General features: G+C 38.3%; 2 protein-coding genes across 5 annotated transcripts in view; both read left to right on the forward strand.

Annotated features, from left to right (window-relative positions):
• Positions 1-8,745, forward strand: part of LOC125411077 (hyaluronidase PH-20-like) — a 10,202-nt gene extending 1,457 nt beyond the window's left edge. For both annotated transcript variants that reach the window (XM_048450940.3, XM_048450941.3), the window contains exons 2-4: positions 3,517-4,673; positions 5,128-5,220; positions 8,038-8,745. In XM_048450940.3, coding sequence (XP_048306897.3) covers positions 3,714-4,673; positions 5,128-5,220; positions 8,038-8,484 — 1,500 coding nt within the window. In that variant the 5' untranslated portion in view covers positions 3,517-3,713 and the 3' untranslated portion in view covers positions 8,485-8,745. The remainder of the gene's footprint in view (positions 1-3,516; positions 4,674-5,127; positions 5,221-8,037) is intronic.
• Positions 8,746-28,140: 19,395 nt separating this feature from the next.
• Positions 28,141-51,051, forward strand: LOC125411078 (hyaluronidase-5-like). 3 transcript variants are annotated; one of them, XM_048450942.3, is made up of 5 exons: positions 28,141-28,247; positions 29,227-29,320; positions 42,483-43,652; positions 44,442-44,531; positions 49,820-51,051. In XM_048450942.3, exons 3-5 carry the CDS (start codon positions 42,699-42,701, stop codon positions 50,354-50,356), a joined length of 1,581 nt encoding a protein of 526 aa, XP_048306899.3. In that variant the 5' UTR covers positions 28,141-28,247; positions 29,227-29,320; positions 42,483-42,698; the 3' UTR covers positions 50,357-51,051. The 3 variants fall into 3 exon arrangements, with proteins under 3 accessions (XP_048306899.3, XP_048306901.3, XP_085539841.2); XM_048450944.3 differs by lacking the exons at positions 28,141-28,247; positions 29,227-29,320 and adding an exon at positions 30,528-30,652; XM_085683715.2 differs by lacking the exons at positions 28,141-28,247; positions 29,227-29,320 and adding an exon at positions 35,999-36,113.
• The last annotated feature ends 21,038 nt before the right edge of the window (positions 51,052-72,089 follow it).

Here is a 72,089-nt window from a genome sequence, read left to right on the forward strand (position 1 = left end):
GAAGTTCTGTATCTGGGGAGCATGACGAAGTGAACTGATAAATATGTCAATAGGAGCAAAGCAAAACCTTTGTTTAATATTTTTTTTTCGTGTACATGGGAACCTTCATGAAGTTTCAAAGAGATGTGCATGACCAAGACCCTATTATGTTTTCTAAGCAAAAAATAATTATGAAGAAACAAGTGAGAGCAGTGAAACGTCTAGAGGAAGCAAAGTGTGGGGACATGACCAGGAGACATATAGAAACCAGCTGATCGCAAGGACTGTGCAGTAACCTTTTCAGTACTAATTTAACAGTCATTCCTAGTCCAGTTATGAAATGTGTTCTTAGAACAGGGAGTTTAGCATCTACATAATGGATATTTTGCCCTGAGGTATACCGGAGAGTTTTCTGTCATATACTTTGGCTCAGTAATGTTTAGTTCATTGTGGTTTAGGGTAGTGCATTCTGAACCTTTCACAGGTATTAGGCTGAATGCTTTATGTACATTATTTTAACACAATAAACCTATGAATTGTTAATTTGTTATACATTTTATTTTTATTTTAAAATTATGTTCATGTAAGTCTTTTTGGTCTCTATATAAACATGAGCGTGGGAGCCTGTGCAGGCTAAAGAAGGGTGTTGTATCCCTTGGAGTTGGAGCTATATAGGCTATTGTGTTCTATCCTATGCAATTGCTAGACACTGAACTTAGTAGAGCACACTTTTATCTACTGAACATCTCATTAACCCCAGAAGCCCGATTATTGCTGTATTTTAATGTTAAGAAAGTAAGCATAAAGTGTACTGAAGTTTAATAGCTTGGGTAAGCTAACACTGAGACTGAGTCCGGTGGCCCTATCAGAAATGCTTGTTTAGTTTAGTACAGTAGTTCAGATATTTACATCATAGAATTCTTTGAAAGACTTTTTTTTTTTTTTTTTGGTTGTTGAAAAGATTAAGCAGCTTATTTTTGGTCAGTCACCGAATAAGAAAATAGCTTTTAGCATTCAAATTTAAATGTATCAGCTTTCAAAATTTTGGTCTTCAGAGTGATTTGTTTGATTTGACAGTATAAATATGTATTTTGTACTTTTACTCAACACACACAAATGAATACCTCCGCACAACATAGATGTGTACCTAACTGTGACATTATAAGACATAAATTTTGGTTTTTGTTGTTAGTTCCCACTTCGCAGCTTCCTTCCTGCTATATGTCATAGACTTTCTAATTGTCCCTGGGCTTTGCCTTTGAACTGGTAGTATTCTCTGATTTCCCTTTATCTAATTAGAGATCACAAGGCTAACCCCTTTTTAGAAGTGACCTGTTCCACATTATATTTGGTAGAAGATTCCACAAAGAGGCCATGACAATTCTTGCCTACCTTCCTCCTCCCAGTTTACAGGCATTTGATAATTTCTATCTTGTATAATCTCATTTTGGCAAAGTTACCGAGGCTTGTATCATAACTATTTAATAATGTCACTATAAAAACCTGAAAGAACAGAGTTTGGGAGCTTTCAGGCCTCAGATCAATAAAGAGTCCTGGGTGGAAAAAGCATGAAACTTTTTCCTGCCTCTCCCAATCGGATCTTGCGTATTTCTTCATCCATCTTTTGTAACGTCTGTTAAGACAAATCCTTAAGCCTGTTTTCTTGAGTTCTGAGTTACTTTAAAAGGGAAGCACAAAAAGAGGGCTATAAGAAGCCTTCTGTGTAGCTGGTTGATCAAAATTGCCTGTTGTGACTGTCGTCTGAAGTAGAGGATCCCTACTGGTAACTGAGATGCCAGTTTGTGGGCTCTACCTATTGGTAACGACTGTCAAATTACATTACATGAGAAGACACTCAGTTGGTGGCCCCTTCAGAATCCATAACTTTCTTCCTAGAGGTCACAGTGCAAGAGTTGAGGAAAAACCAGAAAGTTTGTATTACCAACAGAGGATAACTAACAGAAAGCATCCATAGACTAGCACCCTTATTGTTTGCCTTCACACTCTGGTGCCCCCTACTCTAGCCCACTTTATCACAATTTATTCCACCTTAGTCTACTTCAGTTATTTATTATTATTATTATTATTATTATTATTATTATTACTATTACTATTATTATTATTATTATTGAAATCCCCATTACTACTATTCAATTGAATTTGTGGCAGGTATGTCCCTGACAGGCAAAATGTTAAATTTGAAAAAGCGCTATAAATAGATTGGCACTTTCTTGGGTCATCATGTTTGCAATGAGCTCCATTTTATCTGCACTGACTGGGATGCAGAGTGATATTTAGGCTTTGAAGTATTCTTTCTAGTTAGATTTGTCTAAGAACGTTCTCAATGTAGAAAATCTGGTTAAACCATCGATGACGGGGACACTTCACTCTCCTGTTTTCTGTCAACAAAATACCAAAGATCTCTTTTGAGGTTAAAGCAGAAACAAAGCAATCTCTTGGGTACTACTAATGTGTGATTTATTGTAAATACAGATGTTCCACCCTTATTTTGTTGTGATAACTTCCACAAATATCTGATAACCTAGAGTATACTGATTTCTTTTTAATTGTCCAACTAACATATCTAGATTATCATATCTGAAAGTATGAGGACCTAAACCAGTAATAAGTGTGTGTGTGTGTGTGTGTGTGTGTGTGTGTGGCAACTGTATGGGGTTCCCCTAAATTTCTACAAATTGAAATAAATTCTGCTAAAGAACTTTCTCCTCTTCTTTCATTTTGTATTGACTCTCAGTCTTTGATGAAGACTTTGCTTATTGATATTAGCCCCATACACCTCTGCATTATCTAGATCAAGACTCCTGGTAAGTATTTCTTTGGTATTATTGTGCTAGTAATGCACAATCTCCATTTTTTATAGATTTTTAATGAAAATGATGACTACTTTTCTCTTTACTTTTCTCCTTCCAGCCCCTACCAAATACTCTCCCCCCAACTACTTCCATGAGTCTCTTTATTCTCAAGTTGATAGCCTCTTTTTCTTTGATCATTATGCTATACTCATAAGTACAACTTCTTGGATGCATTTTTGTTGTGTGTATATGTTTTCATGACTGACTTCAAGGACTCCCCCAATTTAAGTGAATGCATTGAGTTTTATGATTTCCAAAGTTAAAAATAATTTCTTTCATACCTGAAAAATTTAATTCTGTGAAAGGTTGTTTTCAAAATTTAGTCGATCATTGCAGAGTGGTCTTTTAAGATCAATAAATAAGAATTTATCTTTATTCTACTGGTTTTTACTAAAGCATTGCTAGATACAATGTTTTATATACATAATAAAAGAGATAATAGTTACATTCAGTTCTGTCTGGGATCAGGGGTAATTTTTGAAGATTAATGTTGACTGTTGCAGATTTTGTATCATGCAGGAGAGAAAAAAATGTATTGCTTTAAACACAATAGTAGACCTTCTGTCTTTTGAAACTGAATTAACTTTTCTTCATAAAACATTGAGGACTTGCTAAAGCTCTTATCCCTGCTACAATGAAGTCCATCTTTGTTTTTTTTTTTCAGTTCTGGATGATTGAACATGCTGCAAAAATATTCCTGAAATGTGACTCAGGAAGTATAATCTTCAACATTAAGCAGTCATCATACTGTCATTCCTCATAGTGACTTCATCTCTATCTTTCTTATCTTTTGCACCAAATACTGTACAAGCCTAAGTGTGTAAGAAGAAATAAGTGTTTGCACAGCAATTAGTCTCAACGATGGGAGGGTTGAGATTTAAGCACCTCTTTAGGGGGAGTTTTGTTGAGTCTGAGGGTACATTCCAGGTAGTGGTAATAGTCTTTCTTTTGAGTCCATGTTCCTTGGCTGTGGATTATAGGGCTGCGCCACTTATGCCAAATGAGACTTTCCTTTGGGTTTGGAATGTTCCAGCTGAACCTTGTATTGGAAATTTTAATTACTCATTGGATATGAGTTTCTTCTCTTTAGTTGGAAGTCCCCGAAAGTCGGCCACAGGGCAGGCTGTCACAATATTCTATACTGACCGACTTGGAAAGTATCCGCATATGGACGAGAAACAAAAAGAAGTGTTTGGAGGAATACCTCAGGCGGGGAATTTACAGGAGCATTTGAACAAAGCTAAGACTGACATCGAGCATTACATTCCAGTAGACCAGCTGGGCCTAGCTGTCATTGACTGGGAAGAATGGAGGCCCACCTGGGAACGAAACTGGAAACCAAAGGACATTTATAAGAATAAGTCTATTGAGTTGGTACAGACCCAAAATTCAGGTATGAACATTGCACAAGCCACCGTAAAAGCGAAAGAACAATTTGAATCAGCAGGAAGAAAGTACATGGAAGAGACATTAAAATTGGGGAAAAAACTTCGACCCCAATACTTCTGGGGTTTTTTTCTTTTTCCTGATTGCTATAATTATCAAAATTACCTAGATCCAGGATACAAAGGAAAATGTCCTAAGATAGAAATAGATAGAAATAATAATCTTGGCTGGATATGGAAAGAAAGCACAGCCCTTTACCCAGCAACCTATCTGAAAAGGGAATTGAAATCATCGCCAAATGCAAAACTCTTCAACCGCTACCGTGTAGTGGAAAGCATCAGGATATCTAAAGTGCATGAGGAAAATAATCCACTTCCTGTTTTTCTGTACACACGCGTTGTTTTCTCTGATCGGATATGGGAGTTCCTTTCTCTTGTGAGTAAATCAAAGAATTACAGCTATGGGCTATTGTGCAGAAATAGTGTCAACAGGAATGAAATGTTCTTCAAAAGTATAATTCAGCTCTATGTATCATTTAGGAATACAGACATCAGTTGTTCTATGTTCTGAAGAAGGCAAAATTAGTACATTTTTAATGTTTAATATAATCATATGGTTTGTCAGTAGCCATGAAAGCACTCCAAAATGTAGACAATATTTTAACCATTCTCCTCCTTTTTCTCCTCCTCTTCTTGTAATCTGGGTCTTTTTCTAGCAGAAATATATAAATATATATAGTAAAGAAATGCCAGAGTAAAAGATTTAAAGACTGTATTAGTTTTTAAAGCATTATCGGTAAGTCAGCATGCTCTGCTTGGTGAATATGTCCTGTGTAAATAAATGCCTCCACTGGTTACTCCCTGCTAACTCTTTGTATCACCTTTATCAGAATGACCTTGTGAACACAATTGGTGAAGCTGTTGCTCTGGGGACCAGTGGAGTTGTAATATGGGATTCTATATCTATAGCACAACGTGTACAGGTAAAGTCTTGGTATATGAAATAGAAAATAATTCTATCCTTAATGATTTTTAAGGACTTTGTGTTAAGAAACTTGGCATTATGCTTGATCATAAGTAAATACTCGCTAAGTTAAGATATACTGCATTTTATTTTATTATGAAGTAGAAAATGTTGTATCTGTCTTGAGGAATCAGATGTTCAATGAGATTAACTGACGTTCTCTAGGCTTTGTGTTGTAAGTAGCAAAACCAGGACTACAATTTCAGTTTTCTGACATGATGCTTTAATGTCAGACAATAGGTCTCTAGAATTTATTCCCCATATCAAGAATTGTCATAATTTTTACAAATTTCTTGAATAAAAGATAGAGTTTCTGTGCATATATACTTCTGTGTATATGTATATGTGTCAATGAATGTGAGTTTAACATTGCTAAGCTGAGGCTGATTTGTGTGTGTGTGTGTGTGTGTGTGTGTGTGTGTGTGTGTGTACGTGTGTACGTGTGTGTACACAGAAGCAGTGTTAAGTGCTCTCCATCTTATCTTTTAAGAGAGGTTCGGTCACGTAACTCAGAGTTTAGCAATTTGGGTCTATTGGCTGGCCAAAAAGCCCAAAATATTTACTTGTCTCTGCCTTTCTAGTGATGAGCATATAATTACATGACATTCTACTTGGCTTTTGGAAGTTGGTTATGAGAATAAATCCCAGGTACTTTTACTTTCACAAGAAGGGTCTTCTTAGCCTCTCTAACAGCCAGTTCACAGCCTGTTTCTAGTTGTTAAGATTGACACACAAAAATTATCAAATAAGCCATCTCCTTCCACTCCACTTTATCTGATCCTGTGGTGTGATGAAACCAGTTCTACCAGTTCTACCTTATGAGACGTGCTTTTCTTTATTTTTGGGGATTCTTGTGAGACAGTTATTAAACATGGTCATTATTAAAAATCAAAAGATAAATAAGTTTCACTAAGTACAAAAATCACTAATGCTTAAATACACTAGTTATTTTGCTTCATGTCCACCCCAGTACCTGAGATTGTGTATATCTGCTGTATCTGCATTGGTGGAACACTCTAGAATGGATGCTATTCACATCATACTCTCATACTGTGAAATAGTGGCTTTCTCAGTTCCCAACTCTGCATTCAGTGTTATTGGTTGGCAACTTGAAGTTGGCCAGTGTGGGTTTAATTATATAGCACCTCTTAGGCTGCCAGTTTAAATTTTTCCACAGAGAAGATGAAAGATGACCCTCAAATCCTCTTCATTCCCACAATCTGCCTTTTGTCTCATCCTTATCTCTGAAAATAGCTTCAATACTCCTTAATGTATCATTAGCACTGAGAATATAATATTTAAGAATGTTAGCGCAGTCCATAAACTCTTAGAATATAATAGTGTTCAGGAAAAGCTACATAAAAATTAAAAATCGGTGCTTTATAAGCAGCTAACACAGAGGTGTGAGTTTACAAAGAAAGTATCTTGGATAGTCATTTTCTAATTATTTACAGCCAGAATGACAAGAAGAAGTCAATCACATGTAAAATACAAATATACAGCATTCCACACAAATAGAATACTAGAAGAGCTTCATATGAACCTGCTACATTAGTTTTCTTAGTTTGGCTTTTATTGCAAGAAAACACTCTGACCAGAACTTACAGGCGAAAGGATATGCTTGGCTTATTCATTCTGACCGTAGTCCATTATTGAGGGACTACAGGGAAGAAACTCAAGGTAGGAACTTGGACGTTGCAGCTGAAGCAGAACCACTGTGGACTGTTTCTTGGTAGCTGGCTCTCCAGGCTAGATTTCAGCTACTTCCCTTTTTGGCTTCTAAGCATATCCACAGCCTCCTCCATTGTAAGCTCACACAGTCACAGGCTCTGGGGACAGGAGGGCAGATATCTTTTCCAAGTCATTACTGAACCAAAAATAGAGTCTCAACACAAGGAAAATAGCAAATAGATTCAAGTCAGCTGCGAAGAGCCTTTACTTTTCCTGTCAAAGTGCTACCATAGTTGGCTCATTCAGTAGAACTGTTGATCATGACAGATCATAATCAACAATGTTTTTTAAGGACCTCTGACCAAGTTTAAGAACAGCAATGTTAAGATGGACCACGCTGCCCTTCATCTCTCTTACATACACAATTTGTTAAAGAACTGTCATGCGCACCATTGACAGTGTAACATTTATCTAAAAGATACACAGTTGAACATATTTTATTATTTTGAGATATCAGTTTTGAATCTGTTTAATTATGTTTAACTCATTGAAAGTTAACTGAAGAAATGTTAGGTCTCATGTACATACGTCTTATCAGTTGTCTTCACAACAACCCTATGAGGCAGCCTGTGAAATCATTCTTATTCTAAAGTGATGAAGCTGAAACACAACCAAGTTAGCTAATTTTCCTTATGTGGGCCAGAGAAGAAACAAAGATGTACAAAACTTGAGGCATGCTTGATTGGCAGACATGGTTATTAATGAAGGTGATACTACTGTCAGGCAAGCAAACCTCAAAGTCCGGATATAACAGTTTTAAAATTCCATACTCTTGACTAATTCATGAATTATTAGGAAAGATGAAGTCTGGGATAGATAGGCTAAGCCTCAACTAAGCAATTCTTTTGTCACACTAAATGACCTACAAAACTTGCAGATGTTAAAATACAGTTGGAATAGCCTTCCTTGTCTGAGTGAAAATGAGTATTTGTGTCACTAATTCAGTCAGATGTTTCATTTGTTTTTAAGAGTTACTATAAGATATCTGTTCACACAGGAACGTGAGCCTTTCTACACTCACTGATGGTCTTATTTTTTTTTACAGACAGCTTGTCCAGTCCTACACCAATATGTGAGCTCTATTCTGTATCCATACATAATCAACGTCACCCTAGCAGCCAAAATGTGCAGCCAAACACTTTGCAACCATCAAGGGATCTGTACAAGGAAAGACGAGAATTCAAATCACTATATTCAGTTGAATCCGGAGAATTTAGAAATTATTTTGAAAAATAGGAAGTTTGAAGTAGTTGGCAACCCTACAGTTGGCGACCTGAAGTACTTCTCTGAGCATTTTAAATGCACCTGTTATACCAAGATGGGTTGTAAGGAGAGACCTGATATTGAAAGTGTGACAAATGTTAATGTGTGCACTCGCAACAATATTTGTCTAAACACCCATGTAGATCCTGGCCGAGCGTTCTATCTCCTACCTGGAAAAAACCTTCTCTTTTTCATAACTGTTGCTCACATACTCTATCATCTGCTCTAGGGGCCTCTGAATTTCCTAGGTCAAGTATCAGTGGGTGTCCCTTAGTCATATCTGCTCCCAGCGTTTGAAATATTTGTTATAGTCTTGTGCTAACTCAGAAATGCAAAATGGGATTCTATTTTAATGGTTGAGATTCTATTTTGATATTTAAATGAAAAATGTCTATTCTTCTAAGAAAGACTAGTAACGACCAAGGCAGCCATACTTGGATAATGGTTTTTGTCTCAGGAGGAGAATTGAATAAAATCAAATTACTTTAAATGAGTGTCTTTATTAGTAGTTTGTCACAGTTTCAAAAATGATCAAGTAAGTATTAAGATAAAAATTCTTTATGTAAAAAGGTATGTTTGGAGTGTGTTAGTCAACCCAATTACAGAGGTAAGAATTTTATAACTTTAAAAATAAAATTTGCATATCTTTATTTTATAGTAAAACAAACTCAACAAATGACAATCTTCCTTATTTTTGTACTTATGTACAAAAGTGGTTCAGAAACCATTTTTATACAGTAATCTAGCTATATTTTCATTCCTAATTGTCTTTTAATTTGTGTTTCCAAATGACCAATTTTATCCAGTCATTCACATGGTCATTTATTTGTTCATAGCACATTTATTGACTATTATTTCCCTCAAGTTTGGTATTCATTATTGCCAAGTGTTTCTTGTTTGTTTGAAGGTGAAAGAAATGGGGAGAAAATGGATCTGGGGGAGAGGGGAGGAGATTGCTGGGAGGAGTGGAGGGAGCAGAAACTGGTCAGGTTGTATTGTATGAAAAAAATATTTTCAATAAAAAAGAAAATGACAACATAGTGTGTTTTAAATGCTATGTTAAGTTTAGAGTGCTCTGGTTTGCAAATAAAATTTTGAGGCATCAGAGATTTCTGAGAGAGATGAAGTAAAAGTTTTTATTTATTTATTTTAATTTTTATTGTTGAATTAAATTAAAATACAATTTCAAAGTTTTCTTCCTTCCTTTCTCTTCCTCCAAGCCTATGCATGCGCTCTTTGCCTCCTCTTCAGTTGAAGGCCTCTTTTTATTTAACTGTTATTGTAAACAGATAAGTACCAGCTGATTTTTCTTTTATTGTTATTTATTTACATTTACTTGTATATATGCATAACTCTAGTATTGAGCAGTTGGTATTGGATAACCAATTAGGAGGCTCATCTGCAGGGAAGGCAGTTCTCCCACTCCCAGCATTCCTTAGTTGCCTGTAGTCATTTGTCTAGGGTTTCAGTTTTCCCTTATATGTGACTTATGTTTTTTTTCTTTCAGCTTTCAGTATGCTTTCTTTGCCCTTCATACTTAGTGTTTTAATTACAGTATGCCAGGAGGAGATTTTTTTTTTCTGGTTTTGTTCATTTGGTGCTCTATGAGTTTCTTTTATCTGCATGGCTTTGTTTTACTTTGATGAAGTTTTCTTCTTCTATGATTTTGTTGAAGATATAGTTTATGCCATTAACGTGGTGTTGAAACAACCAGGTTAGCTAAGGATAAAACAATTATATTCTATTTATTATAAGGGGAAAACTCACAAAGCAGGAAACGGGAAATCCAAGCAAAACAATGTCCCGCTGGAAAAGGCGCAGAGAGCAGTACCTGGAGGTGCACATGCTTTACCCTGGGTCCTAGCAAAGCCATGTCTTAACTAAAACCCACCTCTTTTTTTTGACATTATCTTCTTTTTTTTTAAATTGGCTTTTATTGAGCTCTACATTTTTCTCTGATCCCCTCCCTGCCTCTCCCTTCCATCTTTGATCCCTCCCCCAAGGTTCCTATCCTCCCAATTTATTCAGGATAATAATTTTGTCTTTTTCTACTTCCCATGTAGACTAGATCCATCTGCGTCTCTCTTAGGGTCTTCATTGTTTTCTAAGTTCTCTGGGATTGTGATTTGTAGGCTGGTTTTCTTTGCTTTGGATTTAAAAACCACCTGTGAGTGAGTACATGTGGTAATTGTCTTTCTGTGTCTGAGTTACCTCACTCAATATAATGTTTTCTAGTGACATCCATTTTCCTGCAAAATTCAAGATGTTGCTATTTTTTTCTGCTGTGTAGTACTCCATTGTGTAAATGTATCACATTTTCCTTATCCATTCTTTGGTCGAGGGGCATTTAGGTTGTTTCCAGGTTCTGGCTATGACAAACAAAGCTGCGATGAACATAGTTGAGCACATGTCCTGGTGGCATGACTGAACATCCTTTGGATATATACCCAAAAGTGGTATTACTGGGTTTTGAGGAAGGTTATTTCATAATTTTCTGAGAAATTACCACACTGACATCCAAAGGGGCTGTACTAGTTTGTACTCTCATCAGCAATGCGTTCCCTTTTCCCCACAACCTCTCCAGCATAAGTGTCAAAAATCAGGTGTTCGAAGGTATGTGGATTAATATCCAGGTAAGACCCACCTCTTAAAGATGAATGGTTAACAAGGTTCCCCAACAACATGAGATTCTTTTCTCACATCTGCCTATAATAAGTTTTGCCCTTTTAAAATAACCTTTCTTTTTTTTTAAAAAAAATTGTTCTTATTGAGCTATGCATTTTTCTCCGCTCCTTCCCTTTCTCCCCTCTCCCTGTCTACCCTCTCACATGACCCCCACACTTCCAATTGACTCAGGAGATCTAAATTAAATAAATAAAGTTTTTGTCCCTTGACAGCATCCCCCGCTTCCTACATGGTCTTTTCCTGTGCTTTAAAAATCTTTTCATATTATTTCTTGTGTGGTCTAATCCTTTATTTGAATCCTTGATACTTTCTCCTCTACATGGTTCATTCCAGTTGTAAGGTTTGTTTCCTTGAATGCTTTAAGGTAAGAGTGTGATATTATTTACTAAAGACTAAGATCTGTAATCTGTCTCTGGTGGATGTATTCTTCCTCCATATAGCATGGAGATGTTATTTTTTTTCTTGTAGAAATGTTTGCTTCCAGTATTGGGGGCCTCCTTGAGCTTACAATTCAGTTGAAGACACTGGTTTATTTTTAAAAGACTCTACCTTTAATGAGCAGAAGCTGTCAGTTTCTTCGTTTCTCAGACTCGACTCGATTTTCTGCCCTACCTGGTATTCATATTTGATCTAGATCTTTCCATTCTAAACCTCCACATCCTGTCTACCTTCTACTCTGCTAAGTCAGTCATAAATCCCAGGGCTTCTATGAAGCTGCTTCAGCCCTATCCAGATTTTATCTGGCTTTTCTACTGGCCCTGGTATGTCTGCTTGTACTTCCTCTCTTCTCCCAAAAATCTACTTTGAAGTTTTCTTTTCTCCATTCTTTCTCTTTTACCTATAACTCTAACCCCAACATTGCCAAGATTTGTAGATTATTTTTCAAATTTTTTATTCATTTTACTTACCAACCACAGTATCCCTTCCCCTCTTCCTGCTCCCCCCCCCCACCTCCTTCCCCATTCCCCATTCACTCCTCAGAAAGAATAAAGACTCCCATGCTAGTAAACAAAACCTGGCATATCAAGTTGAGGCTTGACCAAGCTCCTCCCCCCTGCATCATGATTGAGCAAGAGCTGTGGACTTTTAAATTAATTTCTTCATTAGCCATACAAAAATAAGTTTAACTCATCTGTTTGCATTTTATTTTATGTCTGGGATACAGGGAGGTGAACACGAACCCACACTACTCTTTGTTTTGGTGGCTTCCCCCCACTATAAAATATTCCCAGGAAAAGTTTCAGGAGATTGACTTTGTGATACAACTGAAGCATGCATCTAATATATGCTGATGATATTTGCTAAAATAGCTAAACATATTTTAGTTAAAATGAACAACAACAAATATAATGAAAACCGTCATTCTACACTTGCTATGCCTCAGACATTGTTCTGAGAATTTCCTATACTTTATGCACCAATTTTCCAGATTATCCTATGATGCCAGTACTGTGATTTGCAACAATTAGAGGAAGAAGAACTTCAGAAATAGGGAGCTTAAGCAACTTACCTATGATATTTGAGATGAAGTCCTGTTGTGAGCTCTGTCATTCACCAATTGTTGTTGCCGTTAAATAGGAATGAAAATACAGTGAGATAGCAGTACATCCTCAGCGTGTGGATACATTATCCCCTGGTAGTTAGCGTTTAGAACAACTTATATAGATTTGCTTGTAGGAGCTCAATACTACCACTACTGTGGAGAACTCTCTGACCCTTTGTTACAAACACACATCCAGGTGCTTAGTCAAGAACCAATAAAAATATATTCTCCTGCAAATAATTTTTGAATGTTCCTAATAGTAGTGCACACACACACACACACACACACACACACACACACACACACGAACTCCAAACTAATATGCCACATATACTTTAATTGATGAATGTACAACGAAGCTGAGATATAAACATACAGTGGAATATTCTTTAGCAACATGTAACCATATAGAGAGATATCAACGGAATGACCTTGCCACTTTTTCACTTGTCTTAACTACATTCCTATCACTTTGTTCCTCTCCCAGGTCACAGCTAGCAACTGACAAAAACCATATACTTAACGTGCACAATTTGATATTTTTAAATCTATCATTGTGAAATAATTGCCATATAGCTAATTAACAAGCCCATCATCTCACATGGATTCCATTATTTTTATTTTTATGTTCATAACACTTAAGAACTAACTTTGTAGCAAATTTCAAGTAAATGACACAGTACAAAGTTAGCCATAGTCACTTTATTGTACTGGAACTCATCTGCCATGATTGAAACTTTGTACCCTTTGAGTAACATCTTTTCACTGTACTCTGGAAGCTCAGCCCCAGCTCTCAGCAACCACCATTGAGTAGTACTGGGCACATATAAGTTTAACCACTTGGGGTATCTTATATAAATGCGATTATGGAACATTTGTCTTTGTGTGCCCAAAATTCATAGAGTTACCATAATTGGCAGGTTTCTCCATGGTGCTGAAAATGGTAAGACATCTCTATTCCTTTCCTGTTCTTTCGCCATGTGTCATTAAGCTTGTTCTCACATTGCGACTCTTGTGAATACTGATGTACTACTCATAGGAATGCAGAACAATTTAAGATACTGATCCACTACCCATTTTATGTTACTGAGGATGTATTTATACAAGGAATGCATTCATCATTGGAGAATGCAATTTTTTCAAAGGCCTTTGTTTCTGTCAAACTAAACTAAAATAATACTTTATAGGGTTTTTTTTGGGGGGGGCAGGGTTGAACTACTATAAAAAACACAATAATACTGGATACCTTTTGAAAACAGAAACTTTTGTGTTTCCGGAAGTTTGAATGTCCAAGGTCAGGGGGACAGGGGATAGCAGAGTAATCCCTGATCACTCTTTCTGCTCAAAAGCACCGACTATGTCATTATGTAGCAGAAAGATTATAGCCGCTCTCTGAATCTTCCTCATAACATTACAGCCATTTGCTAGGGTTCCACCCTCATGATATAATCATCTCCCCAAAGGCCTATTTATTAACATCATCCTCACTGTTAGGATCACAACATAGGAATTCGGTAGCAAGACTAAATAGGGAAATGAGAATTAAGAATTTTTTAGTCTGTTCAATATTTGGACTACGATGTAGATGGATTTTTTTTTGTCCTGCCTGGTCCCACAGCTATTCAGTTCCAAATAAATAAAGAGAATTAATTATAAACTGTTTGACCTATTATCTCGGGCTTATTATTAACTAGCTCTTGCAACTTAAATTAACCCATAATTCTTGTCTATGTTTAGCCTTGTGGCTTGGTAACTTTTATCAGTGAGGCATTCTCATCTTGCTTACTCTATGTCTGGTTGGTGACTGACTCTGCTTTTCCTCTTCCCAGAATTCTCCTAGTCTGGTTGCCACACATATACTTCCTGACTAGTTACTAGCCAATTGGTGTTTTATTAAACCAATATGAATGACAAATCTTTATAGTGTACAAGAGCATTATCCCATAGCACTACTACATTTTAATTTTTTTATTTTATTTTTTTCCAACAATTTTTTTATTTTTTATTAAAAATTTCCACCTCCTCCCACCCCCATCCCCTCCCTCTCCCCCACTCCCTTCCCCTCCCTCTCCAGTCCAAAGAGCAGTCAGGGTTCCCTGCCCTGTGGGAAGTCCAAGGTCCTCCCCGCTCCATCCAGGTCTAGGGAGGTGAGCTTCCAAACAGACTAGGCTCCCACAAAGCCAGTACATGCAGTAGAATCAAAACCCAATGCCATTGTCCTTGGCTTCTCAGTCAGCTCTCAATGTCAGCCATGTTCAGAGTCCGATTTGATCACATGCTCCATCAGTCCCAGTCCAGCTGGACTTGGTGAGCTCCCATTAGATCAGCCCTACCGTCTCAGTGGGTCGGCACATTCCTCGCATCCAGACTTCCTTGCTCATGTTTTCCCTCCTTCTGCTCCTCATTTGGACCTTGGGAGCTCAGTCCAGTGCTCCAATGTGGGTCTCTGTCACTATCTCCATCCATCACCAAATGAAGGTTCTATGGTGATATGCAAGATATTAATCAGTGTGACTATAGGATATGACCGGTTCAGCCGCCCTCTCCTTAGCTGCTCAAGGAACAAGCTGGGGACATCTCCTTGGACACCTGGGAACCCCTCTAGAGTCAAGTCTCTTGCCAACCCTAAAAGAGCTCCCTTAATTAAGATCTATACTTACCTGCTCCCATATCCACCCTTCCTCCATCCCAACTGCTCCATTCCCCCAAGCTCTTCCCATCCTCCCCTTCTCACTTCTCTCTCCCCCTCTCCCCTTACCCCACCCCATTCCCACCCCCAATATCCCAACTTTTGCCTGGCAATCTTATCTACTTCCAATATCCAGGAGGATAACTATATATTTTTCTTTGAATTCACCTTCTCATTTAGCTTCTCTAGAAAGCTTCAATGTCCTTTAATTATGGCTAGAATCCACTTATGAGTGAGTACATAAATTAATCCACTTAAAAAATGGGGCACTGAACTGAACAGAGAATTCTCAACAGAAGAAGTTAAAATGGCCAAAAGACACTTAAGGTCATGCTCAACCTCCTTAGTGATCAGGGAAATACAAATCAAAACAACTTTAAGATACCATCTTACATCTGTCAGAATGGTTAAAATCAAAAGCTCCAATGATAGCCTTTGCTGGAGAAGATGTGGAATAAGGGGAACACTCATCCATTTCTGGTTGGAATGCAAACTTGTGCAACCACTTTGGAAATCAGTGTGGTGTTTTCTCAGAAAATTTGGGATCAACCTACATCAGAATTCAGCAATACCACTCTTGGGAATATACCCAAGAGATGTCCTATCATACTACAAAAGCATTTGTTCAACTATGTTCATAGCTGCTTTATTTATAATAGTCAGAACCTGGAAACAACCTACATGCCCCTCAATGGAAGAATGGATAAAGAAAGTGTGAAACATATACACATTAGAGTACTACTCAGTGGTAAGAAACAATGACTTCTTGAATTTTGCATGCAAACGGATGGAAATAGGAAACACTATCCTGAGTGAGGTAACCCAGACCCAAGAAGATGAATATGGTACATTTTTATTTTTATGTCTAGAGAAAACTACATGAAATAATTCCTCACAGATCTTTAATATTAGGAAGCTAGGTGATATCCACCTAAGAGTGAAAACTGCCACTCAACAAATGTATCAGGATGAATGGCTGTTGTTGAAATAATTTTCATGAAAAGGAAGAAGGGAGGTACAGACCATGGAGTCCCTGGCAGAAGAGACAACACAGAAAGACTCTAGTACACTGAAGTGATCATAGCTAGAACAAGCTTCCCAGATCAGCTGCATGAAGCTGTGGTCCCAACAGGTCCAGTTGGCCTGTCTTAGTAAGACATTGTCAAAGCCATTGCTGAGAGCTATGAAGAAGGTTTCTTTTGTATCAACAGTAACTTCAGACTATGCTTTCTCCTTGGTAAGCCTGAAGGTTATGAGGTAGATCCTGGTGACTGGGACAGAAACATTTGCTGCTTCTCACCTTGTCAATCAACTGAACCTGAGGTTTCAGAGGTAATAGGAGTCAAGTGACCCTTGTTCTGTGACAGAAGACAGGTTGTTTTCTTTATTTAATTGTGTGATGGAGGCCTTCCTGAACACTGCATAAAGCAGGTAATGGGGTCTACTGTATGACATATGTGTGGATCTGGTTGCAGGCCTGGTAGAGGATACTCTGGGCAATGGGCCATCAAGACCCATGTCATGTGAATCTGATGAGCAGCTCTCAGCTAGTTACATTGTCAAGTTGAAGTGCCTTCTGGCCTTGGCAACCCCTTAAAGCATAAGAAAATGGGCTTCTTCTTTTCTAAATTATCATGAAAATTTGTTAAGTTGTTAAAGAATATGTCTTTATGATTCAGAGTAAGATTGTCAACTTGGTGTGGTGGCATATGCCTGTAAACCAGCAGTCCCGAAGCTGTGACAGGACAATGGCCATGACTTTGAGACTGGCCAAGAAAACTTAATGAATACAATGTCAGCCACAGCTATATAATTAGTTGGTATACAGCAAACAAACATAATGGTCATGGCTAGTGTTTATTTTTGAAAAGTATTTCTTTGGATGCTATGTCTTCATGGCTAGCACACCTCTCCCCTTAACTCCCCCATAAGTGTGTGTGTGCAATAACAATTAATGAAAAAAGTGGTCCTGAATTTGAAAAAGTAATGAGGAGTATGTGGGAAGTATGGTGGCTCATCTATTTGAATGTTTATTTCCCACTGAATGGTACTGCGTAGGAAGGTGTAGGAGGTGTGGCCTTGTTGGAGTAAGTGTGAACTTGTTGGAAGAAGGTGTGTCACTGGGGATGGGCTTTGTGGTTTCTTTCTATTTCTATAACTTGCCAATCAGAGGTGAGCTCACAGCCACCGCTCCAGCACCATGCCTGCCAGTAGCCATACTTTTCATGATGATCCTCAACTGACCATCTGAAACTGGTTGAAATTGAGCATCCCAATTAAATGCTTTCTTTTATAAGTTTCCTTGGTCACGTGCCTCGTCCACAGCAATAAAACAGGGTTTGGAGTGGGTAAAGGTGAGAGGGAAATGATGTAATTACATTATAATCTCCAAAATAAAATGAATAATTAAAAAGTATTGGCCATAGCAAACCAAAAGCCGTCGCTAACTTCACCGGGCATCTTTATCTTTCCTTGCTCCTGCCTCTTCCCTTCAGCTACACTCAGACAGTGAAAATGACACAAAAATTGAAATAGAAATGAATATGATTTGTTTTGTATAAATAATAAAGGGCACAGAGAGAAGAAACTTGAGTCACAGACAGCCAGATGTGGTAGCACATGTTCATAGTCTCAGCACTTAGCCATCAAAGGCAGAAAGATGAGGACTGGAAAACCAGCCTCTGCTATATAGTGGGTACAAAGCTACACTGTGTTGTATGAGGCCCAATCTCCAAATAAAACCAGAAATAAAAGACCAACCAAAAAGACCACAAAGACCTCTTTCCCTCTACCCCTCCACCGACGAAAGTAAATCCATGGACAGTCTGTCAGGCATAACAGCAAAGTGATTATACGCTTCAAGGATCAAAGTGCCTTTTCCTGGCTCAGCATGGCCAATGGATGGTACTCAAGTCTCTGAATCAGTTACATTCTTGCCAAGATGACAAGTTCAGTGCTTGTGATGATTTGACACCTTCCTGTGTGTAGAAATCTTTCCAACCCTGACAGAGAAGACAATCTATCTGGCTAATGCGCTCATGAAGAAAATAATTCCCAGTTTTGTGCTTCTCTAATTTCTACAAAATGAAAATGTGTCATCCTCCACATCGCAGATTTCCCACCAGGTGGCAAAGGAGGCTACTGCACTCTCCGTGGAGATCCTAATCCCCAGGGAACACCCAGTCTTCCAGTCAAACCTGGAAGCACCCCCTGATTAGACTCCACCCTATGATGTCACAGCCCTGGCTGTGGTTCTTCTCAGAATACAGGCTTGTGTTCCATCAAAACTTAACTCGCTTGTATTTGTGTATGGGAGACAAGGCTTCACCCACACTCTGTGTGGTCCTGAAGCTGTTACTCTAACCCAGCAGGTCTTTCTGGTGAAATTTTAAAAGGCCACATAAGTCTGTGATATAATGCACTGTTGGCCTCTTTAGGCAGGTGAAACCTCTCTTTTACCAACCAGGTAGTCAAAATGTTATCAAGACCTAAAAACCTGGGTCCCCTGGGTCAACTGGGAAGTTTCTCTCTCGCTTTCTGCCCTCATAGCAATTGAGATTCTTAGGCTCTCCTGCTGAACTGTTCATTCACAAGCCACGCCTTTCTCCCCACCCCAACAGACCCATAGAAGATCCACCACAGTCCTCCAGGAACTGTGGAATTTAAAGTACCTCATAAAAAACGGGTTCGTGGCCCCCACTAACAGAGGAATGCCCAACCACAATATGAGTGGGTCTCTCTATTCATGGCCTCTGTCTGCTTGTTGGGACCCTTGTGCTTCCACTTTGCTCCAGACCTGTCTGTGTCAGAAGCATCATTCTGCGTGCGTTGCGTCTGCTACCAGAGGTCCATTTGAAACCAACCACTTCCTCAGTCCTTTAATAAATTAAACTGCAGATTCTATAGGCCAGTAAAAGTGTTGGACATATCCTTAAATAAATAACCCAAAAGAGTATATGTGTCTATACTTTCATTGTTTCCTTTAAAATTATGTAAAAATTGAGTTCGTAATAATTAGGATTTTCATATACTTTGCAAACTGAAACCATCCAATCAGGGATTGGAGGGACCTTGTCCGTACAGAGGGTCAACTTTGTATTCCCCATCTAGTATTGACTATATAGCTCTGACCAGGAGAATTGCCACCAAAACCTACTTTTTTTCTATTTAGAAGGTTCTAGAATATTTCAAGGATTTCTTGTGAGTCATTGGATGTGGGTCCTGGGATCTGAACTCTAATTTTTTTGACAGAGCAGCAACTGCTCTTAACCATTCATCCATTTCTGAAGTTCCCAGGATGACTCAGATATTTTTATAATTTTTCTTATGTGACTATCCTACTCTATAAAATTAAGTCATTCAGACTTAAGAGGCTTATAAGGACTCCAGTACTGACATGTACAAAATGGACCACAGTTTACAGTGGCTCCATAATAAGAGCAATGCAACTAAAATTGCTTTCGAAATGTCTACCCCCTCAGGAACTGTCTTTCTCTGGGGGTGTGAGAGTAGGCTGAGAACCGGAACACTCTATAATGAAACTGACAGTTTTACTCCGCACTTTCCCCATATCTTATAATTTTACTCACATTCATAAATTCCCACACATATAATTCATCTCTAAAAAATTTTACTTTTTTATGCATTGATGATTATGTTTTGAACACTTAATACATCTTCATTCATTCCTTAGACTCTCTGGGATCCTTCAGTACTTCAGAAATTTACTGGTATTCTTAACAGCCATGCCTATATATAGCTCCACTAGGAGGTTTCGTATCTGAGACTATGAGGTGTTTTCTAAATAGAAAGGTCTTCCTAAGCCTCAATACTAGTGTCGGAGAAAGTGCACTGTGGTCAGTCTGTTCCCAGGTGCTCAGGTTATTGACTGCACTGTTCTGCCTACCTCGTGGAATATCTGCAAATGGAATTGTTTTCTTGGTTGGGTCCTTAAGCATAAAAAGAGATTTTTTTACCAATACATCCAAATTTTAGAATCTTACCGATAGATAGCCCAATTCTGGACTTCAGATGCATCAAGACAAGATTTCCCAGAATTTCAGTCCTTACCTAAAAGATCTGGGTCCCCTTTTCTTAGTAATTCAAGAGGGTAGGGCATCCTCATCCCTTTCCGATAACCCTGAAGATCAGAAGATCATAAGGAATCCGTCAGGAGGAATTTGTTGTAGAACAAACTCATTGCTCTTACCTTGAAAGATTTGAGTCTTAATTTTTTGAGGAAAGAAGTTAAGAGCAGACAGTTAGGCAATCATAACCATGACAGTATCACACACACACACACACACACACACACACACACACACACACACACACATACACGCGTGCGCGCACACACACCCCTTCTACAGACAAGTACAGCCTGGTGGATGAGCTGGGCAGTTGTACATGAACTAGGGAAACAGCAGTTGCTTTCGAGTGGCTGTGTCTCTAGGTAGTTAAAATGCTCTTTGTGGTTAGCATCCTTAGATTGTTCCCACTGCATCAATGATCAAGGTTCTAGGACACACTCCCAGCAGGCAGACTACCATGGGTGTAAAAGGATTTTTGGGAAATCTATAGCATCATTTCTGTGTGAGAAAGTAAGACATTTGAGGCACCCAATTCTTTCAACAGTCATATGACTATTTATACTAGCCCTCATTTTCTAGCATTAGGAATATGGAAGGGAATCTTTCTGAGAGTATTTTCTTTTGTGGATCAGTGACTATTGGATTTTTCTTTCTTTTCTTTTCTTTCTTTCTTTCTTTCTTTCTTTCCTTTCTTCCTTTCTTCCTTCCTTCCCTCCTTCCTTCTTTCCTTCCTTTCTTCCTTCCTTCCTTCCTTCCTTTCTTTCTTTCTTTCTTTCTTTCTTTCTTTCTTTCTTTCTTTCTTTCTTCTATTCCTTACTTCTTTCTTTCTTTTTGCAATTACAATAGATTAAAATTGTTTGATAGATTTGATGATATAAGAAACCAAGAATTCTTGGGCATATCTGATTTTATCTAAAGTTTTGATTCTGATCTTTGATGTCTCTATCTTTTGGTGTCTCCAACAAGTCTTCATGTCTCTATCTTACTTCACTCCACTTTTTACTTTTGTTATTTTTAAATTTCTCTTCCTCAGAGTTTAGACTTTTCTCTAAATCCTTAATTCTAGCTATAAACAGTCCACATATCATTCACCTGTAGTGGCCCCCTCCCCATTTGTGAAGCATCTCTTCACATGGTATTTGCAGGTCTGGAATTCACTAGGTAGACCATACTAGATTACAATTTGCTGCAATACAGCTGCCTCTTATTCCCAAATTCTGGGACTACAGGTATGGTCCACTATACCTGATCTCAACCTAGCCTTTAGATGGTTCTGATCTCTTAAAGTTCTGGTCTCACTCAAACTTGTTTGCTTTTCTCTTCTGAAGTACTGAACCAAATCCCCCCAATACTCCCATGCTGATGGAGATGTAGTTCTGAAGTTTGGATTCAAGGGATGGCATGAATTACTTTATCTTGAAATAAGCAGGGGTGAGGACTCATCTATAGAGGGGGAGATACACACAAAGAAAGAAGTACTTGGATATTTGTATAAATGTGGGAGGAACAAAAGGTAGGAAGAGAGAAAAAAGAAGAGGAGAAAGAAAAGGAGGAAGTGTCAAAAAGCAGCCTCTACAAAAATACTTCTTACCAGTGTAGGGGCGTGGGAATTGTAGAAATATAAGTAAAGAATGTGAAGACACAAGAAAATAATAAGACAGAAAGCATAGAAAGTATTAGGAGGGCATTTCAGTGACTGAAATCCTGAAATTCACTTGCATTTATTTTTCCACAGCTTTTATATCCAACATAAAGGAGGGTGGAGAGAAGGTAATGAAAAAAATTTATTAAAATGATACAAAGGATAACTCGCACAGTCAATGGCTTTATCACTCGGAGACATTGTATCATTAGCATTCTGTAGTCTAGGTAGTGAAAGTGCTCTATGTCATGCATTCTGAAGACTGCCCTTCCTTAGGTGACCTCATAGTTACTGAATAAGGAGCAAAGGTACATTAACATATCCTGACCACCTTTCAGGATGGCATGGGCTTACTAGACTGAGCTATTTTCATTTCAAACGAACCAAGTAATCACCTCCTGAGTTAGGAGGTATAACTATACTTGTCAAATCTCCAAACTCTCTGACCATCAGACAAGGTGAAAATGGGCCTGCATTTTTCGGCTTCCACAAGGAGGAAGAAAAAGAAGCTAAAAGCTAGTGATTTGTCTTATTGTTTCTATTGTTGTGAAGAATACTGTGACCATAAAAACTCATAAAGGAAAACATTTCACTGGATAGCTTACAGTCTCGGTTTAGTTCACTATCATATGGTAGGACATGGTGGAATGCAGGTAGACATGGTAATGGGGAAGGGGCGGAGAGTCCTATGTCTTGATCCACAGGCAACAGAAGATGAACTGTCTTAGTGAGTGTAGCTTGAACAGAGGAGATTTAAAAGCTCACCTCCACAGTGACACACTCCCTCTAACAAAGCCACACTTTCTCCAACAAGGCTATACCTCCTAAAAGTGTCCTCTTTTGGGGGATCATTTTCTTTCAAACCACCATATTCCACTGTCTGGCTCCCAAAGACTTGTGTCAAAAAATACACTCAGTCCAGCTTCTAAAGTCCCCATAATCTACAGCAATCTCAAACTAAAAATTTAAAAATCTAAAGTTCCAAGTCTATTCTGAGATTCATGCAATCTCTTGACTGTAATCACCTGTAAAATTGGTATCAAAAAGCAGATCATATATTTCTGACATATAATGGATATATGTTAATATTCAGAACATAGAGAAGAGAGTGTGGTGAGAAAATACCAGATCAAAGCAAAGCAGAAAACCATCTGGGCAACTTTCCAACTCTACAACTCTATATCTGATGCTAAAACACCCTTCAGAACTCCAACTTCTTCAGCATTGTTGACTGCAACACACTTCTGTCTTGGCTTGATTTCTCTCCCTGTTAGCAGCTCTTCTCAGCAAATATCCCATGACTCTGGTATCTCCAACATCTTGGGGTCTCCAAGGAAATCCACACTTCAACTTCACACACAATAGTCTTTCTAGGCCTCCATTAAAGGACACCCCTGACACATGCTTGACCTCAGTGACTTTTCTTAGACTCGGATGTTTCAGGTTATTTGTTCTAACTGACATTCTGAGACTGGCAGTAAAGTTTACCTTGAATCAGAGGGCAGAATCAGCAATTGGCCAACCTGAATTAGCCATAGAGATTTTGGAGGGCCAGATAGGAGGACACAGGAAGATACAAGGAGGGTTTAGAGAGATTCACGGTCCTTTTCAATCCAGGAAGCATGGACAGTTAGGGTCAGCTAATTGTTCCCCCTTTGTTGTCACTCTTTGGATCTATTAGCTTTTTATCCCAATATTTGACTCTTGAGTTTTTATTGATATTAGAAAAACTTAGAAAAATACATCACTTGGAGGCAAATTCCATAGTGCCTTTCTTCTGTCCTTAACTCTAAAACCAGAACCGTATGGTCAAAGATGCCTAGTTTTGTTGCTTTGTGGGATTAGAACAGGACCCCCCTGTTCAATTATGTCTTCATTGACTTTCTGTTTTCAATGATTTTCTTTACTTTCTAATCTTCGCTGTTCTGGAACTTGTTCTGTAAACCAGGCTGCCCTCAAACTCAGAGATCCATAGATCTTTGCCTCTGGAGTGCTTGGATTAAAGGCCTGCACCACCACATGCAACTAAGTTTTTCTTTAATTCCTTCTCACAAGTTGGAAACTGGGCTGGGTGGGATCTTGCTCTGAGTTCACCACTCCCTTTAATATATTTCTTAATCTGTTTATTTCCTTGAAAACAGGACTTAGTTCCATTCCACTTCCTTATATTCCTTTTCTCCTCAAATTGAACATTTTGTAGTTTTACTTTCTAAGTTTATTCCATGTCATTATAAATCTTCATTAGAGTTACAACTAATAACCACAGGCTGTTTTGAGAGTTCCTTTGCCTATGAATTAATTTAAAACTTTTGTGTTTAGCCTCATCAGACTTTTAAGACAAAAGTAAAAACAATCACATTTTTCACTAAACTACCCCAAGAATGATCTCTATGCCTCATACTAAAATTCTTCTCTTCTGAAACCTCTTGATCCAGGCCTGCACTATTCAAATCACACTCAGTCCCACTGTCTTCCATGTTCCTACAAGAATGTCCCATTCAGTAGCACTTAAAGTGTTCAACTGCTTTTCTAATTCACAGTACAAAGATCCATATTCCTTCGAAGAAAACCATGGTCAGGTCTATCACAACAACATCTCAGTCCCTTATACCAACTTTTCTGTTTTAGGGTTTCTATTGCTGTGGAGAGACACCATGACCATGGAAACTCTATATAGGAAAATATTTGATTGGGTTGTCTTACAGCTTCGGAGATTTAGTACATTATCATCATGGTGGGATATGGTGACTTGCAGGCAGATATGGTGCTGGAGAAGGAGCTGAGAGTCCTGCAGGCAACAGGAAGTGAACTGTCTCATTGGGTCATATCAGCAATATAGGAGACCTCAAAGCCCACCCCAATAATACACCTCCTCCAATAAGGTCACACCTACTCCAACAAGGCCACACTTCTTAATAGTGCCACTCTCTTTTGGGGCCATTTTATTTCAAACCACCACATAATTATTCAACTCAGATTTTGGAACTGAGTCTACCTCAAGCTAATACCATTTGCCATCTTTCCTCATTGTATTTTATAAGGCAAAAATGTATATGGCATTAGATTTTTTTGTTTGCTTTTTGTTTTGAGGCAGAGTTTCTCTGTGTATCCCTGACTGCCCTGGATCTTTCTCTCTAGACTAGGCTGACCTTGAACTAAGAGCTCATTCTGTCCCTGACTTCCAGATCCTGGGATTAAAGGTATGTGTCACCACATTCAGAAAGGTACTTTAATTATTCTTCACATTTATTAGAGAAATTATATAGCAAGTTTGACCTTCCATACTTTCCATCAATCACTTGGTAGAGTCAGGAGTGAAAAGACCCCTGTAAATAAATAAAATTTATCTACTCTCTGTGTCCTCTGTCCCTCTGCCTCTGTTTACCCCCTCTTTCTCTTTGTCTATGTATCTGCGTGTGTGTGTCTGACTATGGGCAAGTGGGCTCACAGGTGTGGCCACCCAGAGGGGCATGTGTGGAGGCCACAGGTTGACATCCAGTTATTTTCCTCATTGTTTAAGGCAGGACCCTCCACTAAACCCTGAACACTTTATTTTAGTTAGGCTCCCAAAAATTCTTTTGCCTTCACCTCCCAGTTCTGAGCTTAGCATGTGCACCATGAATCCTGATGTTTAAGTTGGTGCTGAGGGTTCAAACTCAAGCTCTCATGTTTGTGTAACAAACACTTTACCAATTTGCCCATTTCCCCAGCCTTGAAATTTAATTTGGTTAGGTAAAGTATTAGTCTCAGTGCCAAGGTCTTATTCTGATTCTTAAGTCCCACCCACTGAAGGAAAAGTTAGCCTGCGTGTGCCTTCATACGTGTGTGTGTGTGTGTGTGTGTGTGTGTGTGTGTGTGTGTGTGTGCATATGTGTGATCGTTAACTTCTATTTTTCTGGTCACTATGGGTGACTTAAAATACAAAATGTAACTTGTTATATTCAGACCTCTTATCATGTAGCTAAATAAAACCTTTGTTTCATGGAAATTCAAATGTAAGAGCACTATATTGGAGTCTAAATTGATATCTTTGAAGATATGTAGATTTAAGCTTAATTCCCCTTCTCTCCACTCCTCTGTTGAAGTCAGCCAGATTCTAGCTCCAAATTTTTTGGTTAGTTGTACCAGCAGAAGGATTTCCAGCATCTACATGCTGTCTAAAGCAAGCCATTCAGTCCCAAATGTCCTATACTGGTTTCAGTTGTTGCCTCTCCCTCACGTAAGGGGAGGTGACTGGATCTTGACTTCCTAATTGGATTGAGAGGCAAATCACTGAAGCTTTTTCTAATGCTTATTTCCCCACTTGAAAAAAAAATGACAATGATAATTTTATCCTAGTTTTATTGAAAATTCTTAAATGGTTTCATCATCACATATACATGGTCTGTTTATAGATACTTGATAGAATTACCCTTGTTAATAATGTTTCAATAAAATCTCATTGAAAGAATTGTTGCATTATCTTAATATTTAAATTATAATAAAAATCTCTATCTTATTAAAAGTGGAGAATGTCAGCAAATTTGACTTTTAGTAATATTTGTTTTGCTTTACTTAGTATTGTTTTTGGAAATGCAGTGATTGCATGCTAAGAATTAAAAGCAAATAAACCATATGCAACTAAATAAAAATATCTGTTCTGTCAACCATAACATTAATTAAGAAGGTAAAGTACTAATTAGATGGCTGCTTTGTAATTATCTTTATAATGGAGCCTCTGCCTTTTGAAGCCTCTTTTTAAGTCTTTGGAGTTATCAATTTCTCTGATCTGGGATATTTTCCCATATTTTATAGTGTTGTTACATTTGTTTCTTAATCAAAGGAGTAGGTTTTCTTAAGTTCTTGTCTCCATTCCCAATCTCTTTTTTGGTTTAAACTCATTAAGCATTCGGAAACAGAACAGCTCTCAATGTCAGAAACGTTCATGGGTATTTTTGCATCTTATTCCTCAAACTTTTCTCAAAATTCTTCTCTTTCCTATACCTGAGACTACCCTGGTCATGCCTTAGCCATAATAGTGTTTTCTTGGTGCTCTAGCTCGGAGGTTCAGTTTCTTTATCTCAGTTAAGACTGATGACAGTTTTCTACTTTCCCTTGTTCTTGGTGACGAGACAAATACAGATGTCTGGTCTTCTTATTTGTAAGGGTAAATGTCTGCAGATTTCTGTGGAGTACAGAGAGGTAGAGAGACTTTACCCACATATTTATAGTGGTATTATGAGGCTGAAGTTTTACCTCACTTTGCTTTTGTATAACATCTGCTGTACAATTACACTCTATGCTGCAACAATGCCTATTGATAATTGCTGGTATCTTATAGATGCAATGAACACACTACAAGCCAAAGAAAAACTGTCATTGTTTTGATTTTTGATAACCACTCTTCCTTTTTTGTGGAATAGAGGCACAATCAACTTGTTTGACCAGACTAAAATATAGTCTCCGGACACTGGAAAAAATATCTGGATTTTGTGTTAATCATATGGTTTGCTACTATTTCAATTAAATGTTGCTTACATATATATAATTTATTTTAGTGATCTAATTCAATGGAGCAAAATCTTCCAGATAAGTTTCAATTTGCTGGTCAGAATACTATGGCATTGGATTAAAGGAAAACAACTTAGAGCCTACGCTGAACAGGGCGTTTTCTCATGCTCCCTTCCAGAGAAGTGAAGGCAGAGAGCGCAGCCCACAAAGGGGCCGATCCCTCTGATGTGTTGATATCGTCCTGGTCCACGAATATTTGCTTGTGCAGGTTGTCTCTCAGCGGCACCAAGTTTGGTTCCTGAGCATCATCACTTAGGCCTCTGTGCCTTAGTATTGCTACAGCATGAATTCCTGAAGTGTTTTCGTTTCCACCAAAACAAGTTCTCCATGGTTCACCTATTTAGATTCAGTTTTCGTTTTGGAGGAGTTCTAGTTAGTGCCGAAGGAAATACAGATCATTAAATAGGCTAGGGATTTATATACTCATCACACCTGCTGCTACTGCCTTAGTTATAAAAGCAAGTGGGAAAAAACAAAAGTATTAATAATAACAATAGAAAAACTCAACTTGTTGCTTTCTTATTTAGTTTATTTTATATAATGTATTTCTATCACATTTCCCCCTCTTCCATTCCTCCTTGACGCTCTCTGCCTCCTTTGCTACCCGACCTTATGTTCTTTCTATGAGCTTTAAAAAAAAAAGGTCAAGATCTCTGCGACCGTTTACTTATTACCCACAATTCCGTTTTCTTTCTCTCTCTTCCAGCCAAGCAAGATACTCAAGGAAAGAAAGTCCACGGGGAAGAAGGTGGCCCCAATCCCCGCCATCGTGAAGAAACAGGAGTCCAGAAAGGTGATGATCCCTTGTTTGAGAAAAGGCTTAAGAACTTTGGCATTGGGCAGGACATCCAGCTCAAAAGAGACCTCACACGCTTCGTCAAATAGCCCAGCTCCATTAGGCCGCAGCGGCAAAGGGCCATCCTCTGTCAGGGGCTCAAAGTATCTCCTGCCATTAACCTGCAAACTACACAGCAGGAGAAGCAGCAAGGCTGCTGGCCCCGACTGAGAAGAAAGCTGCTAGCAAAGGGGATGTCCAGAGTAAGAGATCACCTGCCCTTAGAGCAGGGGTCAATACAGTCACCACCTTGGTGGAAAACAAGAAGGCTTAGATGGTGGTGATTGCCCGCAATGTAGACCCCATTCAGCTGGTAATCTTTCTGCCTGCTCTGTGTTGGAAGATGGGGGTCCCCTACAGCATCATCAAGGAAAACGCTAGGCTGGTGTGTCTGGTCTACAGGTAGACATACTCCACTGCTCTCTTCACACAGGTTAACTCTGATGAGATCTGCAGCCACTGGGGAGGCAGCATCCTGGGTCCCAATCTGTAGCTCGATTTGCTGAACTGGAAAAGGCAATTTTTTGCTACTAAACTGGGTTAAATGTATACTGCTAAGTTTTCTGTACATATATAATTGCAAACTTAAAAAAGTCAAAACAAACAGAAGCCCAATAAAACAAAAAAATGCAAAACAATGGTATACATACACACACACACATACACACACACACATACACACATGCCCCAAACCACAGAATTTGCTTTGTGTTGACTGACTATTCCTGGGTGTGAGGCCTGTCCTGGAATGTGGTTGGTATACCCAATGACACTCCACTATAGAAAACTATTTTGTTTTCTCTTATGTGTCAAGTATAAAGGAAAACAAACAAAACAACTAAGTCTTGCCTTTATTCTTTTTAAGTTCTGTGTGTCTGACTGAATAAATCAAAGGCAGATTAACAGAGAACATACATTTTATTTAATAATTTTGCAGATACAAAGGAGACTTCTTGAGATAAGGAAGATCAAAAGAAGTGAAGAAACAACTAGTACCAAGAGCTTTTAAACGTCAAAAGAAGAAGAAAAAAGTAAAGAATACTAAGCTGTAAAAATTGATAGTCCAAAGAGGAAAGGGAGTTTGGCTTGCAAGGCATAATAATTCTTGAGAAAGAGAAATATTTGTTGGAAATGAATGAATTACTAGGCTTGCTTATATTCATCCAGGTGCCAAGTGTCCAGAATAGTCTCATCTCCTACTCCAGGGCTGGTTATAGCACACATGAGGGATTTCCTTCCTACACTTATTGTTCTTTCATCATCATTAGCTCAAAAACCTAATATGCCTAAATGACATATTTTTCCATGGAGTGTTCCGAAGCCACTCATTTCTCTGTTGAAAACTTCAGTGTAAATTATCTTAAAGTAAAAGCTAAATTGGTGTCTGTGGGGAAAAGAATCAGTTCAGTACCTGAGTAGTGAGAGTTGCGTTAGGAGGAAATACACTGAAAAGAACACATGTAAGTACACTGCCTCCAATTCAATTCATCTTCCAATAGTGTGAATATGTCAGTCCAATAAAGAGGTTGAATCTCAATTGTCTGGTGGGTAGTGCTGGTGTCTTCTGTTCACACATATAAAAAAGATACTCTGTGTCATAGAATTCTTAGTAAACAGCATTATTCACAGGAGCTTTGTAGAGTGGTTGTGTATCTACAGGTGACTGTTTTGGCGTGAATAGTCCATAAACCAAAACCATTGCATGAACTTTTTCTTAGACCTGAGGATCTCACCTGCAGAAAGGACAGCCGGACATTCTTGTCTGGTCACAGATGCCATCCCTTCATTCATCCATCTGCTACCATGGGTCTGCTTGATGATCATATTTGCAGAGATGAAAGCAATTCATATTTTTGATATTAGTGAGATACTGGCATTACTAACAATTAGATTGATCAGTTAACATGACAAAAGTTTGGACAACTGTTGTAGGGCACTATAAAAATCATGCCTCACTTAGGAAAACAGTGAGGCTGATAGGAGAGACAAGTTTGAAATAAAGCCCCTCCCAGAAGATCAGAGGTTGAGCAGGATAGATTGAGGAGGGAGGAAGGCTTGTATTAAAAATATGTTCTTCTTCGGGCAAGTGAGAGTCTAAAAGAGGCAAAAGAAAGACGGAGTAAAGTTTTTTGATCTGTGATCTTGGGAAAATCTGCTCCTTTGTGATGTCATCTGCTTCTAGGACCTTGAATTGACTCTGGAGTTCTTTCTATGAGGTCAGCTGTTGAGATGGTACTCCAGCTGTCCTGGGAATGTTGGTGAGCCTAGCTAGGCCATGATCCACTTGAAGGCAGGAGGAGTGTCTGTTATTAAAATGGAAGTGCAGGTGGTGAGGAGATTCTCATAAGGCCCTTCCAAGTCAGGTAACAGTGCACAGTATTTTCTTAGCTTCTTGATAGACACTTGACTTTTGGGCTGAAAGCAATGGCAAGAATTATTGTTCAGTGGAGGCTCTCCTTTATTCACATGCAATATGTCCCATGTACATATGCCAGTTAGTTCCTGTGTATTGCAAATCATAACATCTAATTGTGCCTGGAAAGTCCATTCACTCTGGGAATAGAAGGGTTGTTCTTTTTTTAAAAGCACGAGATATTGCTAAGCATAAAATCACCACTAGCATTTATGTTCATAGCTGAAGTTTTCCATTATTATAAAGGCAGGCCCATTTTGGTTATTTAAGTTCAATTTCTTGACTGGAATTTTTCCATAAGTATTTTTTAATTTTTATGTTTAGATTTTCCATCTTGTCCTGATTATTAAGCATGTTATCAATTATAAAATTATTTTGAGAATTAAAATAATTATTGTGAACAAATAGTTTATTTATGATGAAAATATGAGTTTCTTGGTCAAAGTCAATCTATAATGTCAAAATGAGGAATAATCTTAGTTATTAATATCTTTACCATGGTCCTGGTGTCAGCATGAATACTCGGATTGCAATCAGTCCTTCCACTGAACATGCAGTGAATAATTCAGCAGTGTGACTGTCTCCAAAGGCAGGAAATAGGTCCATAAGGTCATGTGAAGTGTCATCGTCACTCTGTGAGACCTCGTGATGGCAGAATGGTTTCCTCTGGAAAGTTTGTAATATTTACAATTAGTAAAATAGGAAAGAATTTGCTCAGAATATGAATGCTAGGGCAGAGTCAATTGCATTTTAGTTCCCTGTCTCTCACTACTTGTGTATCTTATCCAGTGGGAAGTAAGTGAAAACCAATGATTGAAACAAAATAGGCTACAGTAGAATTTCTGGTGCAGAGTATGAACCATTTGCTGATTGTTTAAAAAACTTAGCATATTCCCCCCCCCCCCAGATTTCCCTGAATGTAAATAATATTATCAGGAAAATAAGTTTGCAAACTGGGTGGAGAAAGGAAACAAAGGGATCAATTTTCAGCTGCATGTAATAACTTTGTCCGTTCTTTTATTCTCAAAAGGTTTCATTTTCCTAGGTGCAGGCTTGATGGTGGATAAACTATTTAGAAGGAAAAGGAACAGTTTGAAACACTAGCATGATATTTCCATTTGCAATAGAAATGTCAGAAAAATAAAAAAATTCCTAGGTTTCAAATACTATTACCAGTAAAACAGACTCCAAAATCCTATTTGGAACAGTGAATTGGAGCGATTTTATTGTTTCCCTGTAAATGGAGGCTTCTCTCCTGCCCACCAATTCCTGAATAATCACTCAGAAACTTAATATTACTTGTAAATAGTTGACCGATGGCTCAGACTTATTACTAGCTAGCTCCAACATATAAATTAAGCCATATTCCTTATCTATGCATTGCCGTGTGTTTCTTGGCTTGTTACCTCATTTTCTGTATGTCTTGCCTCCTCACTGGCTGGTTAGCATATCCCTGATTCCTCCCTTCTCCTGTGTCTCTGCTTGGATTTCCTGCCTTGCTATATCCTGCCTTGCCATAGGCCAAAACAGCTTTATTTATCAACCAATGAGAGCAACACATATTCACAGTGTACAGAAAGACCACCCCACTACATTTCTCAGTGTTCATGCTCTAGTGATAATTTTATTTAATTGGCCACACTCTACAGGCAGATATTTTGAAGGCTGATACAAAAATTTCTTGCCTTTGACTGACTCTGATGCCTCCAAAATGTCAGTTGTTGCTTTAGGAGTAAGCAGGGTATTTTGGGTAATGATGTTCCACCATGGTGAAAACAAACTTCTCTGAGGTTCTGTGACTTGGGCTGTAAACTGAACTAATAGGCAAATAAGAGCAAAACAAAATTTATTTAATTATTTTCATGTGCGCAGGAAAAATTCAAAGAAGAAACTATGGCCATTTAAAACAGAATTTTATGAAAAACTAACAAGACATAGGGAAATCCACTAAACTTATAGGAAAGTGACTAGAACGTATGCATGGAAAAGTTACTGTCAATAAAGAACACAGCAAAGGTTTGATTGCACAAATTCATCTTAGCATCTGCTCACAGTTACCAGTTATAGGACGGTCTACTCTTTCATGTACAGGGGAGGGTGCCTAGTACAGGCTAAGAGTTATCTCCTTGGGAGATGAGAGAGCCCTTCCCTCATCGGCTTTTGCTCAGCTCTGTCTAAGAGTTTTAGCTCCTTTAAAATGGCAGGCATTGTGTTTGAGGTCTTCTAAACCCGCCCAGAAGTGCTCTGCCATGTTTTTGAATGTACACTATTCTGCTGTAATGTTGCAAAGAAACCTGTGTACTAGTTATTTATCACCCATGTTTTATAGTTAATTAATAAAACTCTAAAGTATATTGAAGTTAAATATCTGGGCAAGGTAATTTGAGTTTTTGTCTCATCTCAATGCTGATCCTATTTGTCCTAACCTAGAATATTTCATTGGTAGTTAGGATATTTACTGATGCTACTTAAGCCTTCTTCAAGCAGGTAGGAGTTTTCTTCTGGTTGTTGAGAGAACAAATTAAGAAAGGAAGTAAAGTAATTATGACCAATTAATTAGAACATGGCCACTTTTATACTTTAAATCTGTGTGTTGAGCTATAAAATTTTCATCTATCAAAGTGATTTGATTCATTTTTAGTAACAATATGTATTTTGCACTTAATACACAAACATTATTAGCTAGTATTTTACATAAATCTGTTTCTCATCTGTAGGTCCTGATTCATAATTTCCTTCCTGCTATGAGATTTTTTTCTTCTCCCAGGAATGTCGTGGAAATGTTAACTGTCCCTGAACTTTGTCTTTGAATTTTCCATGAATCCTCTGATTTTCCTTTGTCTGATAAGAAGTCATAAGACTCCTTCTTCCAGAGGTTGCCTACCTCACACTGTTCGTGCTGGAAGTGTGTACAAAGTGGCCAAAGAGACCTTGCCTGGAGCTTCCAGTTCACAGTCATCAGAACCAACTCTCTTTGACGGCCTCATTTTGACATATTTGTCAATGCTTTTATCAAGTCAATGCAATGAAGTCACCATTGAAATTAGAAAGGACAGACTTGTGGAGTTTCCATGTGGAAAGTCCTGGGTGGTGGTTTACCTACGGAGAGTATGAGCTGTGAATGCTTCAACCACAATCATTCTATGACTCTCTCCATTCCTGTCCTTTACAGCACTTGTATGGCAGACTATTAAACCTTTTCCTTCATGTCTGCGAGTTGCTTAAGTAAATGAAATAAACCCAAGGAGAGGACTATGGGAAAGTTGATGTACAGGCAGATAGCTAAAAGCAAAGCAAAGCTACCTGTAAGCTGAGACTGCCGCCAGAAGTAGGGGTACTCCTGTGGTTCTCAGCTGTCAGTCAAGAGCTCTAGCTCTGGACAGTTTTCCTAAATCCTGCTTCTTCTCTCCTTTCTCAATAATTCACAGACTTTGATGGAGACTGTGAGCTCTGCTGTCATCCTTAACAACTCTGCATTCTCTGAAGTCAGTGGTTCTCAACATGTGGGTTGTTACCCTTCTTGGTTGGGGTCACATATCAGATATCCTGCATATCAGATATTTACATTGCAATTTGTAACAGGAGCAAAATTACAATTACGAAGCAGGAACAAAAAAATCTTATGATTGGATGTCACCATAACATGCAGAACTTATATTAAAGGGTCGAACCATCAGGATGGTTGAGAACCACTGCTCCAAATATAGATTTTTGGTAAATACACTTTGGTACCTCAGCCTAGGGATTCATAATCCTCCTCACAGTTTTCTAGAATTACACCCTAATCTAATTACAGTCATTGGTTTTTATGATCCACAAATGTTAAATAGCATTCATGCTACACCTACTACAGTCTCCTTCCCTGATATATTGGCATCACCAGTAAGTGTTTCTAATTTCTAGTTTCATTTCATGACACAAACTTTCTAATATTATATCACAGCATGTCATTAGTGAAGGGAAATGATGGCAGTTATTACAATATAGGATTAGATTAGTGTAAATGTTCTTTAAATTCCCTTTTAAATTTATATCTTCTAAGAAGCAAGTTGATGTCTAAGGCCAAAAGGAACTGCTATTGAGGAATATAATGTTATTCAAGTTGAAATCCATTCGATGTTTAAAATATTGCCATGAAAGCTTATGCTCCACCCCACCTACATATGTATGTTTGTTCTTGCTGAAAATCAACCATCACAGAGATATTTAGATGTGGTGACCTTTGAGGAGTGATGGTATGAAATCGGAGCTCTCTGTCTAAGACAGGCCACAGGGAGCTTGCTTCTCCTTACTGCCATATTTTGCTTGCATTTTGATCTCAGAATGCTATTAAACAAAATAAAATTCTCATTTTCTTACAGAATCTATAATTATTAAGATTTATAATTTTTAATTTGCAGCTCTGTGTGTGGGTGTGTGTATGTGTATACCACATGTGTGAAGGTGCCTGTGGTGTCCAGAGAGGGTGTGGGAGCTCGTGAACTGCTGGCTGTCGCCACCACGGATGGTGCTAGGAACTGAAATCAGCTGCTCCTGAAGAGTAGGACGTGCTTTAACTGTTGGAACACCTCTCCAGTCCACAAGCTATAGCACTTTATCCTAACAGCCCCCAATGGACAAATTTAGACCTAGTAACCAAGATTTCAAACAGGAGATGAACTTGTGCTTTGGTGTGAGGTTGAAACAATCATATGAAATCAGAGAGAAAGAAGAGTTACTTGGTGCAAGGAAAGGACAGGGAGTATTTCAGGGACACAGGAAGTGAAGAAGAGCCCTCTCCCCAGAGTTCCTTTGATGCATCTCCCAGCTGAGAAATAAGAATTTGATCATAATTAACTGTTACTGCGAAGGCTGGTGGACGTCTCAGTAGCTATCCATGGTCACTGATATTTTGAGGAAAGGAGGGTGATTCAGAATGCTAGACTTTCCTATGACAACTAGCCAAGCACTCCTTTCCTAACATTTTGAAAACATTAATTCTAATATTTTAAAAGAAATCGTATTTGCAGTGAATGCTGATTTGTCTTAAGGTTCACTGTACTATAATGTAGATACATTTACCTATCAGTAACCTAAAATGCTTAGCCATCAAAAAAAAAAAAACCAGCTAATGGGAGCTGCATTTACCACTGGACCCTGGAACTCATTTCAAACGCCAATAAAACAATTTATAGCATTCTTTTGTTAATGTACCATTCTTGCAAATCTTCCTTGCAACCAAACACAAACAACGACTCACACACCACACACAGAAATACCGGTCTTTCTTCCCCATCATAAAGAAACAATGCAAAACCTTCTTTGGTCAAAGGGCTGCCTTTCCTCACACAGAACATGAACTACTACATAACCAATAGACTGGAAACCCTTCGGACCTACAGAGACACTAGATGAAAACGCTTGTTTCAGTAGTAAGTTGCCGGTTTTTCTTTCTGTGTCGTAATCAAATAGAGAAAAAGCAGTACTAGCTTTGGGGAAGGTGGTTACGAAATTCTGTATCCGTAATGTTCCACATCTTTTCTCAGGTAACTCAATTCATTGTGTAATTAGGGCTTCTGCCATCTAATCATCCCCGGAAGATGTAGAAGTACAACTTCCTGGGCTTTGAGGTTCTCCAGACTTCCCAAACTTATTTGGGGCAACATTCTGAAAGCTAAGGGAAAGATACAAGGCACCAAGGATAAGGAAGTAGAATGAGAAATTAAAAAGGAAGAAAGTAGAAATGTAATGATATACTAAATTTTCTTGTTGAATCAAGCTTATGTAATTTAGTTCTGGCCAAATTAACTGTAAAATATATTTCAAGAAAAAAACTGATAGAAAATATCTTGCTTTAAGAGAAGAAACTGGCACTTTTTCTATGGTTTATGCTTATTTTTTTTAAAAAAATTTTTAATTATATGTGTGTTCGTGTGTGTGTGTGTGTGTGTGTGTGTGTGTGTTCATGGAAGGCAAAAGATAGTGTTGGATCCCATGAACCTGAAGTTACAGGTAGTTGTGAGCCACCCAATATGAGTACTGAGAACTGAACTCAGGTATTTGGTAAGAGCCATCTTTCTGACCCTTTTAATCTTATTTTTATTTTATGTTTATTATTTATTTATTTAGATTTTCAAGACAGGGTTTCACTGTAGCTTTGAAACCTGTCCTGGAACTAGCTCTTGTAGACCAGGCTGGCCTTGAACTCACAGAGATCCACCTGCCGCTGCCTCCTGAGTGCTGAGATTAAGGCATGTGCCACCACTGCTCGGAAAATCTTACCTTTTAAAAGATTGTCTGAGGGGCTGGAGAGATGGTTCAGCGGTTAAGAGCATTGCCTGCCCTTCCAAAGGTCCTGAGTTCAATTCCCGGCAACCACATGGTGGCTCACAACCATCTGTAATGAGGTCTGGTGCCCTCTTCTGGCCTGTAGGCATACCCACAGACAGAATATTGTATACATAATAAATAATTAAATATTTTAAAAAAAGTTTGTCTGAAACTTACTTTAGAATCCCTGTAATGTTTTATTGATGGTAGGCATCCATCTTTGTTCTGAACTGTCCCCGGTGTCACCGGTGTACAAAAACAATAAAACAGAAATCTACTCTTAAGCGGATTTCTATTGCGGTGTTCTGTTATTTCAAAGAATGAGTCTTTTGATATTTTTGGGTATGATCCAAACATAGCAAAAATTGCCTTTGGCATTATGAGGCTCCTGCAGGCTAGCAGCTGTCTCAGCCTTGTGACTGTGCCTTTATCACGCAGGTGTTCTTGGAATTGTACAATGGAGATTGAGGGAATGTCCAGAGAATGACCTAAGCCTTGTGCCCTTTTCTATGCCTCACCAGCTCCTAAGTTCTTTTTTGCCACCAAAACATCACCTTTAGTATATCAATACTTACCAAGGTTGCTGAAACTTCTCATCTTACTTATAGTAAGAGTTTATCTTTAAAAACCTGTAATTTCAATGGTAAAGTAAACATAGCTGCATGGAGTCTATGCCATCAAACTGATGGTTAAGTGGATAAAGAACAGCATAACGAAGGTCTGGATACAGCAGTGTGATAGCTTCTATTTCTTTATTGTGTCTGGAATTTCTAGACTTTTAATTACAATGTACTAGAGCAAAGCATTCCTTATGAAAAAAAGAATTTTCTGTAAAATGAGCAGAAATCAATATGAGAAAATTGGTCCCTTTTGTTGGGCCTCTCCTGTCCCAAATCGCCTGTCTTGATCTCAACAACTTGTACCTTCTCATAACATTATTTTTTATACATTTTAAATATGCACAATAAAATTTTAAAAAACCAACAGCCAAGTCCTTTGCCAGAAAATAGCCCAAAAGTCCTGATCAGCACTGTGTTGAGCAAACGTAAGAACTGGTAATTTTTCTTTCTGCAGGGAAGAGAAGGCACTACTTCAGATCTGCTCCGATAGACTCATTTTAGCTTCGCATTTTATTTTAACTTTCAGCTTTTACTGGAAAACCATATGATAGTTGGATCCTGGATTAGCTCAAAGATATTAAAAGACAGCCAGAAAAAAACAGAACACGCATAGATCTGAAATTTGACCCCTTAATCACGTACTTACATGCTTTTGTGTGCCTCGGTTTGGAGTTAAACATTTTACTTTAATTAGCAAGTATTGAAGACAAATTGTTGGTTGCTTCCCTAGGATTATAACTGGTTCTGATATTCACATAAATTCCATCAAGAAGAAATGTGGTTTTAAAGTGTCAGAGTGACTTTACTCCAAGTAGTTTCTCATATAGAAAAAGTCTCATTTTAAAGACTTGTGAATATATAGTGGTATTACATTGGTAGGTGTGTACATATGGCTTTACAATCTTATTACAAAATGATTTTGGGATTTCTCAGACAAGTGGTGCCTGGTTCAAAGGACTTAATAAACAAGCAAGTATTCCATTGATGAAGTTTCTTTAAAACAAGAATAATAGCTTAAACTAACTAGGATTTTAAATGTATTTCATTCTTATGCTTCTAAGATTAGTTTGAAAGAAAACTCTTTATAAAGGGAAGCAGCCAGCCCATCAGCACTTGAGAAGACACAGAAACTAACCAATTTCTTGCCATGAAGCCACTAAGCAGTGGTGGACTGAATGAATTTAGAGAACAAGGTGAATTCCGTGCATTGGGGTTGAGGGGGATATCAGGACCTAGCTGGTGTGTATTGATAAAATCGTTCACAGGAGAAAGAAGAAGATACTCAAGAGCCAACTGTAATAGTATACAAGTGACAGACCCCTTACCTGAACTGCATGGAATTGGAAAAGGTTCAGAATCCAAAGTTCATGTAGTTTTAGAATATGTGAATATATGCGGGAGATATCTTAGAAATAGAACCAAAGAAAAATGAAATTCTGTTATTTTATATCTATCTAGTTGGAAGCAATTTTATACAGTACTTTAAAATGTTTTAATTCATGGGATACAGTTTAATGGTATAGAATTTTCCACTGTCATTTCATGTTGGTGCTCATAAAGTTTTAGATTTGGAAGTGTTTTGAATTTTCTATCTCTTTTTTTTCTAGTAGGGATGCTTTATATATAGTTGAAAGAAAGGATAAGGCCACTCGTTACTTGGTGTTAAATTAGTTAAGCTTTTAAAACTTATTTTTATTTTTAAAACTTTTCTAGTTGAAATAATATTATACCACTTTGTGTGCTCCCCTTCCTTCCTCCAGGCCCTTCCTCCACCCTCCCTCAAACTCCTCCCAGGAGCCCTACTCTGAAATTAGTAGCCTCTTATATATATATATATATATATATATATATATATATATATATATATATATATATATATATATGTTTATACATATACATGTGTGTGTGTGTGTGTGTGTGCAATATACAATCTCAGCCTACTGAGTCAGTCTTTTGTTTGCTTGTATGTATGTGTATATATGGTTTTAACGTCTGTCACTCTGCATTGAATAACCAAGGTAGGGGCGTATTCTTGGGAGAGGGTAATTTTTCTTCTCCCAGCTGCTAATAGTTACCTGTGGTTCTTTGTCTAAGGGTGGGACACTGAAAATGTTCCTTTCCACAACTACATATCCATTGATATTGTGATTGTGCTAGTCATTTTTATGAAGACACTTCTAGAAAAGATTTTTTTTTACACCATACTTCCTGGTTTCCAAGAGCCATATAAATGGCTCTAGCAATTGTTTTGATCATTATCTGAGATGCTCCTTGACCAGGATGGATACAGAAGCTGTGATGTAGATGAATCTATTGGGGTTGAATGGGCTACAATATATTGACCTCTGCATTGTGTCCAGTTGTGGCTTTCTGTGACGGTCTCTGTTTTCTATAAAGAAAGACTTTATTGCTGAAGGATGGCAGCTACTCTTATCTGTGGGCATAAGAAGAACATCTAGAATATAATAAAGAATTATATTTCTTGAGAAAAGTTGCAGTAGTTTTTCTAAGGTTCATAACCTCACTAGCCCCAGGGAAGCTGGCTAGGTTGCTAGTAATAGACATGATTTCCCTCCTCAAAGATCCTCCTCACTCAAAGATCCTTATTGAGTGAATCTTAAATTCAGTTTGACAGCTGTTGAATGGCACTGATATGTGAATGCCACTTATTGCGCCTTCATGTATATCTTGCTGTGCTGGTAATCATCATGATTTTTAAGTGTGCAGCTGCATAGGACTGTTAATTGTCTTTTTTCCCTTGACAGCTTGCATAATATTTTCTGGAACCATTTTAAGATGGACTGTATGAGAGAGGTATTCAGGTCACATCCAATACAAATTATTGAGTATTGTGCCCTAAGTGTGCAGTGTCTTCAGCATTAGGGACCCACCCTAACCCCTGAGAGGAAGTCACATATATAACATACATTCCTTTTGGAATCACTTAGTAAGTAGGAAAATATGAATTGAATATTAAAGATTTCTTCTCACCCCAGGCAGCATGGCTAAGTCAACAAAATGCTGGTGAGATTGTGGGGGGAAAGTAACTCTCACCCTTGTAAGTGGGTATGTGATTTAGTTCATACTCTAGAAATCAGAATGGGGAATTTTCCAGAAACTAAAACGAAATCTACCATATGACCCAACTAACCACTCCTTGACACATGACCAAAGGATGTGACATCCCGCCTCACAGACATTTGATTAACAATGTTACAACCCACCCCATTAGCAAGAGGTAGGAGATGAAAACAACCTAAATGTATTTTGACACGTGAATGGATAATGAGCCTGTGGTTAGCATGCAAAACAGAACACTATTCAGTTGTAAAGAAAAATAAAATCTTTACATTTTTAAGGTAAATGTATGACCAAGAAATTATAATGAGTGAACCAGACCCTGGAAAAACAAAGACCTAGTGTCTCTCTTATCTGGCATTCCTAAAAGGCTACAGCTTTTATTAAATTTCCTTGTTCCATCTGTCATTCAGGCATTAATGTTGACACTTGATAATTGAAAGGAATTATTTTTTCTCCTTCACTTTAGATTAAAATTTCCTACAATGTATAATATGGAGGTCTTTTGGGAGCTTTACTTGTTTGAACATAAGGGTATAACTCATTGTTGAAAATAGAGACTAAGAAAAGTTAAGATTGTCTTTTATTTTGACTGTACCATTCTTTTGAGGTTATTTTTCAACAATGGCAATGAATGAATAGCTTCCTATGATAAGGACAGTATTCTAGTAAGAAGGATATCATTAGCATTTTACTGTCATATAGAAATATATTAAAAACATAATTATAGAAAGGCCATATTTTCATCCTAGAAGGAAAACATTTAAACATGTGTTAAAAGTGGTAAGTTTTCAAGTACTGAATCATGGAAATTAATATCTGGCTCCTGATTCATTTATTATACGACAAACTTGCTAATCATCCTTCAGCTTACCTCAGAATAACAATGAAATTTTGCTTATTAAATTGTATCCAATGTCCAAAATCCATATCCCATTTTCATTAAAGGTAGGACACAGTCAATTCCTTTTGTGAAGACATATAGTAGCTTTATTTATTTATTTTTTTAACCACGAGTGGACATTGCTGTAAGAATGGGTTCAGCAGTCTTCTAAGGGATTCTTGAACTTGTTTATCTTATTGTAAACATAAAAGCTGCCTTTTGCTCTCTTCCTTGTCATTGCTAAGAAAACAAGTACAGGTGAACAAATTGAGAATTATGAGCCAGAATGGTGATGCACAGCCGTTAATGCCAAATGCCTAGGAGGCTGAGAAGAAATGATTCCAAGTTCCAGGTCAACTGGGAAAGCTTAATAAGACCTTAGTCAAGCAAACAGTGACTGGAATGGAACTTAGTAGTCAGTATTTGCTTCATGGGCAAGACCTTGGGTTTAGTTCTTAATACCATCACTACAGTCACACATATAAATGAATCATGAAAAGGCAAACATTTTCAACTGTATGAGAAATTGTTTTCAAAATCTGGCATATACTGACAAGAGTGGTCTTTTAACACTGCTAAGCAAGAGCTAATTTCCTTTCAACTTGTTTTTGCTAAGGCATCTGATGGCTGTACGAAGTAAAAAGGAAAAAAAAACATAGTTACATCTATTTGTCTATGGGATAAGATGTGATTTTGGGAGATTAGGCAGTTTAGCTGTTCCAGAATTTCTACCATATATAAGAAGAGAAAACCTTATTGATTTAAACATAGTAGGAGATTCTATCTTCTGAAATTGAATTAAAGTGCCTGTAATCAATGTTGAGGACTTAGTAAACTTTTGAATCCAAATATAATAAAGTTTGTATTTCCTGTTTTTCCCCTTATTTTAGTTATAGATTATACAACTTGTCACAAAACATTCCTGAAACATGATGCAAGAAGAAGAGTAATTCACTGTAAAGAGGTCATCAGCTTCCACCCTCAGTGTGGCCCGCATGTCCCTGTCTCACTCACCTTTTGCACCAAACATTGAAGAGACCAATAAGTGTTTGGAAGAAATATTGGAAGAAATAAGTGTTTGCGTACTAATTAATTAATTCTCTGCCATGCGGGTGTTGTATCTGAAGCACTCCTTTCCTGGGAGCTTTCTTGAGTCTAATGGAGCACCCCAGACGGTATTAGTCTTCCTTTTGCTTCCCTGTTGCTTGACAGAGGATTTTAGAGCACCCCCACTTATCCCTAATGTGCCTTTCCTCTGGGTCTGGAATGCCCCAACTGAGGCTTGTCTCACAAAGTTTAATGAGCCACTAGATCTTAGTTTGTTCTCTTTAGTAGGAAGCCCCAGAAAAACTGCCACGGGTCAGCCTGTCACAATATTTTACACTGATCGACTTGGCCTCTATCCTCATATAGACGACTCACAAAAAAGTCTTTATGGGGGGGTACCCCAGTTGGGATCTCTAAATGATCACTTGGAAAAATCTAAGAAAGACATCCAGCGTTACATGCCGATAGACAATGTGGGCTTGGCTATCATAGATTGGGAAGACTGGAGGCCCACGTGGTCAAGAAACTGGAAGCCCAAGGATATTTACAAGAATAAGTCTATTGAATTGATCCAGCAAGAATATAAACAACTCAATTTAACAGAAGCCACCAAGAGGGCCAGAAAAGAATTTGAACAGGCAGCAAGAAGCTTTATGGAACAGACTTTAAAATTGGGGAAATCACTTCGGCCAAATCACTTATGGGGTTTTTATCTTTTTCCTGATTGCTATAATAATAAATTTCAAGACCCCAATTACAATGGAAATTGCCCTGATATAGAAAAGAAACGAAATGATGAACTCTCCTGGATCTGGGAGCAAAGCACAGCCCTTTACCCATCTATATATTTGAGGAGTATTTTGAAGTCATCTCCAAATGCTGCACTCTATGTCAGGAATCGCGTGCAAGAGGCCCTTAGGGTGTCTAGAACAAAGGACCCTCAGAATCCAGTTCCCGTTTTTGTATATGCTCGCATTGTGTTTGCTGATCAAATTTACCAGTACCTGCACCAGGTAAGTAAATCAAAGAATGGCAGTTAAGAGATCATTCTACAATGAATTTTAAAATGCCATGCTGAATATAATTTTATGTTTTTAAAGAGTGAAGTTTGGCATTTAATATTGATGGATATACACATCGAGAATGTGTCTTGCCATGTCTGTAATGGAGGCAAAATGAGAACACATTAAATCTTTTAAAATTAAAAATAAAATTTCTGGTATGGGTGAGGGTTCATTCACCTCAGGTGTCATTCCTTATGTCGACCTTAATTTCTGAATCAGACCCTCTTGCTGTGACCTGAAGTTTGTCCATTAGGTTAGTCTACCTAGCCAGTGAGCCCCAGGGATCTGCCTCCCTCCCTCCCTGAGTTTACAAGTTTGCAAGCATTCACCTCCATGCCTCATTATTATTTTTTAAAGTATGGGTCTTAGGGATGGAGCTTGGGTCCTCAGGCTTACACAACATCTACTTTACCAACCAATCTACCTCCCCAACCCAGCGCTTGAATCCTGCTTTAATCTTATGAGATACTCATATCATGAAAAATTATACGTAGAATAAACTATACCTTAACTGTTTCTCTTTTTTATTAATGGGTATGTCCTTTTGCCATCTGAAGTAATTAGAGTAATAAGAGTCTCCATTTTAAAACAGTAACAAGGTGCTTATGTATAGAGTGTTTAGAGAGGATGGAAATATTTAAATTGTTGGATCATCATGTTTAGTTTTGGCATTACTGTTGAATGTATATTATCTTCACTTCAACCCCATAGGATAACTCTTCTCCTTGTATTTTCTAGAATGACCTTGTGAATACAATTGGTGAAACAGTTGCCTTGGGGGCCTCAGGAATGGTAATGTGGGGAACTCTTAGTCTAGCACGAAGCATGGTAAGTTGAATTAGTAAGGAATAGATGAAGATATTTCTGTCATTTTAATGTTTAAATAATCATGCATATATGCACAGCAAAATATAGCCATAAGTGCTCACCATTTCCCTTCCTACTGCCACAATAGACCCAATGAATATTGAATAAGGTGGGAAATGTAGGATCAGAGTGCAAAGCAGGGTCATGCAGAGTGTTTTTGCAGTTCTGGCTCTCAGAAAAAGATTGGAATGATGTGTGTGTGTGTGTGTGTGTGTGTGTGTGTGTGTGTGTGTGTGTGTGTGGTATATACCAGGAAAGAGAGTAGATGGTAAGCCACTGGGCTTTTACCTGTATATCTCCTCAAATAGTAAGACTTCTTCACATTGAGTGGAGATCCCAAGAATGTTCTATCTACCCCTTACTTTTGTCATCTTTATAAGTAGTAGTTACTGAGACAAACAGTACAGGTTATAGCGTGATGAGAGCGGACTTCCAGATCTGTAAAAGAGGGTCCCTGGAGGCCTTCTTTCCATAGCCTGTCTTGTTCAGATGGGCACATCAGGGTAGGAAACAGTCATTCCTAGGGGTCACCTCCCAAGAGCAGGCTGACCCTGTACAGTCTCAGTACAGCGCCTGTGTGTTTGGTTATTTGGAGCAGGAAGTGATTTTCTGTCTTATGCAAATGGGTATAGATCTCAGCTCCTGACTTTTAATAAGATTTGCTTTCTTCCTCTATTAAAAAAAAATTTCAGTGTAATGTCTGTGAATGAAAAATAGGCACAGCTTCTTCCATGTCTTCCAAGATCTTCAGTATGATTTATTCAGAAATAATCTTCAACTTCCGTGTCACCATTTTCTACTCAAGGCACTCTCATGACATTATCTCCTGTGGACTCTCTCAAAACATTTCTGCTAAATTTCCCCAATCCATGATCAGTTTCATTTTATCTTTGCTATTCATTATTTCTGATCTATATTCCCATGAATCATCTGTCACATTTCCTCTGATTCCTGGGAATTTGAGAAACTGGTGATGGCAGAGTTTTGTGTTTGTTGGCAGATATTAGAACTGAACAAAAAACAAGTACAAAGAAAACCGTTTCCCTCCACTCCACTTTTATCAGATTCAATGATGTGATGAAGCCAGTTCTACAGTCCTAAGTTATGAGACTTGATTGTTTTTGTTCAGGAATTTGCGAGTTAAACACACCCATCATTTAAAAAAATGATAAGATGATATAGTATAATAGATAAAAATGTAAAATTAATATTTAAAAACAATAACTAATATAACATAAACATAAATATGCTTTTATAATAAAAATAAAAATAATGACTAATGCTCAAAATATGCCAGTTGTTGCTTCATGTTCATTTAAGTTCATGAGGTTGGGTAGATCTATCTATCTGTTAGATATATATGGATGGATACATCCTCGAATGGATGCTAGCCACATCACATGTCTGTACTGTGCAATGGTGATATGTTAAGTTCCCAGATCTATATTCAGTACTGTTAGATTGGTAACTTGATGTTGGCCAATGTGGGTATAGTTATACTATATCTCTTTTATGGCCAGTTTAAAACTTTCCATGGAGTACACATAAGGTGATCCTCAAACCATACTCATTCCCCTAGTCTGTCTTTTGCTTAACTTTTGTCTCTGAAAGCATCTGCAGTGTCAATTGAACTTGGTATAATTTTTCATTTATTTGGTGCTGAGAATATGGCATTAAAGAATGTTGACAGAGTCTGTGCACGCTTGAAATTGGAGGACACCAAGAAGACAAGGCCCTCTAAATCAACATGATCAAAGCACATATGAACTCACAGAGAATGAGGCAGTATGAAAAGGCCCACACTGGCCTGTACTAATCTTCTGAGTATACAGTATGACTTACAGTTTAGTGTTTGTATGATATTCCTAAGTGTACAAATGAGTGGGTCTCTTGTGCCTTCTCACGAGCTCTATTCCTTCTGTTGGTTTGTTCTTTTCAATATGAATGTGATAATCTTTGTTTTTTCTTATTAGAATTTTGTTATATTTTAATATCATCTTTTAGAAGCCTGTTCTTTTCTAATGTTAGACAGAAAGAAAGTGGAACCAAGAGGGAGGAGAAGTGGTGGGAACCTGGGAGAAGTAGAGGAAAGGGAAAACTGTATCAGGATATATTTTCTGAGAAAATAATCTATTTTCAATAAAAGGAAAATTAAATAAAAAAAAGGTAAATAAAAACTGTTTTTGGAACATTAAAAAAGAAAAAGTACTTAAAATAGTTGATATTAGAAGTGCTTTACTATCAATGAATACAGGCACGTGAGTCCTACTATATAATATATTTTGATCATTTTTCTCTCCCTTAACTTCTCCCAGCTCCTTCTCACTTCCTTATTCACTCAACTTCATACTTTTTAAAACTTCTCCCTCTTCCTTTTTCCTTCCCCCTCTCCTTCCCCTGCCTCTCTCAAACTAAAAATTTAAAAGCAAAACAAGAATAGAAAACTAACAAACTAAAAACCACGAAGACACAAAGAATACCAAAACAGACCAAAATGAAACAAATATCAATCCCCTAGCATGTGCACACACACACACACACACACATCACACACCAGAGACCATTTGTGTTAATTAGCTCCTACTGAGCATGGAGTTTTCCTTGGAATAACTTTTTTTTAATTTTATTTTTGAGGTTGGACATTTATTTAGTGGGTTATGAAGGGGGAAAGAAGAAAGGGAGAAGAGCAAAGAAGCAGAGAGAGAAAGAGAGAGAGGGAGAGAGAGAGAAGTGAGAGAGAGAGGAAAGAGAGAGAGGGGGAGGGAGGGAGGGAAGGAGGGAGGGAGGAAGGGAGGGAGGGAGGGAAGAGAGAAAGATGGAAACTGCATCTTGGAGGGATAACACTTAAGGGAAGAAGCAACAGCATGTAATATTGAATCTTTGAAGTGAAGTAGATCAGAACTTCACGTCTTCACCTAGGGCTAGAGGAAAGATTTCATCCTAATGTCTTTTATGGCTCCTATAACATTCCTCACTTGAATAGGAATCTTAAATCATTTAGGAGATAGGCTGAAATTGGGGAATAGATAATAAGCTATTTCTACCAGGAGCATCTAGATATCCATTTCCAAAACTGTTTACCGAAAGTACTGTTGTGTGAGCTAGAGTTTCACTCACATCTTAATGGGTAGCTGCTTCTCCTCTTTCTTCTCCTCCTCCTCTTCTTTCTCTTTCTCTTCTGTTTCTTCTTCTTCCTCCCTTCCTCCTCTTCTTTTCTTCTTCTTCCTCTTCCTGCTGCTCCTACTTTTTTCTTCTATTTTTTATTTTTATTTTTACTGAAAATAAATTTATTTTCATAAAATGAATTTGGATCATGGTATTCCTCTCCCTCATCTCCTCCCATATCTTCCTTGTCTCATTACCCTTCCAACTCCATGCCTTTTTTCTCTCTTAATAAAGCAAACAGGCAAATAAAACAGGCATAAAAGGAGCAAACAAAGCAAACAAAAATAAACTAAGAAGGAACACAGTAATGCAAACATGTGTGTGCACACATGCATGTGTGTCTGTACACGTGCATATATGCTCATAAAAAACTCAAAATGGAAATGATGATATACAAGAAAAAGACCAGTAAGTTTTAAAAAATTTCCCAAGCAAAGCAATATGGCAAAAAAAAGTCCCCTTAATACTTTTGAGTTTATTTTGTGTCATCTCATGCTGGGCATGGAGCCTGCCGTAAAGTATGGTCAGACCCCCTTGAAGAAATTAATTTTTTTTTTATGAGTTGCTGTTCATTGTAGTTGGCTTCATGGTTTGGAATGGAAACACCTATCTCCTTGTCCCTCTCATTGCCCATGCTCTGTCTTGTTCGGATCTGTGTAGACCCTATCAATGCTACCACAGTCTGCTATGTGTATCAGACATGTTGTATCTGAAACACACTGTTTCCTTGGTGTTATTTATCTCCTCTGGCTATTATCTGCCCTCTCTTCTACAAAATGCCCTGAGCCTTGTATTATAAGGGATATGATAAAGTCATTTAAGACTGAGTTATAAGACTTTACTTTCTCTGCAGATTGCCCAATTGTGGATCTCTTTATTAGCTCCCATCTACAGCAGAAGAAAGCTTCTTTAATTATGATGGAGTGAGACACTGGTCTATGAGTATAGCAGAATATCATTAGGAGTCATTTTATTGCTACATTTTATAGCATTTGCTACATTTTATAGCAAAACAATAATATTTGATTTTCCCTTAAGCCCACGGTCCCTCCAGTTTCAAATTTTTGATCACTAGACACTGTCAGGCATAGGTTCCAACTCATGGAGTGGGCCTTAAATCCAGCCCGTTGGTGGCCATTTTCACAGTGTTTACACTACCATAGCCCCATGATGCATAGCTTCTAAACAGAGTATTCCTATAGAACAGAAAATAAGGAATTAAAAACCAGAACTCTTTTTCTGGAATTCTATGCTTCCAGCAAAGATTCCTAAACTGCTTAATCAATTTTCATCTTCAGTCCTTAGATTTTCAACACTCAAGTTCTGTAAAATTTGCCAAAATACTATCATGCACACACAATTCTATAACATTTATATAAACCATACAATTTGAACCCATTTATTTTGAGCAATCACTTTGGGAACTATTTTTGATGCTGTTTAAACTTGTCTGAAAAATAGGATTTTTACTACGGCCTTTTAAAATTAATGATTAATTTAAAAAATTAATTAATCACAATCATATAATAATTATTATTCATAATTAATCATAATTCCAATTTAACTATGTATATGAGTATCTTTCTTTTTCTACTCAAAGTAGTCCTATGGATCAGGCTTCAAAATTCATCTTTAATTTACAAGTGAAAAAAAGCATAATCAAATTAATTAATTTGACTTGGGGGTCTTCCAAATAGGAAACTAAGACTTATAAGGTTGGAGATATTCCCAAGTCATACTGAAGGTTATTTATGAAGTCATGACCCCAACTATCAGGGCAAGAGAAATTCAAAGCCCATGTTTTAAAAGTTAAAACTTTTCATCTCTTTGATTAATTTTTTAATAATTGTGACAGTTCATGGCTAAATTGAGTCTCAGCTAAATAACTATATAGTGCCATGAAATGGCCCACAAAACTTAAGAATGTTATGAAAAAATTGGTTAAACAATATTGCTTGTAAAAGTGAAAAAGTGTACTTTCTAACAATATGGTATATCTATTGCTTTGTTTTCTAAGAGCTGCTTGATGCAGTATATTGTCACATAGAACTGATGCCTTGATATTCTATTTTATGACTTTACAGAAATCTTGTCTGAACTTACATGATTACCTGGAGACCACACTGAATCCCTACTTAATCAACGTCACCCTGGCAGCCAAAATGTGCAGCCAAACACTTTGCCAGGATCAAGGCATATGTTCGAGGAAAGACTGGAATTCAGATGACTATCTTCACTTGAGCCCCCAAAATTTTCAGATTCAAGTTGTGAAAAGTGGAAAGTATGTAATCCGTGGCAGTCCCACCCTTGATGACCTACAGTACTTTTCCAAAAACTTCCATTGCAGTTGTTACGCCAACTTGAACTGTAAGGAGCGAGATGATCTGGAAACAGTGAGCTCTGTCAGCGTATGTGTCATTGAAGACATTTGCATTAATTCCTTTGTCATCGGAGAGCCCAGTGCTCTGCCTGACAACTGGAAACACACCTATGTTGATAGTAGCAATCAGACAGATATCATATCGTCTGCCGCAGCAGGTCCTCATGTGCCGGGGAAAGACTTCAGTGGGTATCTTTTTGTTCTCTCTATCTCCTCACAGCATCTGAAATATTTGCTATAGGTTTTCCACCACTCGAAAGTTGGACATTGTCTTTCAGAAACAGTTCTATAGGAATAATCAAGATTCTGCTTAGAATTACAGAGACAAAATATATTCTTTTATCATTAACTGATTTCAAAGGCTGTCATAGCTACAGGGTTTACAGTCTGAGAAGAGTGAAGATTAAATAAAATCCAGTTTCTATAAATGAATGTCTTTTATTAATTTGTTTTTTAGTAATTTGCTATTGGTTAAAATTTAGTAATATTTTAATAATTTATCATTGATTAAAATCTTCTAGAAAACAAACATTTATATCTTTTAAAAAAGAAGTTCTCTAACTTGCCATAATTATAGTTTTTAGCTATTCTTTCTTGGAAAATATTTATATTTAGACTTTATGAAAAAGTAAGCCTTAAAAAATAATAATCTTATTTTTGTATGGCAATATATTTTTGAAATTCATATTTTTAAAATCTTAAAATTGACTTTTCATCTCTGATTGTCAAGTTTAAGTTGTGTACCTAAAATGATTTTTTTTTCATCTAAGCATATACAAACACATTTACCTGCTTCATAAAGCATTTATTGAGTTTTGCTTCTTTCAGGTTTTAATATTCAATGTTACTAAATCCCTGTGATGCAGCATATTTATTTCCTTCAGTGAGTTTATTGTAATGTTTGAAAATTAAATAAATGAATGTTGAGAATGACGACATTGTGTGTTTTCAATGCTATCACGTGTTTACAGTGCTCTGGCATGCAAACAAGAAATTGAGAGGTCAGAATGTCCTAAAAGAAATGAGTGAAAACTTTCAAAAGGGTGGATGAAAGTTAGTATGAGAGAGAAGCATTTCAGAAGGAGGAAAGACTGAGCATGCTTGTTAGGCCAGGTAAAGCAGAAAATGGCCAGTTGATGCAATCTTTGGGGCTCACACTGTGAAGTCACGACTTGACACCCCAACATCTTTATGCCTGCCATGTTTTATTCACTCACCCACAACATGATGGTTCTATGTTTTAATCCTGTAATATCTACACAATGAGGACAGTTAGTTGGTGACTTGTATGATACATGTAAGTGACAAGCAACCTCTGGGACTTCGGACGAGCCCACTAAACAATTGTTTAGTACAAGATATGAGGAATGTGTACAAGGTTTTGAACTTGAGGACAGTCATGGGCACCTTTCTTAACCCTAAGATCTAGGATCAATGCCCGTTTTTCCTTAAACTGCATCTTACACCTTCCAGTCCTGTTAAGATTTTTGTCAAAAGTTAGTTATTGAAAATAAATGATCTGATAAAGTTCTGAAACAGACACAACATATTGACTACCTTACTGAGATGGGTGTCATAGTAACTATTGAGTTAGTTATAGGAGTTAGAAAGGATGGAGGCAGCAAAAACTGAAAAGAGGGGTTATAACTGAGCAATTTGAAAAACAAATTCCAAATTCCACAGATAGAGGTAACCAGGTTTAGCTCAGTCTTCTATAAATCCAGTTAAGGTTTACTTTTTTTTGTTTTTGTTTTTGTTTTGTTTTTGTTTTTTTTTAAAGTAATTTTATTAAATTATAAAAGTTTCCATTTACGCCCCTCTTCCCAACACCCTCCCACTCCCCCCTCCCCCCTCCCTCTCCTCCTCCCTCTTTGTCCCTAAGGGCAGTCAGGGTTTCCTGCCCTGTGGGAAGTTCAAGTTCCTCCCCCCTCCCTCCAGGTCCAGGAAGGTGAGTATCCAAACAGACTGGATCCCAAAAATCCAGTATATGCAGAGGAAACTAGTCCCAGTGTCATTGTCAATGGCTTCTCAGAAAGACTCCAGGCCAGCCACATTCAGAGAATCCGACCACATTCAGAGAATCTGGTTGGATCACGTGCTCGTTCAGTCGCAGTCCAACTGGCCTTGGTAAACTCTCATTAAATCCGACCCCTTGTATTGGTGGGTGATAGCATCCCTCGCAGTCCTTCGTCATTTTCTTCGTCCTTCTGCTCCTCATTTGGATCTTGGGGGGCTCAGTCCGGTGCTCCAATGTGGGTCTCCGTCTGTATCGCCATCCAACGCCAGATGAAGGATCTATGGTGATAAGCAAAATATTCATCAGTATGGTTATGGGCCAAGGTCGGTTCAGGCACCCTCTCCTCTGTCCAGAGAACAATCTGGGGATCTCTCCTTGGACCTGGGATCCCATATATAATCAAGTTTCCTGTAAACCCTAAAATGACTCCCTTAGTTGAAATATATTCTTCCCTGATCCCATATTCATCCTTCCTCCCTTCCCCCCATCCCGGTCAACCGAGCTTTCTCCATTCCTCCCCTACTCCCTTCTCTCTAACCCTCTCCCCTTCCAACAACCCTCCCACACACCCCCCATGCACCCAAGGTTACCTGGGACTCTTGACTATTTCCTACCTCCTGGCGGATAGCTAAATAATCTTCATCAGGTTCGTCTTCTTATTTAGCTTCTCTAGGATCACGAATAATAGGCTCAAAGACCTTTAATTATGGTTAGAATCCACTTATGAGTGAATACATACCGTGTTCCTCTTTTTGGGTCTGGCTTACCTCACTCAGTAAAGCGTTTTCTATGTCCATCCATTTGCATGCAAAATTCAAGATGTCATTATTTTTTACCGCTGAGTAAAACTCTAATGTGTATATGTTCCACACCTTTTTTAACCATTCTTCTACTGAGGGGCACCTAGGCTGTTTCCAGGTTCTGGCTATTACAAATAGTGCTGCTATGAACATAGTTGAACAAACGCTTTTGTAGTATGTTCGGGAATCTCTAGGGTATATTCCCAGGAGAGGAATTGCTGGGTCCTGAGGGAGGTTGACTCCCAGTTTCCTGAGAAACCGCCACACTGATTTCCACAGTGGCTGCACAACTTTGCATTCCCACCAACAATGGATGAGTGTTCCCCTCATTCCACATCCTCTCCAGCATAGGCTATCATTGGTGTTTTTGACTTTCGCTATTCTGACAGGTGTAAGATGGTATCTCAAAGTGGTTTTGATTTGCATTTCCCTGATCGCTAAGGAGGTTGAGCATGACCTTAAGTGTCTTCTGGCCATTCGAAGTTCATCTGTTGTGAATTCTCTGTTCCGATCAGTACCCCATTTTTTAATTGGGTTAATTAGAGTTTTAGTGTCTAGTTTCTTGAGTTCTTTGTATATTCTGGAGATCAGACCTTTGTCTGATGAGGGGTTGGTGAAGATCTTCTCCCAGTCAGAAGGCAGCCTTTTTGTCTTACTGACAGTGTCCTTTGCTTTACAGAAGCTTCTCAGTTTCAGCAGGTCCCATTTATTCATTGTTTCTCTTATTGTCTGTGCTACTGGGGTCCTACTTAGGAAGTGGTCTCCTGTGCCTATATCTTGTAGACTACTTCCCACTTTCTCTTCTATCAGGTTCAAAGTGGACAGATTGATGTTGATGTCTTTAATCCATTTGGACTTGAGTTTTGTGCATGGTGATAGATATGGATCTACTTTCATTCTTCTACAGGTTGACATCCAGTTATGCCAGCACCATTTGTTAAAGACGCTTTCCTTCTTCCATTGTATACCTTTAGCTCCCTTGTCAAAAATTAGGTGTTCATAGGTTTGAGGGTTAGTATCTGGGTCTTCTATTTGATTCCATAGGTCGACTTCTCTGTTCTTATGCCAATACCAGGCTGTTTTCAATACTGTAGCTCTGTAATAGAGTTTGAAGTCAGGGATAGTAATGCCTCCAGAAGTTCCTTTATTGTATAAGATTGTTTTGGCTATCCTGGGCTTTTTGTTTTTCCATATAAACTTGATTATTGTTCTCTCAAGGTCTGTGAAGAAGTTTGATGGGATTTTGATGGGGATTGCATTGAATCTATAGATTGCTTTTGGTAGAATTGCCATTTTTACTATGCTGATTCTCCCAATCAAAGAGCAGGGGAGGTCTTTCCATTTTCTGGTATCCTCCTCAATTTCTCTTTTCAAAGGCTTAAAGTTCTTGTCAAATAGGTCTTTCACATCCTTGGTTAGAGTAACCCCAAGATATTTTATGCTATTTGTGGCTATCGTGAAAGGTGATGTTTCTCTGATTTCCCTCTCTGTTTCTTTATCTTTTGTGTATAGGAGTGCCACTGATTTTTTGGAGTTGATCTTGTATCCTGCCACGTTACTAAAGGTGTTTATCAGCTGTAGGAGTTCTTTGGTAGAGTTTTTGGGGTCGCTTATGTACACTATCATATCGTCAGCAAATAACGAAAGTTTAACTTCATCCTTTCCAATTCGAATCTCCTTGATCCCCTTATTTTGTCTTATTGCTATTGCTAGAACTTCAAGCACTATATTGAAGAGGTATGGAGAGAGTGGACAGCCTTGTCGTGTTCCTGATTTTAGTGGAAAGGCTTTGAGTTTCTCTCCATTCAATTTGATGGTAGCTGTCGGCTTGCTGTATATTGCTTTTATTATATTTAGGTATGATCCTTGTATCCCCAGTCTCTCCAACACCTTTATCATAAATGGGTGTTGAATTTTGTCAAACGCTTTTTCAGCATCCAATGAAATGATCATATGGTTTTTTTCTTTCAGTTTATTTATATGATGGATTACATTGATAGATTTGTGTATGTTGAACCAACCCTGCATCTCTGGGATGAAGCCCACTTGATCATAATGGATGATTTTTCTAATGTTTCTTGGATTCAGTTTGCCATTATTTTATTGAGAATTTTCGCATCAATGTTCATGAGTGAGATTGGCCTGTAATTCTCTTTCTTGGTTGTGTCTTTGTGTGGTTTTGGTATTAGGGTGACTGTAGCTTCATAAAAGGAGTTTGGCAGTGACTTTTCTTTTTCTATACTGTGGAATACATTAAGGAGTATAGGTATTAGCTCTTCCTGGAAGTTCTGGTAGAATTCTGCATTGAAACCATCTGGTCCTGGGCTTTTTTTGGTAGGGAGATTTTTGATAACAGCTTCTAGTTCTTCACGACTAACAGGTCTATTTAGATTGTTCACCTGATCTTGGTTCAACTTTGGTATATGGTACTTATCTAAAAAAATGTTCATTTCTTTTACATTTTCCAACTTTGTGGCATATAAACTTTCGTAGTAAGATCTAATGATTCTCTGAATTTCCTCTGTGTCTGTGGTTATGTCCCCCTTTTCATTTCAGATCCTATTAATTTGCAAGTTCTCTCTCTGCCGTTTGATTAGTTTGGATAGGGGTTTGTCAATCTTGTTAATTTTCTCCAAGAACCAGCTTTTTGCTTCATTGATTCTTTGAATTGTTTTCTGTGTTTCTATTTTGTTGATTTCAGCCCTCAGTTTGATTATTTCCAGTCTTCTACTCCTCCTGGGTAAATCAGCTTCTTTTTTTTCTAGAGCTTTCAAGTGTGTTGTTAAGTCTCCAATGTGTGCTTTCTCCATTTTCTTTAGGTGGGCACTTAGTGCTATGAACTTTCCTCTTAGCACTGCTTTCATTGTGTCCCATAGGTTTGAATACGTTGTGTCTTTGTTTTCATTATATTCAAGGAAGACTTTAATTTCTTTCTTTATTTCTTCCTTGACCCAGGGGTGATTTAGTAGTTGACTGTTCAACTTCCATGAGTTTGTTGGCTTCCTGGGGGTACCATTGTTGTTGAATTCTAATTTTAATCCATGGTGATCTGACAAGACACAGGTGGTTACTAATATTTTTTTGTATCTGTGGAAGTTTGCTTTGTTACCAAGTATGTGGTCAATTTTCGAGAAGGTTCCATGAGCTGCAGAGAAGAAGGTATACTCTTTCCTATTTGGGTGGAGTGTTCTATAGATGTCTGTTAAGTCCTTTTGATTCAGTACCTCCAATAAATCTCTTATTTCTCTGTTAGGTTTCTGTCTGATTGACCTGTCCATTGGTGAGAGAGGAGTGTTGAAGTCTCCTACTATTAGTGTGTGTGGTTTGATGACTGCCTTGAGTTCTAGAAGAGTTTCTTTTACATATGTGGGTGCCTTTATATTAGGGGCATAGATATTCAAGATTGAGACTTCTTCCTGATGAATTGTTCCTGTTATGAGTATGAAATGTCCATCTCCATCTCTTCTGATTGATTTTAGTTTGAAGTCGATTTTGTTAGATATTAGAATGGCCACACTCGCTTGTTTCTTAGGTCCATTTGCTTAGAAAACCTTTTCCCACCCCTTTACTCTGAGTAGGTGTCTGTCTTTGTGGTTGAGGTGTGTTTCTTGTAGACAGCAGAATGTTGGATCCTGTTTTCGTATCCAATCTCTAAGTCTGTGCCTCTTTATAGGTGAGTTGAGTCCATTGATATTAAGTGATATTAATGACCAGTGATCGATGACTCCAGTCATTTTTTTGGGTAGTAGAGTGTATGTGTTTTCCTTCTTTGAGTTGTGCTTGTGAAGGGTCGCTAGATGTCTGAGTTAATGTAGGCAGTGTTTGGAATGTTGGATTCCTTGGGTTGTGATTTTCCTTCTAGTATTCTCTGTAAGGCTGGATTAGTAGCTACGTATTGTTTAAATTTGTTTTTATCCTGGAATATTTTGTTTTCTCCATTGATAGTGAACAATAGCTTGGCTGGGTAAAGTAGTCTGGGCTTGCATCCATTGTCTCTTAGTTTCTGCAGTACCTCTATCCAGGACCTTCTGGCTTTCATGGTTTCCATCAAGAAGTCTGGTGTAAGTCTGATAGGTTTACCTTTATAAGTTACTTGACCTTTTTCCTTTGCAGCTCTCAATATCCTTTCTTTAGTCTGAATGCTTTGTGTTTTGATTATTATATGACGAGGGGATGTTTTTTTCTGATCCAGTCTATTCGGTGTTCTGTATGCTTCTTGAACCTTCATAGGAATATCGTTCTTTAGGATGGGAAAGTTTTCTTCTATAATTTTGTTGAGTATATTTTCTGGGCCTTTGAAATGCAATTCTTCTCCTTCTTCTACTCCTATTATTCTTAGATTTGGTTTTTTTATTGTGTCTCACAGTTCCTGAGTGTTTTGTGATGAGAATTTGTTGGTTTTGCTGTTTTCTTTTGTCAGAGTGTTTAATTTCTCTATGGTGTCCTCAGAGTCTGAGAGTCTTTCTTCTATCTCTTGTATTCTATTGGTTAAGCTTGTTTCTGAAGTCTCTGTTCGTTTACCCAGATTTTCCATAGCCAGCCGGCCCTCGGTTTGTGATTTCTTCATTGACTCCATTTCAGTTTTCAAATCTTGAACTGTTTCTATTACCTGTTTGATTGTTTTTCTTGGTTTCCCAGAATTTCATTTACAGATTTACTCATTTCTTCAAACTTTTTGGTATATTTCTCTTCCATTTCTTTACTCATTTCCTCAATTTTTTTGTTATACTTATCTTCCATTTCTTTACGGCAGATTTTCACCTCCTGTTTAAGTTCCTCTATTATTTTCATAAAGAAGCGCTTAGAGTCGATTTCTTCTATTTCTTCTGGAGTAGGGTGTTCAATTCTTCTAGTTTCGAGCTCCCTGGATTCTGGCGATGTCATGTTGCCTTTCAGGTTGTTGGAGGAATTCTTGCATTGGTGCCTGCCCATCTCCTCCACTCTGGATGAAACTCCTCAGCACTTTCTAGATAGAACTCCTCAGCACTCTCTGGGTAGGACTTTACAGCACTCTCTGGATAGAGCTCCTCAGCCCTCTCTGGGAAGAACTCCTCAGCAGTGCAACAGGGCTAGCTGGTCTTCCCAGGACCCAGGAGACAAAGGACCCGCAGCAGTGAGGGGAGGGGAGGGGTCCCTTGGAACACCGAAGACCCTGCCAAAGAAGCTGAGGGGGGAAGGGCTGTGCTCCCTTCCCGGACAGGCAGGCAGGCTGCCCAGGCTAGCACCCACTCAGCTCTCTGGGAAGAGTGCCTCAGCAGTGCCAAGGTTTACTTTTTAAGGTCTTGAAAAGATTGAATAATCTGATATATTAAAAACAGTTGACGTTAAACATAACTCAATAAAGATCCGCAAGAGCATGGGTATGTTTTGTTTATCATGGAAGCACTCTTACATTGATATTGCTAAATGCAATGTTGAGACCAACTTACCTACCATGAAAGGTCATGTACCTGATAAAAAAATATGTCAATGAAAAATTAGTCTTTCTGGCAATAGTTAACATAAAACATAATTTTTTATGATGATGCCTGCAGAAACAAATTGTATCTCCATTTCAGTCAAGTACTTTTTATTAACAATCCCATTAATATCTGAGTTAAATAGAAAATATTAGGGATTTTCTGGTCATCTTCATTGATAGAGACATAAATAACAATGTCCATAGAATATGGTGCAAATATATACAGTAAAATTGTGGATATGAAAGAATAAATGTTCACCCAAATAATTAATAGAGAATTAGAGAAAACCGAAGTGACTGACTTCCTACTGATTCAGTATTAGTTTGCCCGAGTGCAAATCACCTTTAAACAGTCAGGTCTCATACAAAGCATCTTCAGGTCTCATACAAAGCATCTTCCTTGACAGGGAGGGAGAGTGTTTTCTTCAAAGATGTGACCCTGGAGAGGCTACCTATACTCCCATATATGACCCTGCATTCATGTACATTCATGCAGCATTGAATGAATTCACTTTTTTCCCCACAAGAAGGTGGGGATTAAGTGCTAGTAAAGGTTCTATGATGATAATTAGGGTAGTCATCAATCAGATTACATGGGAAGGATATTTTAGGTGTCCTCTCCACCTTTGCTTAGGGTCTTAGTTGGGGTCATCTTTGGGGATTTTGGGAATGCCCCTATAGTGTCAGGTTTCTACCTAGCCCCATAATGACTCCCTGAATCAAGATATCTCTTTCCTTGTTCTCCCTCTCTGTCTTTCCCCCAACCTGACCATCTAGTTTCCTCATGTTCTCCTCCCCCTACTACTTCCCTCTCCTTCCACCCTCTCCTTCCACCCTCCCTTCACCCCTCCCCATGCTCCCAATTTTCTCAGGAAATCTCATCTATTTCTTCTTCCCAGGCGGATCTATGCATGTCTCTGTTATGGTTCTCCTTGTTCCCTAGCTTCTCTAGGGTCACAGACTATAAACTGGTTATGCTTTGCTTTACATCTAATATCCCACTTGTAAATGAGTACATACCATGTCTGTATTTCTGGGTATGGATTACCTCACTCATGATTCAGCAACTGATGGAAGTAGATGCAGAAATCCACAACTAAGTGTTGGGCAGAACTCCCAAAGTATAGTCAAAGAGAGGGAGGAGTAGTAATATGAACAAAGGAGTCAAGACTGTGCTGAGGATACCCACAAAAACAGATGACCTTACCTAGTGGGAGCTCACTGAGTCTGGACTGATAGTGAGGGAACCAACATAGAACCAAACTAGGGTCTTTGAATGTGGGTGACATTTGTGTGGCTTAGGCAGACTGTGGGGTGACTGTCAGTGGGCCCAGACTTTATCCCTAGTGTATGAACTAAAATTTTGGAACCCATTCTTTATGGAGGGATACCTTGCCCAGCTTAGATATAGGGGGAAGACCTTGATCCTGCCTCAAACTCATGTGCCAGACTTTGTTGACTCTCCATGGGATGACTTACCCTTGCTTAGGGTGGATGAGGAGTGGGGTAGAGGGAAGCAGCAAGAAGAGAGGGAGTGGGAACTAAAATTGGTATGTAAAATGAGAAAATATTGCTTTTTTTAAGTGGTAGTAATGGGTTTAGGGAGGGGTATTGGGGGAAAGAATTGAAGGTTGTATTTGATTAACACATTTTGTATAGTTATGAAGTTCTCAGTTCTCAACAAAAAAGGATGTAAAGAATTTTTTTAAGGAGTTAGGTCTTTACTGAGCTGTCATTAATACACATGAAAAGGGATGTTTTTCTAAAAACTAGTCACAAAGGTCAGGTTATATGGCTTAGTAGAAGACTACTTTGCTTGTGTACATGAAGTTCTGAGTTAAGTTCCAAGAATCCCAAGGGAAGAAAAGAAAGAAAAAAAGAAAGGAAGATAAGAAGAAAGGATGGAAGGACACAAAGAAGGAAGGAAGGAAAGAAGAATGACCTTGGAAGAGAATTTTGGATGTGAATGTGAGAGGCCGGTGTGTGTGTGTGTGTGTGTGTGTGTGTGTGTGTGTTCACTTAGGATAATTGCTGGGTTCTAAGTACGTGAAATATTGTGCTAACCTCATTATTCATAATTGAAAACAATCATAGTCATTATAGCTCAGTGGTAAGAGCATTGGTTGATTTTCCAGAGGTCCTGAGTTCAATTCCCAACAACTACATGGTGGCTCACAACCATCTAGAATGAGATCTGGTGCCCTCTTTCTGAAATGCAGGTATACATGCAGGCAGAACACTGTATGCATAATAAATAAATAAATCTTATTTAAAAAAGAAAATATAATACAAAATGAAGAAGAAAAAGCCATAATAGGAATTCTTGAAAAATAATGATTTGTATTTGGTAATGAAGTAATAAATTTCTATATCTTGAATGGCACATTAACAGGGCTCTTTACCATCTGATTCACTTCTAAGGAAGTGAACAAATAGAATTACAGTGAAGAGCGGTGAGGGCACTTGAGAAAAATCTGGTTCCCAGGCTATATCTTGTCTACTTGACTCATAGATTAGTTCAATGAAGGCAAAACTATGAGCTTGATACTGTACAACATAGTGCTACACAGTCTGAAAAGATTTTTTTTAGCAGCGCATACAATTTTATTTATTTTTTAATTTTTTTCTTAAAAATTTCCACCTACTCCCACTTCCCTCCCCTTCCCCCATTCTCCCTCGCCATCCTTCTCCAGGCCAAAGAGCAGTCAGGTTTCCCTGCTGAGTCCAAGGTCCTCCCTGCTCACCCCAGGTCCAGGAAGGTGAGCATCCAAATAGGCAAGGCTCCCACAAAGCCCGTCCATGCACTTAAGGTCATGCCCAACCTCCTTAGTGATCAGGGAAATGCAAATCAAAACAACTCTGAGATACCATCTTACACCTGTCAGAATGTCTAAAATCAAAAACCCCAATGATATCCTATGCTAGAGAGGATGTGGAGTAAGGGGAACACTCATCCATTGTTGGTGGGAATGCAAACTTGTGCAATCACTTTGAAAATCAGTGTGGCAGTTTTTCAGGAAATTGGGAGTAAATCTACCTCAGGACCCAGCAATTCCACTCTTGGGAATATACCCAAGAGATGCCCTATCATACTACAAAAACATTTGTTCAACTATGTTCATAGCAGCACTATTTGTAATAACCAGAACCTGGAAACAACCTAAGTGCTTCTCAATAGAAGAATGGATAAAGAAGGTGTGACACATATACACTTTAGAGTTATACTCAGCGGTAAAAAACAATGACATCTTGAATTTTGCATGCAAATGGATGGAAATAGAAAACACTTTACTGAGGTAACCCAGACCCAAAAAGAGGAATATGGTATGTACTCACTCATAAGTGGATTCTGAAAAGATTTTGATGAGTACTGAGTATAACTGTAATTGACTGAAAGCAGATTGGATTAGTTTCTGATTCTGGTGATCAGATACTATGGGTAAATTAGTTCTCCTTTGCCAGATTAGAGACACTTCATAAAAAGTTATGTCAGACTTTGGAAATGTTCTCTGTCATCTTCTGTTTATCTGGGTGCATATTAGAAATAGATTTATACCTATATTTTTGCCTGATGGATTCAAATTAGTGAAAAAACAATGTTTTCTTCTTCATTCATATTTGTTTCTTATCAGAGGTTATTCTGTAGTGATACTATATATTCATTGAAAAGAATAATATGTGCATTTCATGCTTGTATGTGTGTGTGACATGCATGTTTTTACAAGTTTGTGCCTCTGTAATGGGCATTAGTGGTTATCTAGGTATTGCCAAACTTGTTGCCAGGGAAGAATGAAGAATTGAATGTCAGGGAAAGACAGAAGTCCAAATTTCAAGAACAGTGAAAATAATAGTTTTATTCCTTCTGGATGGGAAGTTCTGTTCTGGCTTGGGTATTTAAGGGCCCATGGGACTTCACCTTCCTCTATTGGTTCTGTTTATATACAGCCTCCTATACCATCTTCCTGTTCCTTCTCATAGTTTGTCAATGAGTTTTGGGAACATGAAGTCACCAAGCCAAGGAGCTTGCTTTTATATTCCTTGCCTACTATGTACCTAACTCTCCTTCACCTGCATACTTACTTGTAGGTGTGTGTGTAGGCCACAAACCAATGTTGCTATTTTCAGGTGCTTCTCAATTTTATTTTGTGAGACAGGGTATCTCACTAACACAGGAGTCCACTTTTGGATATATTGGCTATCCAGGGAGCCCCTGAGATCCACCTATGTCTGATGCACAGTGCTTTGGTTACCGGTATATGTCACAAGACCCAGCTTTTTCATGAGCTTTGGGGCTCAAAACTCATGTGCTCATTCTTACACAGAAAGGGTTTCACCCACTTAGTCACTCCCAAAGCAGGAAGATGTGCACTTAAAGGTGTGTCTTTATATTAGTGAACTAACAGATTGTAATAACTGTAGCTGAAAAGGTAATTTTGGAAAATTAATTCTGATTGTCTTTACCTTATGAATACTGGTTCCTCTTGAGCTTGATATCTGTTCTAGTTAGGGTTACTATTGCTACAATGGAATACCATGACCAAAAGCAAGTCGGGGAGGAAAGGGCTTATTGACTTACACTTCCACATCATAGTCCATCACTGAAGGAAGTCAGAAAAGTCAAGCAGGGTTGGAGCCTGTAGGCAGGAATTGATGCAGAGGCCATTGCAGAGGTGCTGCTTAATTGCTTGCTCCAAAATCTCAGATCTCTTCGGTGATTCATCTATAGGGCCTTCTCATAGACTCCAAACAGCATCACTCTCTGCCACTGACACCAAAAGTTCTATCTGATTAACTGGATCCTATGGTCCAAGTGGTAGCACGGCTTGCACAGCAGTCCAGTCTATACCTGTTGAAGAGCCGTCCCCTGTTCCAGGCCCCACTCAAAGCTGGCAGTTTTCATAATCCCTAGGTAGATGACACCTTAGTGGGATTGTGTTGTCTTCAGGATCCAAAGAGGCCCACTAAATATTGTGCTTCTTTCTTGGTGGTGGTGGTGGGGGGGGTCCAAGTGCAGTAACTTATCCCTCACCTTAGAAGGACTACCTCTGTATGACTTACACCACTGGACTCCTATGAATTTTAATGAGGTAGAAGGACCTTGAGTTTTAGTTGTATTTTTTTTACTATACCCTGATGATCATTTGTGTTACCAACAAGTTCAAAGTGGTTGCTACCTCCTGTACACTTGATCCAATAAGCATAATTTTGTCAATATGGTGAACCAATGTGACATTTTGTGAAATATTAAGATCTCTTTGAACTAAGTTATGACCCGGGGCTGGAGAGTTAATATATCCTTGAAGTAAAGCTGTAAAGTTTTACTACAATCTTGGCACCGAAAGCTAATTTCTTCTGGTGGTTCTTGTGGACAGGTACTGAGAAAAAGGCATTTGTTAGATCAATAGCTGCACGCCATGCATCAAGAGAGATGTCAGTCTGCTCAGGTTAAAGACTCCACATCTGGTACAGCAGCTACAAATGGAGATACCACTTGACTGAGTTTTCCATAGTCAATTTTCATTCTCCACAATCAATCTATCGTCTACATTGGTAATGTGTATTTCCCTCTGTATGCTGTGAATAACATTGGTTAATAAAGAATCTGTCTTTGGCCTATTGCAGTGCAGAATAAGACAAGGTGGAAATTCCATGCAGACAGAGGAGGAGAACGTAGGTGGTATCAACAAGAAGCCATGTAACTGCCACAGGAGACAGATGCTGGATGGAATCTTACTGGTAGGCCACAACCATGTGGCAGTACACAGATTAATAGAAATGGGTTAATTCAAGATATAAGACCTAGTGAGGAATATGCATAAGCTAATAGGCCAAGCAGTGTTTTAATTAATACAGTTTCTGTGTGCTTGTTTCGGGTCTGGGTGGCTGGGAAACGAATGAGTAGTCTCTGCCCACACACTGGCCAGATGGGAACGTTAAAGAAAGATGTGTTTGCATCTTTCAAATCCCTGAGGGTAGCACTAATGTCTTTAGTTCCTCCAGGGATGTGGTATTGTTTTTGATTCACTATTTTTCTTGGCAGATACAACTCTAAAGGCTTCTTTTAGCCTTTTCAACCATAACAACCCTTACTTCAAAGGTCAAGGAACCAATGTGAGAATTCTACCAACTTCTCTAAGTATATTTATTCCAATTTTATGTTCCAAATTTATGGAAATAACCACGGGATGAATTTGGGAAACCACTGGAGTTTAGCCAAAACTCCATTTATCACCTGACTCCATAAGCCCCTACTTTAGCTGGTCAGTCACACTGTTTCTTGGGGGTCTCCAGGAGTCAACATCAATAAAGAATTCATATCCAAAAGACCCCAGAAATTTTTATTATTTCCTTTCCCCCAGTAAACAGTTACCCTTGTAAAAGGCTGTAGGTTCCTCTGGGGGAAGGACAGGGAAAGCCTAACAGTAAAACTCTTGGGTATTTTATCAACCTAACCATACCTTCATTCAAGGGTCTGGATCTGAAAACTGGCTCAATTCTGGAAATTGGTTCACAGGCAGAGATTTCCCTTGGCCATGATCCATTGTAGCCTTTCTTTTATTTGTTTGAGAGTTTTTCTACTTATACAGCTCAAACAAAAATGCAGTAGGCTGCTTATCTATTTTGTGCCTGGAAAAGCCATGATTGATTAGCAGTATTAAAAGTTCATACAAATTATGCCACCATAACAATTGCTTTGCCAATGCTGCCCATTACAATAACTATGATCACTCTGCCTTTGGAAATTCAGTGCTGCCACTTGACCCCTACCCATTTGGGGCTCAATAAACCTATTACGTTTAATTCAGCCAGCTGAGCAGCAGCATCCCCAACCCTAAGATCTGACATATGGAAATAGGCTAGAACAAAACTCTTCAAGTGTGCTGGTACCCCTCTCACCGTTTTTCATCTTGTAGGATTAGTGGTCATGTTTTCTGGGCCTTCCCTTTGTGGAGGATTAGGTTTTATACAGCATACCCACTCTTGCATTGAAATTTCCCCAGGCCTTAAATCTCCTCGTCAACACTAAGTCAAGGAATATTAGGCATCTCCAACTCCTTTCCAATGGGCCATCATTTGACAAATGCTTTAGCCAACCATTCAAACTTTTAACATGGTAAAAGAAAACTGTGTGAGATTTCACATTAAGCATCAGTTTCTTCTCAGTGGCTCCATATCAATAAACTCAGTCAGATCTTGTTGTGTCTTCCATCCACCATTGTCCCACACCCTTAAAATTCATTGCCACCATAATTTTGAAACTTCTTCTTGAATTATTTAGCAAACTTATTAAGGACATTAGTGACAACCATCATGGAATGCTTTCTATGTCTCCTCTAGGAGCCTACTTAGTCTTATAGGTCTAGAGGCCCTGAGGTACATTGGCATTGCCTTATCTGGTATCTCCCTCAGAGGTAGTCACTGCTGGCTTAGCAGAAAAATGAAAGATTAACTTCCTCAGTCAAAGGTGGAAAAGGCAATGTTTCAGGGGTTGGGAGTGGCAGTCTATCTTATACTGAGAATGGAAAGACTGCTTCTTCAGGTGAGATAGAGAATCTGAGGGTTCAAAGTTCTCAGCTTCAATAGGGTCCCCCCACGCATCCCCACCACATGTTATAGGATCCCATTCATTACCAATTAATGGCCTTACTTTAACTGCCAGTACCCTCTAAGTCTAGGGCTTGAATTTTTCATGTAATTCAGTCAGCCTTATAATGAGTGCTTTAGTTTGATTTTCACAACTTGGACTCTGCAGCTGCTGGAGAGAGAATTTCCTTCCAGGACACACTTAAAAACATTTTTTTTTAGTAATTTTATTAAATTATAAAAGTTTCCATTTCTGCCCCTCCTCCCAACACCTTCCCACTCCCCCCACTCCCTCTCCTTCTCCCTCTCCATCCCTAAGAGCAGTCAGGGTTTCCTGCCCAGTGGGAAGTTCAAGTTCCTCCCACCTCCCTCCAGGTCCAGGAAGGTGAGTGTCCAGATGGACTGGATCCGCAAAATCCAGTATATGCAGAGGAAACAAGTCCCAGTGCCATTGTCAATGGCTTTTCAGAAAGACTCTTGCCAGCCACATTCAGAGAATCCAGCCACATTCAGAGAATCTGGTTGGATTGCGTCCTCGTACAGTCCCAGTCCAACTGGCCGTGGTAAACTCTCATTAGATCCGTTCCCTTGTATCAGTGGGTGATCGCATCCCTCGCAGTCCTTATTTCCTTTTTCATTTTCTTTGTCCTTCTGCTCCTCATTTGGACCTTGGGGGGCTCAGTCCGGTGCTCCAATGTGGGTCTCTATCTGTATCGCCATCCATCGTGGGATGAAGGTTCTCTATGTTTATTAGGAACCAATCAATTTTAACACTGAGTTCTTTGTACTTCACCATATTCTGAGATGCTAGAGGTTGGTTAATTTCATCATGGAGCTTATTCTTTTTCTTTGGCAATTTATCCAGAGATACTAGGAGCTCCTAACCAGCATCATTATTTTTCTTATTTATTCACAAATTGCCAAGTTTTCTATATAGAATCACCAACTCCTTTGCCTTTCACAATTGGCGAATCGAGATAGTCAAATTTATTTCCTTAAGTTTGAAAATAGTTTACACCTTGGGTCTTCAGTATTTTCTGAGCTTTTAGGAGAGATTTTGTAACTCTAGACGTTTCATTTAATATAGGTGTTGGTAAATTGAAAAGGCTATTTCAGCTAATTAATAACTTTTTTAAAATTTCTGTTACTCTAGAACCACTTCAAACTCTGTATTAGTCAGGGTTCTCTAGAGGAGCAGATCAAGTTAGTTCAGTAATAGCTGTTTACCATCAGAAAGTTCAAGAATCCAGTAGTTGTCCAGTAGTTGTTGAGTTCACAAGGCTGGATGTCTCAGTGAGTCTTTGGTATATGCCTGTGATTAAAGTCAATTGGAAACTACAACAGTCTAACCCAGGCAGGATGGCAAAGGACACAGACACTCCAGAATTGAAGGTATGGGTCACTCCTCCAGGGCAAAAACCAAGACTTGTTGAGGTACTCGCTGAAGGTGGAGAAAATACAGAATGTGTAGCAGAGGGATATCAACTAAGGCTAGGTGACTAGTTACAGAAACAAGGATTGGAATTGACATGAGTGCTTCTGCCATATTTTGTTAAGAATGCCTTTGTACAGATATTTGTATTTTCTTTCCTCCATTTCTTTATTTGTAATGCAACTTCAATAAAGAGGGTATTAGTGGTTATCATATTTAAGTTTGATATACTAAAAGAATATCCCTGAAGGCTCATTGCCCCCATTCTAAAATTTATAATACATTTTTTTGTTCTAAGAAGGCTAGTTATGATATTTAGGCATAATTATGACCTGGTTAAGTATATTATGTGTTTATCCATGGGATAGTTTTGTTAGGTATAATTATGATCTACTTAGTGTTCTCATTTGAACATCAAGTAAGACATAAAAAGATATGATTCTGTGTCAAGTTGAGAAGAGGCAGAGTTGTGGTGACCAATCTTGGTTGCCAACTTGACTACATCTGGAATTAACTAAAAGCCAAGTGTCTGAGTACTCCTGTGTGGGATGTTTTAAAAAATAATTTGAAGTAGGAAGGCCTACTTAGGTAAGAAGATACTTCTTTAATCTAGATATTTTGAACTTTTAACTCTGGGCCACACCTTTTGCAGGCAACCTTTATAAAGAACATAGAAAATAGAAGTTAGCTCTCTTTGCCTGCCTGCCCTTGCTCCTTCAGAAAAGTCCATTCCTTCACTGGCTTTAGAGCCTACTTCTTCGGAATTCTGGTGTGTACTGAAGAGCAGTTGTGACATCCAGCCTTGTTTACTGAACAGTCCTGTTCCTCTAGAGAGCCCTGAATAATAAAATAACCATAGCAATTTTGTATGAATTGTGAATCTTGAATTCATGATTGGTATTCCTGGTCTCAACAGGCTAACTTCCAGTATTCTATTCCTAAAAATACGTGAGCTCATTTTTATTCATAAAATTGCCAAGATTGTTTCAATGTGATTGTTCTGTTCAATGTTCTGACATTTTGATAAAATTTGTGTTTTACATAGAGTGACTAAGGATATGAAAGTGAAACCTCATCAATAAAAGTGAAGACATCCTGAGAATCTTCTCTACCTACAGGAGAGGAAGGGACCTGTGTGGGAGTGATGAGGGTGGGAGGGGAAGTTGTTAAAGAGCGGTAAAGAGAGAGAGAGAGAAGTGAACAGAACTGGCAGTCTTTGCTTTTACTGGTTTCATTGAGAGCAAGTATCTGCATATTTGATATGGACATAACCAGCTTCCAACTTCTTGTGGAGGCAAGATTAGTTAATATGAATGCCTGGATGACTTCACCTTCAAAAGGGGTGAAGCTCCCATGGGAAGTCAACAATTTCTGTCATATCATTTGAGGCGAGACCAAAGCCTTCTCTTCTGTATTTAGGCTGAGCAAGATATCCCTCCATAAGGAATGGGCTCCAAAGAGCCAGTTGATGTACTAGGGATAGATGAAGACTGCAAGTGTCCCCAAAAACTGCCCAAGACAGACCACTGTCACCCACATTCAGAGGGCCTAGTTTGGTCCTATGTAGGTTCCCTTGGGGTCAATCCAGAGCCAGTGAGCTCCCACTAGCCCAGGTCAGCTGATTCTGTGGGTATTCCCATCATGATCTCTGATCATATTATTGCTTCTCCCTCTCTACAACTGGATCCCAGGGGCTCAGCCCAGTGCTTTGCTGCGAATCTCTGCACCCGTTTCCATCATTTACTGAATGAAAGTTCTATGATGACAATTAAGGAAGTCAACAATCTGATTATAGGGGAAGGAGAGTTAAAGCATCCTCTCCACTGTTGTTTAGATTCTTAGCTGGAGTCATCCTGTTGGATTCCTAGGAATTTCCCTAGTGCCAGGTTTCTCGCTAGTCCCATAATGACTCCATGAATCAAGATATCTCTTTCCAGCTGGGTGGTGGTGGTGCACAACAACAATAACAGCAACAACAAAAACAAAAACAAAAAAGATACCTCTTTCCTAATTCTCTCTTTTTGTTCGTCTCCCATTTTCATTATCCCATTCCCTCATGTTCCCCTTTCCCCCCTCTTCCATTCCTACTCCATTTCTTCCCTTTCCTTTCCCTCACACTCCAATTTACGCAGGAGATCTTGTCTATTTCTCCATCCTAGGGGAGTCCATGAATGTCTCTTTTAGGATCTTCCTTGTTTTCTGGCTTTTCTGGGGTTGTTGACTGTAGGCCAGTTATTTTTTGCTTTTTGTCTAATACCCACTTATGAGTACTCTTGATTTCATTGGCACAGGAGCCTAATTCCTAAATATAACAACAGTAACACAGACATTGCGAGAAACAATTAATAAATGGGACCTCCTGAAATTGAAAAACTTCTATAAGGCAAAGAACACAGTCAGCAAGACAAAACGACAGCCTACAGAATGGGAAAAGTGCTTCACCAACCCCACATATGACAGAGGGCTGATCTTCAAAATATGCAAGGAACTGAGGAAATTAGATCTAAAAATATTAAATAATCCAATTAAAAATGGAGTATAGATCTAAACAGAGAATTCTCAGTAGAGGAGTCTTAAATGGCCGCAAGGCACTTAAAGAATTACTCAACATCCTTAGCCATCAGGAAAATATAAATCAAAACAACTCTTACCATCTTACACCTGTCAGAATGACTAAGATTAAAAACACTGATGACAGCTTATGCTGGAGAGGATGTGAAGTAAGGGGAACACTCTTCTGTTGCAGTGAGAGTGAAAACTAGTACAGTTTCTTTAAAAATCAGTATGGTAGTTTATCAGTAAATTGGGAGCCAGTCTTCCCCAAGACCCAACAATACCACTCTTGGGCATATATCCAAAAGATTTACACTCATACCATAAGTACATTTGCTCAACTGTGTTCATAGCAGCATTATTTGTAATAGTCAGAACCTGGAAACAACCTAGATTCCCCTCAACTAAGGAATGTATAAATGTGGTACCTTTACACAACAGAGTATTACTCAGTGATAAAAACCAATAACATATTGAAATTTGCATGCAAATGTATAGATCTAAAAAAAAATCCTGAGTAAGGTAACCCCAACCCAGAAAGACAACCACAGTATTACTCAGTCATAAGAGAATCAGTTCTTTTAAAGAGCAAAACCTTGGGTAAGTTGACCATGCTTTAGTGAAATGCCACACATCCAAGAGAGAAATTCAGGCATCAGAAGTTTGTGTTGATGAGTAAAAACAAAATGACACAAAGTAGCGTGGATAGGGAAGAGGTTAGATTTGAGAAGAGTTTTGGGAAGGGAGTGCATATGATAAAAGCATGTTGTACAAAATTCTTAAGGAATTAATAAAATACTAAAAAAAAGAATAAAAACACTGATAAACAATAAGAACAACAAACAAACAAAAAGCAGAAGACCTGTTGTAGAAAACTTGAGTTCCTAGGTGGTAAGAGTCAACTTCAGCCATCAACAGTATAGTGAAGTATTGCTCCTGTGAGACACTGGAATCCGCAGGGACGAAACTGCCAATCAGTGCTCTCTGATTTCTCAGATAAGAGTTTCTGTCTCTTACTGAACACTGTATGCTTTTTCTTCCATCACTCATTAAGTATTTTCCGTCCTCAAAAGAAATACATCAGTTTTAGAAAGATCTTAACTCTTAAGCCCCCTTGTCCACTGTTAGCTCGATGCTGCCCCCATGAGACTAAGTTGTAAAATGTTATGAGGCCTAAGGCAATTCCTCTTCTCTTCTTTTCAGGTTCAGAACCACATCTAAAATCTGTTCAATGTAAGTTTTCTAGGGCCACCTAGGTTTATATATATGTTCTTTTTTTTTTTGCTTTTATATATTAAGGAAAAAACTGGCAACTGAAGACAGGGGAATCTTAAAACATTTGCCTCATCTTAACCTCTCTTAGGCCTGGTTTTGACACACAATGATAAGTACAAGAGCTAATCACAAAGCTACTGGGACAGACATTAGTGTCCTGGGCTCCTTTAATAGTAATGGGTCTGTGTTCTTGAACACGTTTTGTTTTGAGAAGTACAAATGATAGTCATCTCCAGAAGAAATTTAATCAGCTTATCATTCTGTTAAAACTCAAGCCAGTTGATGATGGTGCACTCCTTTAATCCCAGCACTTGGGAGACAGAGGCAAATAGATCTCTGTGAGTTTGAGGCCAACCTGGTCTACAAGAGCTAGTTTCAGAATAGGCTTCAAAGCTGTAGAGAAACCCTGCCTTGAAAAACAAAAACAAAAACAAACAAAAAAATCATGTCCAATAATGCATTTCAAGGCACTATAGATTCCCTCTTAGCTTTATCTGTAGAGTCCTCTACTTGGAAGGGGAGTGGGTTTGTGGTTCTAGGAAGCACTTTACCCCTAGGAACTCATTTTTCTTGGCATCAGGTTCTCTATGACAAGTCTCAAAATATTTTGTCATGAAACACTTGAATTGAGTTCATAGGGACACTGGGGTCTTCTATTTCATCTGCTAACTTGACCCATGCTGGGCCATCTGGATTTCACCTTACCACTATTTAAACCAGGTTGCTGGGTATGAGAAAACCCACATGTAATAAAGTTGTCTCTTTCAATCTTACTTTCCTCTCTTAAAACAAAACTCTCAATGCTTCTCTAGTTTGGGAAGAAAAATGTGTACTGTTACATTTGCATTTTGG

This window comes from Myodes glareolus, chromosome 25 (genome assembly GCF_982192425.1).
Source record: "Myodes glareolus chromosome 25, mMyoGla1.1, whole genome shotgun sequence".
NCBI classification, from domain to species: domain Eukaryota; kingdom Metazoa; phylum Chordata; class Mammalia; order Rodentia; family Cricetidae; genus Myodes; species Myodes glareolus.

What these genes read in the sequence shown, in the direction of transcription:
- LOC125411078 (XM_048450942.3), top strand. Translation starts at nt 42,699, where the DNA reads ATGCGGGTGTTGTATCTGAAGCACTCCTTTCCTGGGAGCTTTCTTGAG. An exon ending in TTTACCAGTACCTGCACCAG is followed by an intron (nt 43,653 to 44,441) that starts GTAAGTAAATCA and finishes TGTATTTTCTAG; the next exon opens with AATGACCTTGTGAATACAAT. An exon ending in TTAGTCTAGCACGAAGCATG is followed by an intron (nt 44,532 to 49,819) that starts GTAAGTTGAATT and finishes ATGACTTTACAG; the next exon opens with AAATCTTGTCTGAACTTACA.